Consider the following 66,049-nt stretch of genomic DNA (forward strand, 5'->3'; position numbering starts at 1 on the left):
CAGTCAAGCTCATCTCTGAGAAGTCATGAGAGTCAACTCTTGATGCAATTGCTGGAATTTTGTCTATTAGTCATTGACATCACAGTTATGGATGAACCTTGCATGTGATTGCAATGTGAGTATCACAACCAAGTATTGCCTGTCCATGCCGAAACCCAATCTAACCCTACACACAAGCAAACATTGACTTGGGTTTGATACAACTTTCCTGGTTCTTATGTTTAGTCTTAACAAGTCGAGAGCATTTTTGACTAGTTAAGATACAATTAGCATTTCTCGTAATGACTTATATAAACCAAATCGATCTAATAACACTCAATGTGAGAGTCAACATGTGCTTACCAATGCGCGGTCATCTAATTCAATCAAATATCTAATATATTTGAAATATAACATAAGTCTTCTAGAACGGTATTACAAACCTAAAATTGATTCTTCTCTTTATTATAGGATTGATTCACACAATTATAAGAAACAATAGTGTAGCTTTAAGTAAGTCCATTTCAAACTAAACACTCCTTTTTTTCTTCTTTTTTCCTTTTTTTACCCTACAAAAACTAGCACTCATTCTATATATGTTGAACCCTCACATCTCATTTTAAGGAAGAAGTACCATAGCAAATAAGGCGGTGGGTGGTGGCGAATTTATGGTAGAATGACTACAAACTACCTAAAAGTGTAGCACACAAGATATGAATGGTTGATTTATAAATAACCTCTATGACATGGGGTCCATTTACTGTGAGAGATATGCATATGATTTTAGTTATTTGTATGTATGTTTCATAGGCCGATGGGGTACAAACTCGATCTAATTCAATCTAGACTATGACGACAACTCAACATTCGAGCAATATTTCTGCGCCGTACCCTTCCACACACAATGTCCAATGTGGTTGAATAACAAACACACAAAGCCTACCTAATGCTAATTTTCACAGGCAAGATTCAGATGACTGACTACTTTGGCATAAAAAGCAACATTTGCAAAAGGTCACTTCTCCTACCACTTTTGCATTTAGTATCCCTCGTTTAGGGAAATTGAGCTTTTGTTCTTATTTTGCAAAACATATAGTAATATGTTCCTGTTTTGAAACTATTTATTAATATGTTCCTGTTTTAAAATTTGGTTTTCTCAAAATCAAGTTTCAATATAAAACTCAATTTTTAGAAAATCGAGTTATGCCAAATCAAACTTAAATAAATAAAAAACTCGAGTTCCATAATTTTTTTTTTTTTTTTAAGTTTGATTACCTATAACTCAATTTTCTACAAATTGAGTTTCAAAACAGGGACTCAAGTTTTAAAACAGGGACACGAACCTAAATAGTTTCAAAACAGAGATATATTGCTAAATATTTTTAAAAATAAAGGAAAAGGCCCAATTTCTCCTCCCTCATCTACCATTATGTTTGCATTAATTGTAACAAAATAGGTGCCACTACTTTGCGGCCGAGGGGATTGAACCTTGGAGCTTCTCCTATTAACCAATCTGAGAGAATGGTGTATTGTCAAGACTTTTGAGGGAAAATCTCAGTCTTACCAACGAAACCATATAAAATATTAAAATAACCTATCTAAGTTCTATTTGAGAAAGTATGCTTTCAAATACACTTTTAATCTTCCACTCCCTTAGAAATATTTATTTCCTTACTGACTTAAACTTCAAAGTGCCTTCGACCAACCCTGTTGGTCTTTGGCTTAATTAACAAGTTGTTATTTTCTCATAGGTGTTTGGTTTTTGAACTCTGAACTCCTGGACATTTTAGCTACCTCGCTTGATTATAGAATGCTTGTCATGCTTCCTGTTTCTGAAAGCCACATACCTACAATTTGCAATTTGAAAACCAAATATTATACTTTAATTATCTCGATCAAGTCCAAGTTTTATTTAAACTGTATGTCCGGATGTGTAAGATGTGTTAGCCTTTTAGGTCAATTAGCAAACAAAAAACGTCTCATTTGTCAAGCATTTTCCATCTAATCTTTCCTTCTGTTTTTTCTTAGGCAAGTCCAAACCAAGTACTAGTTATTATTAATTCTCAATAGGTAGTCAGCACGATTAGATCACCCTTTTAAATTGACCGATGGTGAATGTCTTTTCATAATCAAACTTTCTTCGAATATTGACATGGAAGTATAAATGTCCACCAACGCTAATGAAGACGACATGAGCTTAGAAAAGAAAATGACAAACTATGCATGCAATTCTCTAAGTGAAAGAAAAAGTTATTTCGGTGCTAATTCTTAAACCCTCAACTTTTCTTTTCTTTTTTTTTAGGTATTCTTAAACCCTTAACTAGTCCCTCAAAAAAAAATTAATTATAAAACCCCTAACTAGGTAAGAAGAGTCAGCACAAAATATAAATTTTTTTTAAAGAAACACTACGTCCATAACATTTACACAACATTTTTAGTACAAATTCTAAGTAACAAGTTGTTAATTGTTGTTACTTGCAGGCAAAAAAATAATTTTAGTAGTGGATTCAAGTTAAAAACTCATTATAACCTACCACTTAAGATTTTTTGTGAAAATATTTTAGACATAGCACTTCTTAATTTCTTATACTTTACAACAAATTATTTTATTTTATTTTTTTGAGTCTTAAACGTACTTATAAGTTATAACCATTATTATTTGGTCAATTAGAATATGAAACCGGAATACAATAGTCACCTTGATTAGCATGGTTTAAACTTTAAAACTATCGCAGTTTTTACACAATTTAGAACCTTTTCATCCAACCAAGTTAGTATTCCAGATATATATCTGATCAAAAACTTTGATCTTTATGATGGTAAATTCCAAGGTCTACATTTTGATCAGTTGTAACATGCGTTGAGTTACATATATACCACATATTCTTTTTTTCCTTTTTTTTATTTTTCCTCATACTGAAGGAGACATAGTCTGATTAAAGTTTATTATAAATCTTGGAATCTCATATGATGGTGAAAAGTGATTGAAATCTCCTTTTTCTCTTGAAATAAGGTGGCACCGACAGTTAATTACATGTAGTACTAATAAACACGTGAACTCAGGATTTTAACTTTTCATGACCAAGGTACCACCCGATTCTCACAGTCACGTGCATATATAAGCACTCATGATACAAAAAGAGAAAGGAAAATCAAAGAAAGAAACAACCAGGACAGCCATGTGTAGATGTGTAGCATAAATAATTAATGTGCTCAAAGAGTGATAATCATGATGTTTGCAAATCAAGTCGTTTTTCACTTCATTAGAGAACTTAGCTAGATTCTCTCCTTTTTGATTTGGTCCCTTAAGACTATTTTTGACTTATCAAATGAAAAACCTTTTTATTTGAAAGACTTTATACATTTCTTTGTAAATCTATTATTTTAGTTCGTGGTCGTTAAGAGTCTTAGGGGTTAGTTTAGTGATTCCTAAAATTTCATGATATCTATAAGATTTTAAATTCAAAGCCTCTTGCCAAATATTTCTAAATATCTGAATACCTTTGTTTCTAAAAAAATAGAGTTATATTTCAGTAACATTACTTATTTTTATTTTTAATAAGACAATCAAGTGTTGAATCTCCCCTCTACGGTTATTATAATTATCAAATTATCAATAAATAAGTAAATAAATAAATAAAGAGAATAGAAGCTACTATGTACAATGTACCCCAGTAAAGATAGCCTTCTCTAGTCACGTGACTAAACTTCCATCGTCCTTTTTAATCAGGAAAAAAAAAATTATTTCTAGGTATTTCCTATTTTCCATGGAGATCATATAACCAATATTACATAAGCATATTGTTGTGGATTTTTTTTTTTTTTTGGTTCTACGTATATAGTATATAATTATAGGACAAAATTTAGTTACAAATTAAAATTGGTTGTAGCATTAGACTACAACATTACTTAATAAAATAAACATTATTATATATTTTGAAAATTTAACCATTGAATTGCATGTTCTTTTTGTTCTTAATACACATATCAAATTTTGTGTCAATCAGATATTATTTACTATATAATCTATAACTTTATATTTTATGTATAATTTTAAATTACAAAAACTTGCAATTTATATAATTTATTGATAGCATAACTATTGATTTTAAATTTTTTAGAAATTTTACAAGCATGAAGAATATAAAAAGAATATGTTATCCAATGGTGAATTTGTTAAAATTCAACTTTAATAAAAAGATATTGAGTGAAGTTGTAACCTAAGACTACAATCAATTTTGTAACTAAATTTTGTTTATAATTATATATCTTTCGTTTCTCTTTCTTTTCTTTTTTTCCCCTTTCAGGAGGCCGGTGTTGTCGGTGGAACTGGAAACTGTGACAGTGAGAATTACAGAGCAAGTAAATCCAAAAATTATTATGGGGGAAACTTGGAAACAATGATCAGAATAGAAAGTTAAAAACTTTAAATGCCAATGAAAAACAAGCATCTGCATGACATTTGATAAATAGACCACTCAACTCGGTGATAAGATAAGTTCCCCAAAGAAATTGGTAAAAATAACTGAAAGTTACGTGAAATGTGAAAAGCTAGCGTGAAATCTGCCGACATATTGCTTGGACTGTTAATCTCATGGGCAATATCTATTTTACACTCACAACTCAAGCTTTTTTTTTTTTTTTTTTTTTTTTACCGCAATCGTATACAAAATTGTGAGTTGGTGCATTCAAGTCACAATTTCAATTCAAAAAGTTTAGAATTTAAACTCAAATCATTGTGTCACACTGTCAACCTCGAAGGAGAAGGCAAGGAGTTGCATTGTAGAAAAGGATCAAAGGTCATTTGGGCTTGCCAAATTAATTTGACTCATCAGAGAGAGAGAGAGAGAGAGCTACGCTTGGGATTGTGTCTAGTACATCAATTGCATTAGACACGTTAAAATACGAATACATATTCACATATTTCAATTTTGAGCTCATATTCGTATTTTAACATGTCTAATGTATAAATTGTATAAACAAATATGAGCATAAAATGTGCCAGATTAATTGGATGATATTTAGAAAAATAAAAACTTCCAACGCACCCCTAAAATTTTAAGAATGGAGAACCAAAATATATGGCAAATATAAAAATTTAACCAAATTTGAAAGTGTCATATAAAAAAAAATGAAAAATTTGCGGCCAACCATAGTCCATATATCATTTTTGAAACATTTTAGTAAATTTAAGGGTTAAAATTTCCTGAGTGTACGTGGTTCTGCTACTTTAACTGACCCAACTGTTAAAACTGACCAAATGTTTCTAGATCGAATCAGAGGCTAATCAGCTGAGGTGGGTCAGGTGGGTCAGTAACTATGTAACTAGGAAGCTCCACCAACTAGCTAGAGATATCACTTTTCTTAAAACACATTGCAATTTGCAACATGCTTTTTTTTTTTTTTTTTTCTTTAACACACGTATATCCTACGTCATATACCACCAAAATCTCGATAGCTAGGGCTATCATTGTGAGCGCAAGAGGTTTGTTAAAGTGTCACTCAATGTTTGTTAAGCATGATGTGAAGTGATATAAGGATTTTTATCACTAAGTCACACCCTACAGGATGTTATAACATGCCATTAGAAAAAATAATATATATTATCTATATTAATTAGATGTAAAAAAAAAAATATATATATATATATATATATATATATATATATATATATATATATATGAAAGTAACTAGCACCTAGGCAAAAGAATAGAAGTAACTGGCAAAGTAGCAGTAATAAATAATTGTTCGGATTTCAGCAATTCAAAGACACAAAAAAATATAAATAGATTTGGGAGGATTTGGTAATAGTATTTAAACAACAGTTTTCAGTATTTAAATAATAATAATAATATTTCTGATATATATTTTTAATATAACACCCATATACGTATTTTTATAATATTAAAAACTTAACAACCATGTTAAAAATTTCCGACCAAACAGGCTGAGGATTTTTCCCCCACCCTACCACCAAAAGAAATACACACACTTTGTAGCCAGGAAAAAAAAAATAGTAAACTGGTATATACGCGGAAGAGAGGGAGAGTTTTCTCATGAATGGTCCATGAAAACCAAGTTCTGCAGAAGCAACACTTGGTTCAAGATTTTTTTTTTTTTTTTTTCTCTTTTTCATTTATTATACCAACTTTCTTTATTTATTTATTTATTTTCTTTTTTCAGTTTCAGGAATCACGAGGTGTAATAGCAAATTATTGGATTCTTTGGCCGACAAATACTCACAGGCACAGGTTTCACTCACTCGCAAGCTTGACTCATTGCATGTCTTTTACGTCACACTGTGTCATGATGTCAGTATTGCAAATGGGGTTCTGCTTCTGTACGGTCAACTCTATCCTAAATGACAAATGCTTTTTTAATTTTATGCTTCTAGATTTCATTTTTCATTTTTCACTTTTCACTTATCACTTTTCTTACAAGTAGGAATCACAATATCTCACATATTCAAAACCCAACCCAAGTTCTATTTAGGGGAAGAACCAGCAGGTACTAAACTACAAGTCTATTCAATATCATACATACATTTTTCTATTCCTAGCTAGTGACAAAGTTTTTCCAACATTTTCCTATTCCTAGCTTGTGACAAAGTTTTTCCTTCATCAAAAATAGTTGTCAAATTGTTACAACTTATAAATGAAGGGTGCCGTTAATATGTGTCTTAAGAACATACATTAAGCCATCTATTTTTTAAAACAATTTATAGAGAATTGAAAAAATTGTAAAACTTTTTCAATTCCCGATAAAACTTTTTCTAAAAATAGTATATTAGTGTATGCCTTTAGAGTACACATTAGTAAAATCCATAAATGAAAAAAAAATTCTAACTTCTAAGTGCCCCAAGCCCTTAGTCCATTGGTTAATACTGAGTTTTTTATTGTGCTCGCCAATTTTTGTTGAGTCGCACAACATTTAATTAAAGTATGCGTGAATGCACCAGAATCGGGAAAAGATAATTTTGTTAGATTCTATTTTAGTCCCTAAAATTTTAAAAATTATCTTCTAGTCTTCCAAAAGTTATAAATGTAAAAGATTGACCCCTCTTATAACCTGTCATTAAAATGAGGTAGTTTTATTTATGTTCGTCACATATGCAGGAACTATAACGGTATAAGTAAGATTACAAAGGATACAAATTCTCTGTATAACCTTTTGTGTTCTACTTTATGTTCTACCAATTACAACTTGTTATGTATGTGTTTATTTTTTTTTCCATTTAAAACTTTGACTATTTTATAAGTAAAGTTAAACATATACATAACAAGTTGTAATTTATAGAATATAAAGTGAAACATAATCAATGGTACAGAAGATTTGCATTCGATTACAAAAGGGCTAATTCATGCATTTACAATTTTTTTTTTTATTAGACTAACTTTGTACATTAACAATTTTTCAAATTCTCTTCTACCAACTATCAAATCACCAAAAAATAAAAAAATAAAAAGAAACTTCTCGAATTTCAAAGACTACAATAAAACTTGATTAGGGCTCTAATTAACGCAAATTTTTACAATAGTAAGGAATAGGATATTAGTGATAGGTACAGGTGGTCCTGAATACTGATTTGGACCACCCCCTATGTAGAACTTTTATTAAGAATAATATTTATTTATTCATTTCAAAAAGTAAAATAAGTTATTTTGTTGTATCTAAGAGTTCCCCACACACACACACACATTCACTAGTATTGCTGTAAATATTGGACTCACAAGTCACAACCACAAGAATGGAAAGCCCAGCTTAAACTCTACAACAAAGTATGCAAACTAAACATGATCACCTTACTGTTCAGCTCAGTTCAGCTTATCTACAGTCTCAGGTGTATGGTATGATGGGAATCCATTTTGCATTGCACTTATGTTTAACCATTCCCAGTGTGTGTTTGAGTTTGACTAAGATCTAAAGAAAAGCATTAAAATGACCTTATTTTCTATCTATATTCTTTTCTTTCTTACTGAAAACATTTAACCTGAGGTTCTTATAGATGAATCATTCTAGGAGGATGATTAACATAAAAAAATTTCCTTTTCCAAAAATTAAAATTTTATGGCTAGCATATATTCATTCTGTTCCCCAATTAGGAATGTTGGCAGTTGCTTCATTCACCATCTTAACAAGGGTGACCTGCAGAAAGGAAATGGCAAAGAGCATTTAAATATGGGAGTTGTAATTGCTGTAGTATATGCATAAAGCAAATTCATAGATATTCGGCAAAAAATTATAGAAGACCAAAAAAGGAAACAAATTGATAGGGTAATAGAATACGGAATAAGACTTGTTTACTACATTATGTCATTATGCGTAAGCATCCAAACTTCAAGATGTTGCTAACACATGAAATTGGAAATAATAATAGGAAATTCAAATTCTAAGAGTTCAAAATTGGTTGCCATTTCCTTATCCCTAGGACAAAATATAATATTAGTTGGGTAAGTGAATTCATATGTCAATGATGGTCGTCATAATGTGAACCATATAATGCGTACTCTTTTTCTCCCCCTCTATGGTAAGGTGATAGACACTGTTAAAAGGGAGAGCCAAACGTCCCATTGAGCCAAGAGGCTCTTGGTTGAATCATATTATGCATGAATTTATCATTTTTATGCTTCATGTATCATACAACATTAGAACACAATAAACTTTATAGAAAAATTATAAGTGCACCAATTTAAATTGAGAGATAATATTTGAGAAATTAAAAAAAAAAAAGTTCAATGATAATATATTCCCAACATCCATAAGTTATGAAATCGGCAAACTATGGTATAAAATAAAATAAAATAAAAATCATAATTCACACATCACATTCATATGAATCATACCCAAAAGTAAGAATGCATTATATATAATGTATATGTAATCTTTCTCTGTCTTTCTTATCTTGTCAGAATATAACAGACTAATTAAAACCAAGTACACATTTGAATCCACCTCGGATGTGACAGACATTTCCAAAACTTTAACACAGCTACTATTGGATTTTAAAGAACTGGTGGACTCTTTTATTTGGGTTAGTTTTTCTTTGGTACACTGCAAGTGTAAGAAAGCAGCTTTTATTTTGGCAAAAGGAGCTTTGCGGGTCCCTCTGGTGAGATTTGGACAGAGGAGCATCCTCCCCCTACTGCCCATAATATATGTTCGGATGTACATAGTGTTTTAAATTTTAATAAAACCTTGCTATCACTTTTGGCTAGAAAAAAATTGTACATTTAAAATAAATAAAGAAATTAACAATTACACACTAAAAGTCTAAAACCAATGGATCAATCCAAAGTCTATAAAACACCAAATAATCATAAAAAGAGGGAAAAAAATTATGTTCCATCATAAGGAGGGCTCTTTCCTCTTATGTATTTTTTTTTTAATTTTTATTGGTAAGTTAACAGATGCACTCAATGGGTTTTCAACACACAGCCTTATCCTCTACCCCTTCTTAAGTGTTGGCTATCATTCCAATCCAAGTGAGAAAGCACTTCCAACCAACATATGCTAGAAGAGGGGCAAGGGGAGAAGGAATAAACAGAGCTGAAGTGCCACTTTAATTAGTGGTAGACATCTCCCCACTCCTACAGTTAGATAAAGTAGGAAGAAGAAGGCTACATGTATATGAGAGGAGACGTGTAAAAAAATCTATATAATTATCACAGAGTGAAGAAGAGAGAAAAACTCATACAGACATAATTGCTGCTTGCGCTTGAGTAGAAACTAGGACCAATATGCAAATATGGGTAACAGCTTAGTCAGAAACAGTGTGGCATGGATGACACATATAATGGAAGAAAAAGGCCAGCAGCACAGACTGAGTAATTTTCCACCTTCCATGATTATAAATTACCCAGAATCATCACAAGGAAATACATAGTGGCATCCTCATGTTTTCTATAATTGATTTCCATGCAACAACATTATCTTCACTGACAACTTACTCCACAGAGTGGAACATGAAAAGTTGCACTTACATGACCAAATTACACAATTAAAAACTGCTTGGTAACTGCAAATTTAAGAGAAGGAACAGAACGGTAATTAAAGACCATGCCCTTTGGAAGCCAAAGACCTCTAGGTCAAATGGCATTTCTGGCGTTTACAACGAAAACGTCCAACTGTCCAAGGTTCAAACTCTCCTACCCAAATTAAAATGTATTCCCCCAAAAAGAAATAAAGACATGCCTTTTGGAAAGGATGAAGTCCTAAATGTAAAACCATGATCAACAACTTACTCCTGATGACTTCAATAAATTTATGGACTATGTCTTACAGAAACAATGAAGAAAATCCCATTACTGAAAATGGTGAGCTATCAAAATCAATGGAGACTGACTAGACACAAATCCAGACACCAACAACAAATGGAATGTTATAGGTAGTTCTAGCCAGCAGCCCCACTGCAACATAATGCAGCTAAGAAGATTCTAAGGCCCATTCATATACTAAAATTCAAGGACACCCAGTAACCAATTATCTGGAATAGGTGTCAACAACTAGAGAAACTCATTGTTCTAGAATCTAGTCACAGAGATGGCATTACTTAGCTGGCTATATCATATTATAATGTGGCTATGGCTCCTGATGATCTGAGAGAGAGAGAGAGAGAGAGAGCTGGGTTGGGGGGAGATTCTGTTCATATAATTGTATGAGGTAGGAAAATATTTTATCTTTATATGCAAATATGATGGAAGTGCATGTGGGAGGCAATTTACCCTGCCCCAATTAGCACAACAGCCTATAACACATAATTACAGACATAATTCAACTTTGAGGCTCTGTATTTGAACCCAAACATGGCCGCCCCATTATAATGTTCCAGCAAACCAAACCTGATGTCCCAGCCTTGTTGATGCATAGTTTCCAAAAGTTCTTTAAAATATCAACCAATAAAAATCCTACATGGTAGATAATAATACTACAACCATTTAATGCATGTATAAAGAAAATTATTTTACAGCACTTTTGTTATTAGTTTAGAGATTCTGTAGTTTAGTTAACAACAGGTCAGAAATTTTTAGGTTATGTACCACTTTTGATATGGCCCATAAATCCTAAACGACCTAATTTTAAGGCAAAATAACATTCCTGAATGAATCAACATGGAAAGGCCTAAAATAGACATCTAAGAGTGAGAAAAGTCAAAGAATAAGTTCTCACCAAACGGTTGAGGTCGTTAAAATATGCTGACGTTAGAAACTAAAAACACTAGTAGTGAGTACAAGAACCTAACAAGTAAAAACACTAGTGAAGGGGATAAATATCTTTGCACATGGAATATTCCTCAAGGGGGGAGAGTCATTTTGTAAAACCTCCCTCGTAATTTGCCCAAAATAATTTTATTACTAAGGAGAGACACACATCTTACATTGTAAATTAACAGCACATAAGTGTAGCAGAGAAGGAAATATGAAAACAGATGCTTGCTTAAGATCATTTTCAACCTAGGAAGATCAATTGATGAAGAATGAAATTAACAAATACATACCACACTTTCAGGTACCCCTGGAGGGGGCAAGGCGAGGTTTTTTGGTGGAGGTCCACGTAAATATGATCTCTTGTCAAATCGCCACTCCCCAAATTTCCCATATGTTAGCTCACCCTGAACATCCAGCTACTTCAGATAGATATTTTGTAATAAATTAAAGATAGTGAGCATCTGCTAATAAATAAAAATGTAAGCTCAGGCCTAGTAGCCTTGCAAAATTAAGAGAAGAAGATGATGATGAAAAGGCCAGTTTTAGAAACTCAAAAAAAGAAAAAGCAAACAAAGGAAGATATTCAATAGCAAACAGCCATACTTGGAATAGCAGCTTGTCATAACTAGACAAATTGGGGAAGAAATGGTACCTTTAAGTTGTAGTCACATCCATAAGTGTAATGAATGATAAACTTTTTTCCAAGTTCCGTATCCCATGGGGGCTGGGGAAAAAACAAAAGAAAATACACCAGGCTTCTAAGAAGAGCTTCGATAAATGCATATAGCAATGTTGTTCAAGGTATTTACTAAAAATCAAATTCAAAATGAAAATCTCTTGTTAATAGTTAATACAAAGAACTTCACAAAAAAAAGAGACATACCTGCAGCATAAAGTCTTTGCGAAGAATATGCTGCACACCATGCAAAGCAGAAGCTACAGCATAGGCATACCTGGGTTCAAACAAAGAAACAGAAGGAAAGAAAAAGTCAATATTCATAATTTCATATCAACAGTTCTAGTATCAACTTGCAAAATGACAGTCACTTTTATCCTCTTGAATCTGATAAGTAAAAAAACAGTCACTTATTTTCTATGCTTACATTTCTAAAACCCATCCAAAAGCTTTATCAGTCTCTGGGTCATCTTTCATATTCAAAGAAACATTCATCCATGTAGGTGCAATCTTCTCCAACATATCCTGAATGAAACAATGACTCAATCCACAAGTGACTACTTATTTAGCAAACAAAAAGAAATTACTCTTAAGACAAACAAAATAATTAATAAAAAATAGCATAGCCAAGAAAAGAATAACATTGGAAAAACTAGTGTTATAACATGACTACATACATTTTAGTAGGCCATCTAGCGACAAGAGTTTTTACCTTCTTGATAATTACAGGAGAATTGCCAATAGGATCAATATTTTTCACAGGACCTTTCTCCTCAGGATAGAACTTCCTTACAATTTTCTCATGCTGATCAGGCTTAATGTAGAAAAATGGAAAGGCAGCTGGGTATCCCACATGTGCCAAATTAGGCAGTGGCTTTATAAAGATGTGATCAGGCTCTGCCATCAAAATGTATCTGCATCAATGGTAGAACAAACAGCCTTTAACCTTTATGAAGATAAATGTAACCCAATTTCAGATCCATAAATTTATGCACTCACTCTTCCTCTATTGTCGCCTTTTGTAGCCATTGCACAAAGGCCCATGGTCTATTTAAGACAACATATCCCTGAGACATGATTTCAAAACTTGTGTCAAGAATGTATATGTTTAAACAATCATTAGTAACAAGCAGAAACAAATTATTACGACTGGATATTTGGTCAAAAGAGAAAGAACAACAAAGTATTTGGGTGGATAAGACAGTCTAGAATATGTGGCCTCGCTAGCAAGGCTTTGAAGTTTGACTTCAAAATAATCTTTTGTGAGACATTGGAAATAATATACCAAACTTTATATTAAAAATAATAATAATAAAATAAATAAAGAAAACCTCAAGTATAGAGATGCAAGGTTTATGCTTCACACGTGAATTTACTTTCACTTGCTTGACTGTCTGTAATAGTCTTGAAAATGAACGGAAAGCTCAACCAATGCCTATAAGAAAGGGCTTAAACACATTTCATTCAATAAGATTGGAAATATACACTTTATTAAAACTCCTACAAATAATATTACTCCCTTAAAATCCATAACAGTAAAGTTCTCCAGACCCTGATGAAGTACTGAGATATAGTAACATGATTCAAACTTTAGTAAGGAAAATCACATCTAAGTTTCACGTTGAGTTATTCCAGAACTAGTAACATTCAAGAAAAAATCCAAGATGCAGTATGTTATTTACTTCACTTAATTCCATTTATTTATCCTTATTTCCAGCTATTTCCTAATTAACTCTAAAGTACAGAATAGTTACACGCCAACCCCAGCTTGAATTTTGCAGATGAGAACAGAGTATGGGGCAAAAGACCTACAAGAGTAGTCGACTCTTAAGAATATGCTTCACATAGTCAAGAGCTCAGCTAAGATTCAACAATTAACAAGGGCTAGTAATTAAGAAACAAATGCAGAAAATATGTAGCTGAAAGTTATAACATTTCAAGAAAGCATACCCGATCAAGACCTGAAGGAAGAGGATCAACCACCATTGTAGGAATCTCATCCATCAAGTTGTCAGGAATTCCTGAATGCAAAATCCGAGTGAATCCTCCCATCTCTGATCCTGGCAACTCCTTCTGCTTCTTATACCAGTAGTACATGATGCGACACTGCCATTTGCTGTAAGGAGCATCCGTGGCTGTTAATGCAACATGGAATGGTAACTTGGCATTCTTCAGATTCCTCGCACTCTCAGGCATCTCAATAATGGGGTCAGATGATAATGCACCTTCCCTATTCCCACCAGATCTATAGTGGAATATCATTGTCAACAAATTATATGTTGCAAAGAAAAACCCAAGAGCCAACAGTACCAGCAATACTGGTGAAGCCCGTCCCATATTCTTTCTACCAATCATAGTTGGCTATAACAAAATAAAAACCAGATTCTCCAAGCTCATAAGAGACTAATTTTCCTATTCAGAACAGCACCAAAATGAACACCCCTTTATTCCTTGAAAGTTGAAAGTTTTACCATTGACCATATAACAGCATCAAACACTATATTTATATGGTACAACTTCCCAGATGAGGTTCACGAGTTAACCGCACAAATATAGTTCCAGCAAGCAAACTGCAGTGAAATTAGGACAAAAATTAATCTGATAAGTGGCAAAGTAAGGCAAAAAGTGTTCACATTAGATCAATAAGAAAGATAATGTAAAATCAGAAACATGCAAAGCTTTCATCAATTCAATTCAAAGATATTCAAAAACAACATCAAGAGCCTTTTAGCTCAATAGCATTGCCTGGTGTTTCCAACAGAGACATCTAAGGTTTGAACACCCCCCTCCCCCACTTACAAGGTATCAAAAATATTCAAAAAATAAACTCATTAATCCCATTTCAATTCCAAGTCAACTTTTGATATATACCTATGAAAATAAAAATAAAAAATTTCATTGTAAAAAAAAAAAGTCAACTTTCAAATTATATTTCAGGATATACCAAGTAAAACTACTACAATCAACACAAAAGTAAGAACAGAACATTGATATGAAAATAATCAAACTACCCCTTCTGGTACAATCTAGAAAACAAAACTTCAGATGAGATTGATCCTAGTTGGTACAATTAAACATCAAACAGATTGAAATGGACTCATTAAACCTATAAAACCCATCCAACGCCTAAAAATTCACAGATAATTCCACACAAAAATGTAGTAATACAACACTGTTGTCCATAATTCGGGAAGTACCCACAAAAATTCAAGGTATACAATAGCTATATAACAACAACTTGAAGCAATCAAATCAGACAAGCAAGCTAATCAAAAAAAAATGAAGGAGAAAATTTTCAGCAACTTCAAATTTGCATAATTCAAATCAAACACATTGAAAACCATTTAGTCATTGCACCAATTCACAGAAATAAATAAATGAATAAAAGATAACAGATGGGTTCAAATCAAAATTGAGAAACCAAAGTATAGAACTAATAAAAATGCAAACTTTGAGAGCTGTGTACCTAAAGAATCCAAATGGGTACCCAGAAAAGCTGAAGAAACCAGAAAATAAGAAAAACCCAGATACATTAAACAACCGCTAAGTTGAGGAAACTGTCAGAAACAAACAAATAAATGTAAGACAGAAACGTTGTATAAAGGAAAAAGAAAAATGTTGTTGCTGTTGTTGTACTCTATCACTATGCATTAATTACGTCGAAACTTGGGTGTGAGAGAGAGAGAGAGAGAGTACCTTGACGTGTGTGAAGGGACAGAGAGATTCGAAGATGGGTGGTTTTGGATCCAGAGGCAAAGGATGATGAGAGAAGAGAGAGTTCTGACGAGTGAGATTTGAAAAGTCTTCTTATTATGCTTTCGAATTTGGATTTGGACGCTCTTTTCTCTTTTGTCTTTTTAACTGTTAAAAGTAAACTGTGTGTAATACTACTACTGCTCCTACTTATTTGTTTGCGACAAGTCGTTTTGTTTGGCTTAATGGGAAAAATACCTATTTTGTAATTAATATTTTTGTTGTAATAAATTTGATAGTACTTGATAATAGTAAGCCAAATTTTGAATTCTTGGCTAAAAAGGAAACATGATATTTTCCCTTTTATAGTAGATATATATTTTTGGCATAAAAGGAAAATTAATATTTTCCCTTTTATATAAGATAGCCTAATCACATATACTAATACATATTGTACCTGTATCATGTCGAATACCTCTAAAATACATGTCCAATAATCTTTTTATTTATTTTAAAGTGCCAGGACATCTAGGATGTATATGTGATACAACTTGGATACCATTCTAACCCAATCCTAATTGTAAGAGATCAGTGGCGGCTCTAGAAATTTTTCTCATAGTGTTCCTTAAAAGGTATAAATTATACAATCTAATAAAAAAATAAATTCATATATTGACAACAATAACAAAAATAAAAAAACACACAAATACATAAAGTTTACAATTGTCTTCTACGAGTTTCATATTTTGAAATCGTTGCATGATAGTCTCATTATCAATGCTACAAGCTACATCTCTTTCAATGTATATATCCAAGTAATTATTCATTCACTGAATGTAGAACAAATTATGGAGCAAAATTTAATTTTATTAGTATAAAAAAAAAACTGAGGGTGTTCCCAAAATTTTTTTTTGAAGGGTAGACAAATAAAAATTTAAATTATTATTATTTAAATTTTTTTATTCTGGGTCAAGGTGGTCTTGAGACCACCCTAGCCTTAAGGCGACGCTGTCCCTGTGAGAAATAGCCCAAACTTGTAAGAATTTATTTATATGATTTATATATTGGTTTTAAAGTTGAATACTTATCTAATTATCTTTTATTTACTCTTTTGGATTTCTATTCTACATAGTATTTAATGGTAATTAATTCACTTTATTATTCATCAATGCTTTTAATTTGATATATGATGTAAAGTATATACATAAAATAAATGTATAACAATATATAAAAATTGTATTTAATACCACCGTATATCCTTGGCGCGATGGTCACTCCACAAATATAAGTATTTGTGGAATGTGGGGTGTGGGGTGTAGGGGATAAGGGCCGAAATTCAAGTCTCAAGGAGTAAGCTTCACTCACATATACACCTAGATTAGACTAAAGTAGAATTTTTATTTTATATAAAAAAAATTGTATTTGATAAGTAATTAATACATGTATCGTTCCTATCAAAAAAAAAATACATGTATCGTATTCTAAGTTTTTGGTGCCATGTATCATATTCTAAGTGTTTGTACGGTATGGGGTAAGAGCCGAAGTTCAAGTCTCCAGGTGAGAGTTTTACACATATATACACTTAGATTAGATTAGAGTATAATTTCTATTTTGTATTAAAAAAAAAAAAACGTTGCATCCCCATACCTATACCCATATCGTACCATACACATATTTGTAGTCATGTATCTTAGGTTCTAATGGTGCTTGGAATTAGAGGGTTTGTTAAAGAGCAAAACTTAGGTACAATACTTAGGTGTTGTTCTTTAGGTTTCCATTTTAAGATTCTGTCATGTGAATTTTTTCCTCATAGGATAAAAATGTATTTTTTAATTTAATAGACACATGACTAAATCTTAAGAAGGAAATCTAAGGAACAACACCTAAGGTACTATACCTAAGTTTTGTCCTTTGTTAAATAAGTTTATTTTGCCTTGGTTATTATTTGTGTCTTTAATTTTCTATTTATTATAAATAATTTATTTTTAAAAAAGAAAAGCACCTCCCAGTCCCTAGCTAGATCTAGCACACAATTGGAGTGGATCAAGCTTGGTTTGAACCCGATCAAGTTCAAGTCAAATTAAAAGTGAATGTCTTGAATGGGTTGCAAAAATTATAATCTTTATCTTTTTTTTAGAAGAATTATCACCTTTATCTATTTCTAAACAATTTTTCAACACCCGATCAAGTTCCCTCATTTTTCTAAAGTAAGGTTTCTTTCAATATTTCTAATTTGTTAATATTGATGCCACAAGCCGCTTGCCTTAATGACATTTTGGATCAAAAAATGAGAGTAAGGTCTACATAATTTACTATAATAAAAAAAATTAAAATTTTTTTTTCTAAATTTTAATTAAACAACAATAATAATAATTTCAACTTCAACATATTGTGTGTTTTAAAATGACTTTTTATTTTTTTAGCTTCCTAATTAGGATTTTTTAAATAAATAAAAAACTAATATAGATATTCAAAACTGTATTTAAAATCTGTGGGGGTAAAAGGCCCAAAAGGTGCTTTCAGTTCATGGGCTTTGCCTGAGGATCATTACCCGTCCGATGACGGATTATTAACAATAAGGATGTCAAATTTGGAAACTCAAGAGTTAACTGTAGCAAAAGAGGCTAATGGAAGTGATCCGAGAAGGGATATATCATCAGCCAGTCGAGGTGGGGGTTAGATGGTAAGACATGTTGACTAGAATGATCCTATAGGAGGTTTTGAAGATGGAAATATGTGTCATGAGGGCACAGAGAGCAAGAAGAATTGAGAAAAATCTTAGAAAAAACTGTTACCACCGCATTGAAAGCTTTGTACCTAAGTCTCTGACTGCATTAATGAGAAAGTGATATTTGAGCAGTAAATTTCAGTCTTACAGCTATTACCCAAAAACTTCCAGAAAGGGGGGGGGGATGGGACAAGTATCAACATGAGCAGTCTGGACTTACAGGGGGATATAAGAAGGAAGAAGGCCCCAGAGAAGAAGGGGAGGAAGAAAGGGAATAAAAACACTGTAGATTGAATATTTTTAATTTTTAAGGAAAGAGAAATATAAGACTTTGGTCCTCAGCTTGAGTCCAAGGATAAGTTTCATCTCATAACTTGTTCATCTTTATTGTTTTGTGATCTTGGACCATTATTGTTATGGTTCAAACTCATTACAATCAAGATTTCTGATCCGTACTCTATAAATTTATTGTATTGGACCTTTTAGGCCTATACCCACCTTTTTATTGGGCATAGGCACAAATTGCGTCATTACAAAATCAATTCAAAGATCTATAAATATATATACATACATATATATATATATATATATATATATATATAAATTTATATAATAAAAGCAATGCAATACAAACATCAAAATGTTTTTTTTTATAAATAAACTCTAAATCATTTTTGCGTCCCATCAAGAAATAAATAAAAATCATTTAGTGGATAGTCACGTACACGAGATGGAACTGTCCGTAATTAATGCCTTAATAGGAGAATTCTATATTGTCGTGTATAGAAGTTCTATTAAAAAAAAACTATTAGCACTAATCATCAATTATTTAGCAAAAGACAGATAATTAGAGCAATTATATATTGTGGGATAGGTTTGATTCCTTTCTCCGAATATGAATATACTTGCAACAAGAGAAAAGACTGGTGGCGTTGGGATTGGTCCTCCCTTCCCTAGCAAAGTATTTAGAAGACAAACCAAATATTCATCTACCATAACCATAAGGCTAATGTTGTTTAATGTATCTTTAAGACTTTACACTTTACAGAGGTCTTTTTAATGAGGCGCTCTAAAGTTACAAGTTAAGGGTTAATAAATACTCAATTATGAGCTATGATGTACAAGTTAAGGGTTAATAAATACTTAATTATAAGCTATAATGTACAAGTTAAAAAAAAGAAATACATTTGTTAATGTTTTATTGGCTTACACGCATATATTCATTATTATTTTGTTTGTGTGTGTGTTCTTTTTTTGGATATGTTTTTTTTTTTTTTATACAAGATAGAATTCTATTCTAGCCTAATCTAAGTGTATATGTATGTGAAGCTCCCTCCTGGAGACTTGAACCTCGGCCTTTCCCCCCCCCCCACACTCCAGAAGTATTTATACTTGTGGAGTGACCATCACACCAAAGGTATGCGGTGATTGGATATGTGGGTATAGTTTGACTTTGTTTTTTTTTTTTTAAATGTATATAATATTATTTGATAAAGCATTAATGCATTTTAATTAACTACTATTTTCATGACATTTATTAACAAAAACCTTTCACAAATGATGCCTGGAGTTTTTTAAGGATATTTTTATTTAAAAAATATTGTATACTTATTCTATTCGAGCTTAAATTCAGTAAAGATGGAGTGTAAAACTAATGTTTTATACTATCAATTCAATACATTCTTCTACCATACTTAAACTTAATAACATTTCAATAAACTCCTAATTTGGTTGGATTTATATATAGGTAATAGAATTAATTAGGTGTGATTGTGTTTATCCTTAAATATATGAAAAGATGAAATGACATGTTGGGATTGAAGGGGTAAAACATAAGTTTTACATTCTTACAAAATTTAATCTCTATTCAAAATTAAAAGTTTAATAACTAGTGTAACATTCAAAGAATCAGCATATAAATCATGATCAAATGATATAACAAAAATTAATACTAAAGAATATAGTATATCTTAGATAGAGAGGTTTCTCAACAAAAAAAAAAAAAAAATCTTAGATAGAGAACACTTTGTGAGAGGTGATATTTGGAAAGACAAAAGTCTCTTTTTCATGGACTGAAAATGGAATTGTCACGTGTAGAACGTCACTTTCTTATGTATATATATATAAAAACATTAATACAAGTAATATTATTATACAATATATATATATATATATTTATATATTTTGTTAGATTCTAAGACTTTAGGAACTAATGTATTAGAACTTTACTTTGTATATGTTGGCAAACCATGATCAAAACAATAAGTTTAGGTTTAGACTTGCTCAAAATTTGGATAAGTGTAAGTTTGGAATCGAGTAATTGCAGGAATTTATTGGTTAAATTCTACAAAGCTCAATTAATCGAAAATTAGACTCAATCGATCGAATCTCGTAGAACAAGAACTTTTTGCAGTAGTTTCAAACCAACCCAAGCCCATATGGCGTGTAGGGTTAAGTGTTTCGCTCCAAGTATAAAAGAAAAAACCCTAACTATATTTTAGAAATCTTTGATGAGTTGTGTGTTGAATCTTTTGTGAGATCTGAGAGGTGTTTACTTTCATACACATACATAGAGCTATCATGATCAAGATTCACATCAAGAACTTGATGGTTACTTCAGTTGCTGCATAAAGAACTTTCAAGAAAATCTAAAACCTTTAAGAGGTGTCTCAAAATCACAAGTAGGAGAACTTGTAGTTACTGTAGATCAAGGAAAGAAGCAGTTCGTGGACTTGGAACTGTCACGTGATCGTGGTAGTAAGTTTTTTACACAAGGTAGCAATATGATGTTAGTGGTCTATATAAGTTTTATTGTACAAACTTCAATTCTTTCATAGCAGATCTGTTTTTACCTTGAGGATAGTTAAGTTAAATCCTCCCCAGGTTTTTTACTGGTTAGGTTTTCCTAGGTCATCAGATCTTTATGTTCTTTACTTTCTGCATTATATCTGTTTTACACATATTTGTTTAGCTTAGTTTTAATCAACAAACTTGTTAATCAACTTGATTTTATATTAGGTTAAACATATTATGTTAAGGGGTCTAAAACTTAACATATATATATATATATATATATATATATATATATATATATATATTTTGCTGCGAAGAGCTTTTTCATTCCATTAGTTGGTCAATAATTCTCTTTAATCTTTCACCTTATTAGGACTGATAAGGGCAAAAATTAATGATTAGATTTTTTTTTGAGAATCTAATGACTAGAGACTTGAGAGGAAATATTTGAAGATAGGGATGATATGATAATAATAAAAATTAATGATTATATTATAAAAATCTCTTATATCTTTGACCTTATTGGGATGATAAGGACAAAAATTAATGATTAAAGATTTTTTAATTAATTTTTAGATCTAATGATTAGACTTGAGAGGAAATATTCGAAGGAAGGGTGATGATATGATAATGAAAAACTTAATGACTTCTGCCAAAAAAAAAAAGACTTAATTACTAAATTATAATATAATATTTTGATGCCGTGTGAGAGTGAAGACCACTTGTTGTAAAGACTAGCAAGTAAGAATTAGATAAGGAAAAGGGTGAGATTAAAATGATTTTTTATTATTATATATAATTTGATAATTTGGGTAAGGAGGATCTGAACTCTTGATATTTTCGTTAAAAACGACAACAGTTACTAATTGAAATACAATAATGGCAAATGAAATTTTCTTCATAAAAAATAGGGATAGAGAATGGGTGATAAAGGAGAGCACCAATAAAAACAACACATTTGTAATTTAAACATTATGGAATATACATATGTAAAATGTTTGATCATGTCAATGTGACTAATGACATTGTATCTATGGAAATACTATACAATCACTGCTAGCTTAATGCCAACCATTATTCATGTTAATGGTTTTGTTGGACTGAATCATGATATTTGAGTGTCTTCAACTTTGCTACAATTATGGGTGGCCATTGTCATTATTCGTGTCCAAACATTTAAAAAAAAAAATCAAACTGCCAATTAATGGTGCCAAAGTGAGAAAATGTTAAATTTTTATGTTAAGTTGGGCTTCCTTTAATTGGATTTTGGGTTTGTAAAAAATAATATAAATCTCAATTTATTTATCTAAAAACCCCATTTATATCTATGGGCTTGATACACATTTTTTGGATTTGAACCCTATTATTATGATGTAAGGTAAAGTGTAGGGTATTCAGCATTGATATGTGATATATGTGATGGGCAGATGCTTCCCCATGTATTAAGATTAGGTCACCTCAACTATAAAGGCGATCTTAAACTATAAAAGAAAAATGCAAAATATTATTACATAATTTTTCATGGGGTAATTATAGCAAACCTACCTGGTTTAGCCTAAAATCATTTTGTTTATCTGTGGTTTAAAACTTTTCATTTTGCCCACCTGAGATTGCTCTATTTGTCTCTCGTAACCCATCTCTATTAAAAATAGGGGCATATATGTATTTTTGCTCTAATTTTATATCTCTATCCTCCCAAAACAAAGCAAAACATATACAGAAACAAGGAAAACAAGATCAAAAAATGCTATTTGGTAAAAAAAAGTTTGTGAAATGTTCTTGCATTTCAAACTTCATAACGACAAAAGAACCCAGCCCCTCTCTTGGTGAGTTTTCTATGATTATTACATAAGTTTTGATGAAGTGGGTGATAATGAAAATTAAGAGATTGCATTGTTTCGGGGGACTGAGCTTTGTGAACAAATGGGTTTTGGCAATTTTTTCTTTTTGGAGCAATTTTAAATGTAGTCTATGATGAAGATATTATTCATTTCTTTGTTGAAAATTTTCTCCATTAAAAAATCATATAGATCTTGGCTTTCTAGGGACAAGGAGACTTCACAAGCTTATTTCCTAATAATTATTTTCTAGGTTTATTGTGTTGTTTATTATAAGTCACGAAGAAATTTGGATTTTAGGTATAAAGGGTAGTGATTTTGATAGTGTGTTTTTATTAAATCTGAGTTCAAATTATTAAAGAAAAGATTTGGGGTTTTGATGGTGGGTTTTGCTTTGATTCAGTCACTTGTTTTGTTCCACTAACCTGCACAAACCCACAACCAAGACTAAACTGGGGTTTGAGCAAAGAAAGAAAGAGGGAGAGATCTAGGACAGAGAAAGAGCAGAGAGATTTCTTGCTGCTTCGTTGCCGATCTCGTACTCTTTCATTTGAGGAGTTTGCATAGCGATCCTAAAGACATTTCCAAACTTGTAGTGTTGTGTCGAGGTCAATAATGAGACTCTTTATGAGTCTTATCTTCTTACTTCCAAGTCATGTATGTAGGGTTGACTTCCTCTTTTCCTCCCTGAGTGGTCAAGACAGCTTTTGGTCGTCAATAGGGTATTCGCGGTGCGATGTGGTGCGGTTTTGAGCCATTTTTAATATTGTACTTTGTGGTGCGATTTAACTAATACCATAACTGTACCACATTTTATTTTTGCGGTCACATGTGTGGTACGATGCGGTGCAGTTTAGAGTTTAGCTAAAACCAAAACCGCATCACATCTCATTTTTGCGGTCACATATGTGGTGTTATGTATAAGATGCAATTTAAATGATTTGAAGTCGGTATATTTTTTAAATTTTGGGCTTTTCCTACCCAGCTTAAAACTAATTTTTCCTTTTATTTTAGGGCAAGTTTTAAACTATTGAGCTAATTTTTCTTTATTTTGGGTTGACTTTCTTAGTCAACATTTACTATGGTTATCAAATTTTTTTTAAAAAAAAACTATGGTTATTAAACTATTAAGGATCCGGTTAATGTGTGCCCATAGGGCACATATTAACCATCAATTTTGGGAAAGTTTTTATGAGAAATTGAAAAAGCTATTAAAATAGTAAATTACTTTTTCGTTTTTTGATAAAAAGTTTCCTAAGATGGATTACTAATATGCCATAAGGGTACACGTTAGTAAATCCCAACTATTAATAATATATTTAATATTAAAAATAAATAAATAAATTTATATATAGAGAGGGTGCTATGCGGTGTGGTGCGGTTTTCTTATCATAAAACTGCAAACTGCATTGCACCATGTGGTGCGCTGTTACTTGCGGTGCAGTGCAATAATGCCATTTTGAGGGCAATTTTGGTGCTGTTTTTATGATTTGTACGGTTTATGCGGTTTGGTGAACAACCCTAGTTGAAAACCTTTTGTTTTGTGATTGAGCATTTGGATGCTCTCATGGTCACGCCGCATGACATAATTCATGATTGAGAGCTTATCACCTACCATTGTTGTAATCTATGCAATGGTGGTAATATTGATTGAAATGGAGGTGGAAGCCATGTTTGAGATAAGAATTTGAGAAGGAAATACCACTTTTGTTGGTGGAATGCCCTTAGTGTGTTACAAAGACATTTTGTGATTTATTGGAGTTCTTGGGCTAGTTTTAAATGTTTTACAAATAGCATTTTTTTAATCTTTTATTCCTTGTTTTTGTATGTTTTGTTTCATTTTGTTTTGAGAGGAGAGAGACATAAAATTAGAGCAAAAATACATATTTACTCTCATTTTTAACAGAAGTCGGTTATAGGAAACAAACGGAACAAACCTCAGGTGGGCAAAGTAACACTTTTTAAACCACGAGAAGGTTAAGTGAGTTCAGGTCAAACCACAAGTGAGTTTACAGCAATTACCCTATTTTTCATATAATATATAAAAATTTTTTTTGTTAGTTCATACATTCTTCTAGTTTTATAGCTATGTATATATAAAATTTGAACGACTTACCATGCCTAAGGCTTTTCAGATAAAAATCATTTCAGTAAAATTATCTTTTTCTGGATGAACTATAGTGAGCTTTGCTAAGAAACAAATCAAACACACAAAGTTTCTTTACGAACATCATTAAAAAGTTGTGTTGGAGCCTCTTATGTTGAATCCCACTAACCAAAATTTGAATAATGACTTTGCAAGATACGGGTTCTCTGAATGGATCTTGACTAGAACCTCACACAAGTAAGCAGGTCATTAGCGGCTACCAATACTTTCCAAGCCTGCAAAATATGAGAGTGGGCTAGGGAAGAAAAATTATCTTATGAGACTGTCTTATGAAACATTTCTCTTACATGTGTGAGTTTCATACGTGTGATGTGAGTGCTATATATTGTGAGAGAGATATCTCATGAGGTACCTTCTTGTTAGGGAGAGAGTGTGTGATCTACCTATGCATGAGAGTTGGCCAACTTGATTTCCCTCTAATAGCCATCAAATATTGAACAAATAAAACCTCAGTCCTTAACTGTTTTAGTACATTCTCATTGTCTTGAAGATATTTGTAATGTGAAATAAATGAATGACCAAGTATGAAGCATAGATGAGAGAGCCTGAGGATTTATATTTGCTTCTTTGTATGATAGCTAATAAGATGTAATTGCTCGAAGGATTATGATCTGGTCTTTCCTTTAAGGAAAGGATTTCTTCCCCTTTTAGAGGAATAAAAGAGAAATTTGTTCAAAAGATGAATGGATGGCTAAGTGTTTTATAGGATGACTTGCTTCATTGATATCATCTTGGGAGTTGGAATGAGGAGATTCAGACTTGCCTAGACCATGTACCAAATGTACTCTTGCAATTTCACTGTTCTTGGTAATTTTTCAAGTTCATTCATGGTGAATATAAAGGTACATGTCTACAACTTAACAATTTTGTGTTCTAGTTTCAGGCACATGCTCTCTTTTAAGTTTTAACCCTTACATCACATCTTGTACGCTATAATCATGTCTCAACAAAAATTACAGATGGGAGCCTAAGGAACTTTGGTTTCCACCCTTGAACCTAGCGGGCTTTTCAACTAGTATGAATTGTAAGAGAGAAGCATAGAGACATAAACTTTGTCTACCAGCAAAGGTATTAACTATTAAGGGTAAACAAATTTCAGATTTATTGAGACTCAACTTGGTCCAACAGCCCACAATACCAGAAGTTTTTCCCAGACTACCGATTAGCCAACATCAGGAAATTGAGTGGAGCATGCACTTCTAGATCTAGCCAAGCAAGTATCTGTAACCATAATTTCAATCTTTAATGAGTGCCAATGATAGAACATTGAAACATAAGATGAACAGGCAGGCACTAGTAGGTTCCTCATCTCATTATCAGGCCATATCTAGGCAAAACACCTTTATAAAGGTGGCCCAATGATCAGGATATGATATGTCTCAACTGATGCACCGAAAGATCAGTTGGGACTTCCATTTTTAAATCAACAATGTTACTCAAAGGGAAACAAATTTCACCAACTTTTTACATGATTTATTGAGATACTAGATTGTAATTAGTATAATATCATTTTGATTAATATTACTATTATCATTACTTTTATTATATATCAATCACAAGATTATGCTGAAATAATATTGTGAAATTTATTGTATATTATATATAAAAAAAGACCTTACATATTGCACAAGTGGCAAAGATAAAATTCAATATTTTTGTGCACCAAAATTTTTAGGATAACCAGGACTATGACATGTCTATTTTTGACCATATATCATGATTTTGATAAGTTCAATATATAAGAACATTATATCAAAACGTAGTCACTAAGGAACTAAGAATAACGTCTATAGACATAAAAATATGATAAAAACTTTCACATCTAATTGATACAACAAATTGTTAAATGATAAAGAAAGATATGATGTTAATAACGAGTTTAAATAAAAATCTATACCCGTAAAAGCTTGGAATTTTTTGTTGTCGAACTTTATGTATCTTTAACTTTGCTCAGTCCCCAAGCAACAAATTCTCCTACCTGCCGACAACTTCAATCAGCCAGGTGCCCCTAAACATTGGGACACAATCCTTTTATCTCACAATTCCCACTTGTGAACAGAACATTGGACAGACAACTTTAAAGTTTAAACTTTTCTTTTTACCTTATCATCACATCATCACTCTTCAAGGTCAAACCGCATTTTTTATTCCCATTTTCCACTAATCCAACGGCAGATAAACACAAACAATTCATATTTCATCAAATGCCACTAACTTTAACACATAACTGGTGCAAAAACGACAGCATTTTATAATGTACCTCACACAGCTCCACCTGTCTAAATAGCAACTGACACATCTTGCAAAGTTCAAACACACGCTTTATACGCAGAGACGCAGAGACACAGAGACAGACAGAAGTGAGAGTCAGAGAACTCTGAGTTTGAAGCTATGGAGGCTGTTATAGCAGCAAAACCGATTATTAAAGTGGCTGCTCTATGTGGGTCTCTTCGAAAAGGCTCGTACAACCGTGGCCTCGTTCGTTCTGGTACTTTCTCTGCTTTTGTTTTTGGTACTGTTTTCTACTTTGTTTTTGGGAACTGGGTTTTGATTTTGTGTGTGTTTTTTGCTGTAGCAATCGAGGTAAGCAAGTCCATCAATGGCTTGGAAATGGAGTACATAGACATATCACCTTTGCCTATGCTCAACACTGATTTGGAAGGAGAAGGAACTTTCCCACCAGCCGTGGAAGCATTTCGTCAGAAGATTAAAGATGCTGATAGCATTTTCTTTGCTTCACCCGAGTACAACTACTCAGTCACAGGTACTCCCTTCTTTTTCTTTTTCTTTCTTTTTTATTTTTAAAATTTTAATTTTATAAAAAAAAGTTTAGTCTTGGAAAATTGGTATTGTTTACAATTTTTTCAGTTTTGGACTAAAATTCATGTCATGGCTTGAATTTATTTCGGGTAAATTTCAACAATTCAACCTCTGTGAGGTGTATCGAAATGACACTCCACAAGTGTTTGTATAAATAACACTCTCCAAATCTTACTGAATGTAAAAAAAATTGAACTTCTTAACAATTTTTATTTTTATTTTTATAAATTACTCATTTGTACTGAATTTATTATAGAATGCCATCTTTACAAATCTCTAGAGAGGGTAGTGTTATTTCGATCATACTTTTCATAAGAATATCTATTTAAAAATAAAATATTTCATTAGAAAAGTTAGACATGGACTAATTTGTCACATTTTGTACTCTCATTTTGATAAATCCTTTTGAAGATTGTTGTAATTTATCCATTTATTTTTCAGAGGAGATGTGGGACATGAAGCATGCAAGGTTTTGAAAATGGTGGGTGCTTTGTATAAGGGCTGGGTTAGATCTTAGAAAAGAACCTTTGTCTGTAATTTTTTTAATATTTGGGGCGGTGTTGTTTGATTAAAAAATGGAAAACAAAAAGGGCAAGGGACAAGCAAAAGGTGTCCTGTTATGTTATAGGAGATAGATAAGGCATTCAGGAACTTGTGGTTGCAAGTGGGTGAGGTCTCAACTGGGTAGTAGGTACCATTGCATATAATATATGACCTTATTCCTTGGAAGTTTAGTTGACCCAACTTTTGGTTTTTATTTTGTGCGCATGGTATCACGGCTTTCATTGCCAATTCGACCACCCAAATCCCCCAATATTATATTTCTTTAACTACAGCTGGTTCTAAGTTCTAAATTACTTTTATGATTATTATTATTATTGTTGACCATACAGGCATACACTTTGCACTTTAGACTACCCAAATTCTTTCAAATGCAATGTTGTGTTAATATATAATATTACTTAGTTTTTCAACAAATTTCCCACATTCTGTCACAATTCAGAATCTTCAAGCAAACAGTGCAGGGAGGGAGAAAACAGGAAAAGGAAAAAAAGTAGAGAGTAAATTAGCTGAGTTTTTCAAATGTCTAATCAACATACATGTGGTCATTGTCTTTGGAGCTATATATATATATTCATTCATTCTGCACTGCATTTGAATGTGTAGAACTTATCCTTTTGAATTAGCTCTGTGTTTAAAAGATTATTTGCTTATTTGTTGAAAGTTGACAAAAGTTTCATTATACTTTAAAAAAAGATTGAAACTTTAAAAAGTTGTACACAAGTAAATGAGCTAATAAGTCAACTAAATCAAAGTTCATCTAAACGTACATTCAATGCATTTTGAGTTGATCATTTCAATCTATGAGCTTTGAGGTACCTGATGCGTTAGGCCTCTCAATTATAAGTATGGTTCATTAATCTTATTTCAAACAAAATCTAGTGTGATATGAAAGTATAGCAGGAACTGTTTATAGGGATATTCATCTTGACCCTGACTAAGTGAGTCCCATAGGACTTCAGAAAATTGCTATGAACTTAGACTAACCTTAAAGAGAGAGCTACATAAGCCTGGCATGTCACAGTATGTGATTCCATATTCCAAATCCTAGAGTGATTTGATTCTAGGTATCCTTTCTCCAAGCTTACTCTGTTATGTACAGCAACTATGTGTTGAATAGACTAATTTCTGTGTAGGAAGGTTGGAAGGACATCAAAGAAGTTTATACATTTGTTCTATTTAGCATATCTTACTGATCAAAAGCATCTGAATGGCTTAAATTGTCAGGGAAAATTGTTGGGTCCATTGTCAGTTTATATGGAACAAATGGACACATGAAGGTTCAACTCAACTCATCCAAGCCTTAATCAAAACTTGTTGAGGACAAATACTTGCAGAACTCAAAATTTGAGATGTAAAAAGAGCCTTTCAAAATTAGACATATTTCAGGAGAAAAAATTAAAAGATTTTTAGAAGGAGCTTCAACATAGTAAAAATTGTTCTTGGACAAGTTGCTGTAAATTCTTTTCCAATGCCCAACGTTTAATCTTCCTCCTGATATATTATTAATGTACTTTGTACAGCCAAGATGGTTGGAACTGTTTACCCTTTTGACCTTGACTATTCTGATGGCAATTTCGTTGCCTGTAATCTATTTTGAAAGTTGATACAATTAGCTAAATAGTTTACTAGTGGGGACCATCCCAAGAAAGTAGTAGTGACTGCTAGCATGCTGTCTTTAGGATAGAGTGAGACAGAAAAAATGAACCTTTCCTACTTATTAATACAGTAATTTCTTAGGCTCCAGCTATTGCATCTTTCAGATGTTGCAATGTAATATAATCCTCTTCAAATTGCTTTCTGTTGCTGATTCCAATTAATTCAAGAGTTGGTTGACATTTGTTATTTTGAAATCGTCTTTTCCTGCAGCAATTCTTGATATTTCAATTTCTGGCACTACTTTCTTGCTATATTTAAGCTACAATCTTGTCAAATAGAAAGCTGATATGTTAGGTGCATGCAAACTTTTTGTGGAGATGAGCACTCTTTCAACCATGATATCCTTTGTCCTATGCATAGTTGAAATTTAATGTAGAACCAGAGGGGTTTGAGTCAACTTGAGGAATTTCACAATGTAGGAAAAAGGAAAAAAGTTTTAGTTTTGAATCATACTAAATGTCCTAATGGATTGTTGGAAAAAATGGAAATGCATGGTTTTTGATTAGATGCAGTCTATATATGTTAAATTTTTTTAGCCAACGTATTAGGATTATGAATTGCCAAAAAATCAGGTGCATGTTATTTGCTGCTTTGTGTTTTGCCAACTCTTTTCTCTTCCCCAATTTACCAGCACCTCTGAAGAATGCAATTGACTGGGCATCTAGACCGCCAAATGTTTGGGCTGATAAAGCAGCTGCAATTGTAAGTGCTGGGGGAGGTTTTGGTGGTGGACGGTCACAGTATCACCTTCGCCAAATTGGAGTTTATTTAGATCTTCATTTCATCAACAAACCTGAATTTTTCTTGAACGTGTTCCAACCTCCTGCAAAGTTTGACGGTGATGGCAATTTGGTTGATGAATCAGTCAAGGAGAGGTTGAAGGAAGTTCTTATATCCTTGCAGGCTTTTACTTTACGCCTCCAAGGAAAGCTGTGAGAAATAATTGGTGATTTTTGGGTGAAAATAATTTGTGACTCAGTATGTACTCTGCCTGGCATTACAACCTAGCTGATTCTTTATGCCAAGTAGTAACATGCTGCATGGATTTTTATTTTTATATTTATTTTCTGTAAAAGTGAAGTTTGGAATCAGACATCAACTTGCTTTCGTGTTCTTTTCAAGTGTCATATGCTAAGGTTTTGAGAAATATTTGTACTAGTCAAGCCTCTGTTCATGTTGTTCATGGCCTGGTATGAAAAGTTAGTGCCAATGGTCCTTGGATCAAATGGCATGTTACCGTCATAAACAAGATGGAATTGAGATCGAGTGTTCAATCCATATGGATCTGTGAGTGTTTTATCTACCCATCAAAGATGAAGCATAAGCACACTGCGTCTATTCAAACTGTAGCAGAATTACATTTTATCAAATTGATAAATTAATAACGTTTTGATAACCTACTAATTCATAATGCTATTCTAACGTATAGATGATTGATTCAAGGTTCTCTTTATTACAAAGAAAATATCAGAATATTTTTTCCAATAGTTTTTCTATAACAACAACTATTGTAGCACAATTTTTGTCACAATTCTGACGTGGTCGATTGTGAGTAGTAGATAATTACTTTCACATGAATTTGTCACTTTTTCTTTACCACTTATAATCAATCATATCAAAATTGTAACATAAAAGTTGTGTCACAAACTTTCTCTGTCCAAGCAAAAAAGTACAGTCAGTCTTCAACTATGCCCCTTTATCATGCAAAGTGTGTAATCCATTCTCTAAGTAAATCACACTCAAATGGTAGGCGTGTCATAGCATTGACATGCAGGTTGAGTTCCTCAATTTTTTGGATCGTTTTGTAGCTCATTGTGAATTCTGTGTGCAAGATATAGAAACCATTGTTTTTGTGATTAGAGTTTCTGGTTGTTGTTTTTGAGAGTGTGAAAAATTGTAACCGCACTTTGTATTTTTTTTTCCTTGATAATAGTGAAAACCCTGCAACTCCGTGGACGTAGGCAAATTGCCGAATCACGTAAATACTGTCTCGTATGATTATTTTTTCTTTTAGCGTGTATTTTCTCTATTTTTTGTTTCTTACAAGTTGAGAATTTCATGTTAATTCCCTTCATAGTGAAGGGCAGATAAATTTTGGTCCTTTCATAGGCCAGCCCATGTGCATCACAGACAGAATTTGTGTTGTTTACACAATGAGCCTGCCCTCTAACTCAATAGTGGGAGATTTAAAAACTTGGATATTACCATTAAAAATACTCAGAAGTGTCAATCAATTGAAATATTTGGTTTATATTATTTTTAAATATTTATTATAAAATAAATTTCATAAATTTGTCACCTTCTTTTTTGGGGGAAAAAAAAACTAAAGAAAACTCACAATCGTTGAAAAATTAAAATGAGATAGTGGAATAAAAGCCAGCATTCCTACAATTTGGCTTCTCAAAAACAAAAAAGTTTCAACTTTAATTGATTCAATGTGTTAAATATATAAACAATATATATATATATATATATATATATATATATATATATATATATATAAAAGCAGAGACCTCATATGGAAAAACATAATATTCTGCCAAGTGGCATATTGTATGACATCCTTCTCATTTAGGCTTCTACCTCATCTAAATTTATCATTTATGTCAACCTATTAAGTAATGACAAATGCATTTATTTTAATGTATTAATAAAATTTAAGAATTTGTATACATTTATAACTTTACATGCTTTGAATTGATATGGATGGATTTAACAAGTCATGGAAAATGTAGGAATAAAATTCAAAGAATTTGTATACATTTATAACTTTACATGCTTTGAATTGATACGGATAGATCTAAAAAGTTATGAGTAAGGTAGGAATCAAAAAAACTTTTCAATTTTCAGCATAAGACTAACTTCAATCTTTGAATTTTATTCCTACATTTCCCATAACTTTTTAAATCCATTCATATCAATTCAAAGTGTATAAGTTATAAATGTATACAAATTTTTTGAATTTTATTAATACATTGAAATAAATGCATTTTCCATTACTTAATAGTTTGACATAAATGCTAAATTTAGATGAGGTGAATGTCTAAATGAGAAGGATGCCACTTGGCAGAATGTCGTGCTTTCCCACATGAGATTCCTGCTTATATATATATTGATGATTGATTGATTGATGTGGAGAAAAATAATATTTGCCCTATTCATTGAATTTAACTCTTGCACTTTTGTATTGAAGTTAGTCTTATGTAGAAAATTGAAAAGTTTTTTTGATTCCTACCTTTCCCATGACTTTTTAGATTCATCCCTATCAATTCAAAGGATGTAAAGTTTTAAATGTATACAAGTTCTTTGAATTTTATTCCTACATTTATAAATGTATACAAATTCTTTGAATTTTATTAATACATTGAAATAAATGCATTTGTCATTACTTAATAGGTTGACATAAATGCTAAATTTAAATGAGGTGAAAGCCTAAATGAGAAGGATGCCATACAATATGTCACTTGGCAGAACCTCATGCTCTCCCACGTGAGGTCTCTACTTATATATATTGATGGCAAATGCATTTATTTCAATGTATTAATAAAATTCAAAGAATTTGTATACATGTATAACTTTACATGCTTTGAATTGATACAGGTGGATTTAAAAAGTCATGGGAAATGTAGGAATAAAATTTAAAGAATTTGTATACATTAATAACTTTACATGCTTTGAATTGATACAGATAGATCTAAAAAGTCACGAGAAATTTAGGAATCAAAAAAACTTTTCAATTTTTTTGCATAAGACTAACTTTAATGTAGAACTGCAAGAGTCGAATTCAATGAATTTTGCAAATATTATTTGTCTCCACATTTGTCCAGTATAAATCTCTATTTCCATTGGACTTAAAAATTAAACTTCCATAATTTTTTCACAATATCTTTGTTTTACTTTCTGAGAGATATGTTAATTTTTAAAATATTACGTTCGTCTTAAATATTTTGTTTACATTTTATGTACACGGTTTTACTTATTTTTTCTTATTATGTGGCAATTTATATTTTTGGTTTTTTGTATGATGCGTATACTTGGTAATGAGCTATTTTTGGCTACTTTTAGTTCAATTAAAATTTGGAGGTTAAATTGTGATATTATTGCATCACTATGACATTATTTTTTCTATTCTTGTATCATGAAATTCTAGAAGTTTTTATAGCTAATTGATATATAAAACATAAATAATACAAGAAAGACACGTAGGAACCAACAGATTTGTAAGTAACAATTTCACTATGATCTGGTAACATTTCTTGGTTGCATGAATTAGAGGAATTTCCCCCCCAATGTATTTAGTTTTAGTAGAAAACCTCATAGATTAAGTGTGACTAACAATAATAGTATTTATGAAATCAATGGGTCATAAATAATTTCTTACAAAATTTATCAAAATGTACCGCGCATCGCGCGTAATATCAGCTAGTTGTACAAATAAGAGTACCTAAAAGCATGTCCCATATTAATAACCTTTCATGTTCTATGTAAGAAGTCGATCTCTTTCATGTTCTATATTTCTTTAATTTTTTGTAAACCTCATCACTTACGTAATTTCCCCCCATCCACTGGGAATTGTATAATTGTTATTATTTTCTAGAATGTTCATATTAGAAAATTTGTTTTCTTTGACCATTGACATATATCAACGTACACATTCAGAATCACGTCCACATGCAAACCCATCACATAAGATTATAAGCTTTAAATTAACCATACAATAACTAATGTAATATTTTATTCAACAATATTGCTCCAGGTTTCCTATAAATTTGGAATGCATTGCTTTGTATTTTCAGATAAGACTTTTACATAAAAGAGAGAGATTTCATTGACATTGCAGTTTTAGTTTTGCTCATTAATATTGTTCGTTCGACTTAAATATAAAGGGAGACATTGCATTGCATTTGTGCATTCTAGTTTCTACGATTTGATACACAAAGAAAGATAGAGAGATGGAGGCAACAAATGAAGCGAAAACTATAATCAAAGTGGCAGCAATATGTGGGTCTCTCCGTGAAGGTTCCTATCACCGAGGCCTCATTCGGGCTGGTACGTACGTAATTTGTGTCACTTTTGTCTCTTATTTATTATCAATAATTCTGATGACTAAAGATTTTTTTTTTTTTACAAATTTTCTCTTATATATAACTGTTGAGCTTCCATATTATTATTATCATTGACTATAAACAAACTGAGTTGAATTAAGTATTAAAAGTTCAAGTTTGTTCTCGAGTTGAGCTCAAGTTGTTTATCAACAACTTAATTCATTTATAACTTGTTTGTTCATTTAGACCCCTTAAACTAGGTTGTTTAACTTAATTAATTAACTAAGTTGATTATTAGATGTATTATTCAAATCTAGGTTAAATAAGCATATATCATATCATGCACAAAAGCGAAAAGAGTAAATAATACTACGATTTGATGACCTAGGAAAACCAATGAAATTAATCGTTTCAAGGTAAAAATCTGAGGATGATTTGTCTTAACTATCCTCAAGGTAAAGTAAATCCACTATAAGAGAAACAAAGTTTTTACAAAGATTTAACCCTAAATCTATTTCTATCTCATGTAGTAACTTACTAACATGACCGCATGCAAGTTTCGAATTCATGGACTCATTCTCTCCTTTAATTTATGGCAACACAAGCACTCTTGCTTGCGACTTTGAGATCTTACTCAAATGTTTCAAATCACCATCAGTAATGATCTTGTTGCAGCAACTAGGTTCTACCAACGCTTGATTATAGATCTTACTTCGGTAGATTCTTGTGTAGTTAGAAAGTACAAAATTTCTCAGATCTCACAAAGAGTAACACATAAGTCTTCCAAAAGTCTCCAAAATGTAGCTAGGGTTTCCCTTTTATATGTGGTCAAGTTTGAATGAAACCTTAAACGTTTTCATGGGTTTGGGCGAGATCTAAAAATCTACAGAATTTCTTTTCCTGCAATTTTCGATTGATCGAGCCTAATTCTCGATCGATCGAGCAAGGAAAAAAGTGTCTCATTTTTTCTGCAGTCAGCTGAACTTGAAGCTTGAAACCTAGACCTTTAAGCATTGCCTAACACATAGATTAAACATGTTTTGTTCTCGGTTTGCCAACATATCTAAAATATGATTCTAAACATTTAAACCTAAATTTTTAGAACCTAACATAACTTATTGTGAAAAAAGATGTAACTAATTAAATTAATAATATACCACCTTAACAATTTGTGAAAAAAATGGAAAAAGAAAAAAAAATCATTTTAACCTTATAATTAATTTATAATTTAATGTTGTACCCTTTGAATAGGTTGAGATTTAATTAGTTTTTTTTTGAAATCTTAAGATTTAATTGTTTATTTATTAAAATATTAGGGTTTAGTTTTTTTACTTTCAAAACTACAAGATTGAATTTGTTACACCCCTATAACTATAAGGTTTAAAATGAAAATTTCCCAAAAAATGATATATGTTCCTAGCTAGCATTATAAGTTGTACAACACATTAAGATAACGAAACAATTAATTCATTGAAATGCATGTCTCACAAGTCAATAAGGAGCTGTAGAAGAATTCACACTTAATTATTGGCATTGTTACTATAAAAGAAAAAAAAAAATTGCATATGGATGAATAAGAACGTACTATTTACTAATTAAATTATCTTGACTTAGATTTTACCCATGTTTTTATATAAGTATATTTATTTGTTGATTAGTTATTTCCTTAATTTTTCTCTATGTGAAATGAGTTTTTGATATGATAAAAATTTGTTGTAGCAATCCAACTAAGCCAAGAGTCAGTCAAAGGAATTGAAATAGAGTACATAGAAATCGACCAGCTACCTTTGCTAAATACTGACCTTGAAGGCCAGGGAACATTTCCACCAGAAGTTGAAGATTTCCGTCAGAAAATAAAAGAAGCTGATAGTGTTCTATTTGCTTCGCCTGAGTACAACTTTTCCCTTGCTGGTACCCTCTTTTCTCTCATTCTCCAATATATTGAAATGTTTCTTTGTGGAAATTGGCCTTTGCAAATTAATTCCGTTCAAGAATCTTGAGAAATGAAGTGCTTGAAGTGGTGTATTTTGCTGTGCATAGATGATTATTGAACTATAATTTATTCTTTGTAAAAATCATTATAATTTAATATAAATCTAAGAGAGTTGTGTCAAATCTACTTCAAAAACACTTAACAAACCACCCTCAAAAAAATCTAGTTTGAAGGAGAAGTTTGTGATTTTATCAGAAATAATATGATTTTCTGTCCATGTCTCATCTATTTCGAAATGAAATTTAATTTGATACCAAGAGAAAATTTTTGAAATATATATCTTACTTTTTTTATTATAAAAAAAAGGTTAACTATGCATGCATGCCATAACAAACCAAACAATAGAATATAAGAGAATTTTAATTAACAATGATTAGAATCATACTTAGTGTAAGTGCACAATTGCACCTGGACCCAAAGACAATCACGAGCTCAGGCCCAATGAGCCTTAAACAATAAAATTTGTAGAGTGTAGGCTTGAAACCTAAGTTAGAAGTACTGGGAGCTCGATAACAAGCTTTTATAAACAAATACAGGTAAATAACGAACAATAATTGCAATGGGTCTCCTCGGACTCGAGCCGAGGACTACTTCTTTAGTATTTCTCTTTCTTCCTTAAAGATTACAATTTCTCAATTTCTTTCTTAGCTACCGCCCCCCTTTTTCTTTGGCCTTTACCCCCCTTTTATACTTCTTTCCCTGATACCTTTTTGAACAGTGACTAGAAGTTTCCTCCTCACTGTTCAGGGGTCACCTCCCCATTAATGCGGCCAGGGAGGTAGGTGCAGAGCCTTTAATGCGGATGTGGCAGCCTTTACTCTTGATATTTTCTTTAATACTGGTGCATCTAGAAGATTCAGGATGTACCCCTTTTTCCATTAGTTTTTCCAGAGTTGTGCCTTGACCTTTATAATGAAATCTTGAGTTCTCTTGGATCTGTCCGAGGTAAAACTCTCTCTCGGCTGTATCCTCGGACCCTCGGCGTATGGGCCAAATCATAGAGTTTAGTCCTGGAGCAGGTCGGCCCTCCATGTTACAGCCCAATGGCCCATATGCTCACTTGGGTCCTTTTACTCCACACACTTAGCAAATGTAGGAATTGGCTTTTAACCAATTTATGGATTATACAAGATTTATTTAATTTAGGGTCAAGAAAAAGAATATTAGATTTCATATAATTTTAATTAAGCCAATTGAGTTTTCATGGACGCATAAAACAGCAGTATAACTTATAATTTTTGTGCATGTATTGTGCTTTCTTTTCTTATTAGCACCTTTGAAGAATGCTATTGACTGGGCATCTAGACCACCAAATGCTTGGGCTAACAAGGCTGCTGCCATTATAAGTACTGGAGGAAGTGGTGGTGGTGAACGAGCGCAGTATCATCTTCGCCAAGTCGGAGTTTTTCTTGATATTCATTTCATTAATAAGCCATTGTTTTGTTTGAATGCATTCGAACCTCCTGCAAAGTTTGATAAAGATGGTAACTTGGTCAATGCAGAGACCAAAGATAGGTTGAAGGAAGTTCTTCTAGCCTTGCATGAATTTACTTTGCGCATTCAAGGCAAGTGATAAGATAATATGTATGTAATTCTCAGACAGAAGGGTAAAAAATATATGATTTTTTTTTTTTTTAATGCAATGGGGGTGAGGTTTGTATGGGTTATTATTTTCCTTTTTATTTTGGTTGTGCTGCAGTGGCATTTAATTAGCTCAACTTATTGTAAATGTTTCTTTGGTATGTAATATGGTAATAAAATTTTGTTCCCGTTTCTGAGAAATTATCGTTTTTCTACACAATTTCTTTTGTTTATGGGTGCTAAATAATCAAGCCCAAATGGGGAATAGAATGTGCAATTAACTAAAGTAAAATACTAATGTTGCCTATTATATAGTGAATTAGTTGAGTTTTTTTTTTGAAAGGGTTTAGAGAGAAACTTTTTAAACTCTTTCAATAATTTTTTTTATTAGATGTGAATTTTGAAAATCTAATTAGTAGATTGTATGTTTTTATTATATCCTTTATGTTTACAAAATTTCAAGAAAATCAAAGATTCACAACTATGTCATCAATTAAATATTTAAATTTCAAATTTTTGTAGTATAAAATATAATTATGTATAAAAAATAAGTTTGTTGATCAAATAATAAATATTATTCAATTTGAACGAAATTTGATATGTATATTAAGTATATAAATAAAATATAATTTAACAATGAGATTTTCAAAATTTACATCTAATTAAAAGATAGAGAAAAAATTTTAAGAGATTCTGTTCAAACTATTTTGGTGAGAAACATTTTTCTTTCTTTTTTAAGCCTCAATTTTAATTTGTTAATGTTGAGGACCTTCAACTTTACAAGTATTTGCTAGCTGTATTCTTAATAGTTAATACTGTAAGATGGATATATTTTCCTATATATTTTAAATAATCAAATTAAATGTCTAAAATTTATGTACTTAGATTAATCTCTTCCTTTGATTATTAGTAACTATGAATTGATTATATTTGTTCTTTTTATTTTAATGATATAAAACATATATTTGTAGTTACATTTGCTTACAATTATTTATTCATTTTGTTATTTTTATCAATTAATATTTTAGGTTGATTTTACTTTTAATATTTTCTTTTAATTTTGCCCCTTAAGACTGAAATCCTGACTCTGTCAATATGGTAGGACGGCTACAAGAGTCCTAAACCAACTGGGACTTAATTTGCAAGTCCTTGCTTTACAAGAGATGTCTAACACCATGTGTAAGTGTAACTTGGTTTTGGACATCATGTGTGACTTGATTTCCAAAACCAAGTAGCACTACAAAAAACGGGGCCTATAGCCGCGTTTCAAAAACGCGGCTATAGACCCCGAAAACGCGGCTATATCCTATAGCCGCGTTTTCTAGAGCCGCGTTTGTAAACGCGGCCTAAGTGGCGCAGCAACAGGCCTGCGGGGTCTGTAGCCGCGTTTTTAAAAACGTGGCTACAGACCAGACCTGAAGCCGCGTTTTTGAACCACGGCTATAGGCATCAGGTCTATAGCCGCGTTTTTCAAAAACGCGGCTATAGTCAGCGACCTATAGCCGCGTTTTCGGAAAACGCGGCTACAGACCTGCTTGAGCCGCGGTTCTTGTCGCGGCTACAGGGTGCAGACTATAGCCGCGTTTATAAAAAACGCGGCTATAGCCCTCTGTCAGTTCGTTTGCCAACCTTGCACAGAAGCTATAGCCGCGTTTTTAAAACGCGGCTATAGCTTCTCTTTTTTTTTTTTTTCCCTGCCCTCTGTTTTGGCTGTTTTTTCACTGTTATCATAACTGAAGAATTTTCCCAGCCCACACAAACATCCAAAATATTCAACCCACACAAACAACAGCAGAGCAAGAGATTTCACCTCAATAAGATGAAGATTTGAGGCACAAAAGCAAATTCTCCAATTTGAGCAAGTGAGACCCCAACCTATAAAAATAAAAAAATCATTCTTTCATAAATAAGCAATTTCTTTTCTTAATCCAGATCTAAAACTAATTGAACAAGCCATACAAGTCAATTTAGGAGAACAAAAGCAAATTCTCCAATTTGAGCAAGTGAGACCCCAACCTATAAAAAAAAAAAAAATCATTCTTTCATAAATAAGCAATTTCTTTTGTTAATCCAGATCTAAAGCTAATTGAACAAGCCATACAAGTCAACTTACAATGAATGATGTTCTAATGCTATAACCAAAGGCCTTAGTAACAATAGCAACAACAATGTCTTAACAACTATGACCAAAATAACAGATGCTAGCAATATATCCACATGGTTCCATAGGAAATGCCCATGTATGAGCATTCCAATACTTGAAAGGAAAAGTGCTGCAAAGACTATTATCATAATTTCAAATTAGTCAGCAGTCTACACTCATTTACCCCGATTCAAACACTATTCAGTTTAACTTTTCAAAAGTTAAAATAACATAAGAAAACATCACAACATGAAGTAGAACTAGAATTTAGTTTTAGACAATAGTTAAATTTATATACATGAAACGTTTGGAAATTATTAATGACAAACAAAGTACCTGGTCCAAAGTATGTTGTGCAAAGTCAGTAGTAGATATCATAACACCAGCCACAAATGAACCCAGCTCAAGACTAAGGCCTAGCTTATCAACCTGCACTGAAAATGTTATTGAATATTTTAAAATATTAAAAAGGTGTAGATAACTTTGAAGATACTCAACAATTTCCCACACTGGAGTCAAATAACTCAACAACTCACCACCTTAACTTCAAAAGAATTTTTCCCAACACAACACAACCATCTAAAATAAACAAGTTCCAACACAAATTATCCAAAATAAATAAGTTCCAACAGCAGCAAGTTTCCAACACAACACAACCATCCAAACTAAACAAGTTCCAACACAATACAACCATCCAACAGCAGCAACTTTCCAACACAACACAACCATCCAAACTAAACAAGTTCCAACACAATACAACCATCCAACAGCAGCAACTTTCCAACACAACACAACCATCCAAAATAAACAAGTTCCAACACAACACAAGTTTCCAACACAACCCAACCATCCAAAATAAACAAGTTCCCAAAATTACAACACAACACAAGTGCCAAAATAAACCAGTTCCCAACATCACAAAAAGCCACAGCCACAGCCAACAACATCACAAATAGCCAAACTGGCTATTAACAAAAATATATATATATACAAACGTTTGTTCATGTCTATTCACAAAAAACGTTTGTTGTGAGGCCTGAAGAGTTTCCTCAGTGGCATTTGGCTCCATTTTGACATACGCTTTCTTGTCCACTTCATGGTAAAACTGCACAAATTATTCACAACTGTCAAGTTAAACTTGCCAAATTTTTGCTTGCAATACATAATACTCTAAATATGAGTTCAAATGAACCATTTGTATCAAATGCCAAAATGGAAGCATATAAGATTAATTAGAAATAGGGAGAGCTCATTACAATTGGGGCTACAATACAACGAAAATATAGTACTACGAATCAATCTCTGCCCCATATCAGTTATGTTGTTTTCATCAACTTAGTAACATAAGAGGAAGGCTAGCTGTAGTTCAACTAAGTCATAAACAAGAGTAGTGTAGTAAGTTGTGTAGTCAATTTCCCATTTGTTAACAAGAGTATTGTTTTTAGGGAAATTTTTAAAGGAATTTTGTTTTACCTTCGGATGCACAGTTGCATTCCCATCAAGCATTGCCACTCTACATATATATTAAACGCATTGTATTAATATCACATAACAATGCATTGTAAAAAGTAGTGTTTCGTTAAAGGGAAATTGGTTTGCTACCTGAGAAGAATATAATTCACGGATAAGTGGGCTAAATGCGTTAAATTGGTTGAACATCTCTCTCATCGAACTCCTCACTTCGTCCAGTTGTTGTTTATGTCTTGCCTCAGATTGAGCTAGTTCTTCCCTATGCCTCGCCTCAGATTGAGCCAGGTCCTCCCTATGCCTCGCCTCTGATTGAGCTAGTCGCTCCCTAAGCTCTTCATGACTCGTCTCCAACCCTGAAATCCTTTGCGTTGTTCTGGTTGACGACGGACTCGAGGTAAACAGTGAATTGTTGGTGGCACTTCTTCCTGATGGGGTGATTCCAAAACCTACCCCGCGTACACGTCCGGGGCGCTCAGGACGATCCATCACCCGAGCATACGCATCGTCTCTCGACCAGAGGATTCCACTACCAACCTCTCCTTCTAGTCGCATGCCCTGTTCATTCAACAATGCTGCCATCCTATCCTGTTTTCCCACAAGAACCAAACAACATATTACACACCATAAACAATACAAACACAACATACACTACAATTCCATTCGATCAAGTTGTGCTTACCATGTTCTCTTGTACACGGCTACTAACAGCAACCCCATCTTTGGTGCGGTATACTTGTTGATATACATCTGCACGCTCAACCGGCGCCCCTTTAGCTTCCGCCTACATGTTGAAATTCTTTAAATACCTTCAAAACACTTAGAGCTAGCTTACAATATAGCTGTAGTTATGCAGCCATAGAGGTTAATGAATTCTTTCCAAATCACATTTCGATTTTTAGATTTTCTATTGCTAATTGTACATTTGATTCCTCTATATATAATCCTTTTTGTTGGTTTCCTTTTGAGGTATTCAATTTTTATGTTTAAAAAAAATAATATTTTCAGGTGATATGTTCAAAATGCAATAATATTTCAAATCAGTATGAAAGTATGATGGATTTGACTGTGGAAATTCATGGGGATGCTGCATCTTTGGAAGAATGCCTAGAACAATTCACAGCCAAGGAGTGCCTTAATGGAGAAAATATGTATAAATGCGAGAGGTATGGTTGCATCTATTTTTCCATCAGGTTCAATTAAAAAATTTAGAAAGTAAAGAAAAAAACTATAATTCTGCATACTGGGTATCAGCTGTGATATATGTGTTCTACTGAATTTCATTTCTTTTTACCTAGCGAAAAAAGAAAAAAATAAAAAGAAAGAAAGAAGAAGACTTGTAGAATAGTTTGAAGCATAATTTTTTTGAATTGTTTTTTTCGCCTTCCTTTTAAAGAGGATAATCCAAATTTGTATTTTTTTGGGTATGGTTATGGTTGAGATATGCCTAATTTGGCTGTTTTGGAAAATTTTGATGAACAAGCTACAAATGAATGGGAGTGCGGGAAATTTACGGTCCCTTTTTTTTTATGCTTCTAGTATGAAGAAATGCCTTTTGGCATCTTTATTTATATTTTTTGCCTCTATGTTTCTCACAAATTTGTGTTGCATTCAAGAAAGTCTTGTTCGAACAATCTAATATATTTATGTACAATCTAATATATTTATGGAGAGTTTCTTGCATATGGTGGTTTAGTTTGTCGTGATCTTTTAAGTTTAATTTACTGATGTTTTGGTTCTAAATGATGTGTTTTCCGTGTCAGCATTTGATCTCATGTTAGAAAGAGCCTATTTTTGCTGTTTACAGCTGCAATGACTATGTTAAGGCTTGGAAGCGTCTTTCTGTAGAGGCCTGCTCCAAATATTCTTACAATTGCCTTAAAAAGATTTCAGGTCTGAGCTATATTCATTTTACATGTTCTATCTTATGTTTTGTAATGCACTCTTACTATGATAAATGCAAATTCTAACCTATATTATAGATTTTCACTAACTTATCCTTATTCCTAAAGCATATGAAATGAGGTTAAAACCATAAATAGGTGTTCACAAATTCTAAGTTTATATGTGGGAATGCCTGTATGTGCAGAGAGAGAGGGAATTGTAGGTATTACTTTTTGCTCTTCATTTGAAACACTAATCAAATGTGTATAAGTTTAATTGGGTGGGTGAAGAGAACTTGAGATCACACCAAGGCCTATAGAGAACTTACAATCTAAACAATAATCTGATGGGTAGTTAGAACTTTAATCCTATGTTAACACTCCAACCCGTGAAGTCCCATAGAGAGAAAATTACTTATACGTAACCTAAAATTTTTCTGGGTAAATTATACTTATGATTTTTGAAATATATGATAAGTTCGATTTAGTCCCTCAACTATTTAAAAGGGACTTCTCCAAAATATATATATATATATATATATATATATATATATATATATATATATATTTAAAAGGGAACAATTTAGTCTTTCCATTAATTTTCCATCCATTTCTTTCTTATGTGGCTAATGACATGATGAACAGATTGATTTCTGTCCTTCAACTCGCTGCAATAACAAAAAATGATATCATAATCTACTACTCACTATGGTTTTGCACCTAAACTACTTGGAAGAAAAAGAAATACAGCAATGCAATTGAATGGAGGGACATTGTCCTCTTAACTTATAGTTCTACCAACCAAAATCATGTCTGCCTTGGATTACTGACTTCTATGTCATTTGGATGAACACTCAGGATTCTCCTCAAATTTAACAAATTTAGGATTAGCTATGTCCCTAGCTTTCCCAAACCTTAGCCTCCTATGTACATATATGGCTCTTAACCCCTACCTTTAGACATGACTCACAATATATATTTGAATAACCTGTAACTTTAGCAAAAAAGTCTTATTTTCTACAGGATGCAATGGTTAAAATGGTTGGGATTGCAAAATGATTTGTCCCAAACTCATTGTAGTGATTTTTTAAACTCAATCCTGAAGGGAAGTACACATGTGGTCCTTTCATGTTATATCAGATTTTCCTTTATATAATTACATCACATAAGCCACACACCCACACACACATCAAGGAAATAGTATATAGAAAACTAAAGAGTAAAATAAGAGAAGAGAAAGGATGCGAAAAGGTCATTTGGACAAAGGAAATCATAAACTTTAGCCTACCATTTCATCAGAAATTTGTGCAAAACTTTTGGCCCCAAACCTGGCTATTTCCTCCTGTTTACCTCGACTAGCCGCGTTTTTTCCACTTGTTGTCTGCAACCACATTACCATCAATACTAAAAAAAAAAACAAAACATATCTTGAGTAAATTACCACGAAGATGAGACCAACGAAGAAAGTCAGTACCTCTGTTTTATCATTGAACCAATACTCAACCATCTCCCTCCATTGCACTGGGATAACTTGATCCGGTACTGTAGCGGCAACCTGTTCACGTGTCATGCCGCGTTTTTTGACTTTCTTCTTTAACTTGGTCCTACGATTTCTCCGAATTTCGCCTAGCTGATGCATTGCCCATGCCTTTTGATTGGGTGGTGCGACAATGGTGGGATCAATTATATATCGTTTCTGAAATGCAAAAGTGGAGTTACCAACATGTACTAACTTAATTAGAACAACGGTTGAATAAGGGAATTTACTTAGGACAACAGTTGTAAATGTAGTAACTTATACTTTATTTTCATACTACCTCAATTTCCACCCAACAATCCTGTTTATACTTTTCAGCAACGCTTGGCCACCCAGCAGGCGTAAGCGGGCATAGTAGGCCATTCTCGCAAAACGACCCCAACCACCGTTTGAACAAAGACCCGTCCCGCCTAATCGGTTGGCCTTCAGCATTTAATGGCAACTGGATTTTGTAGTCATCACCAGTCATTGCCCATATGTCAGCCAACTTCGTTTTGCCACGTCTTGCAGGCCTATTTTCTGGTGCTGGATTTTGTACCGGTGCTGGGGTTTGAACGTAATCATCTGTATATACAAAACCACCAATATTAGAACTGATTTATCAAAGCTCACAAGTACTGAAAAATATCACACCACGCAAATATTATGCATCTACCTAGTAACAAAAATAATAAAAAGTTTATGATTTCATTTAAACAAAACATTAGTAAATGTAGGCCTTTCTCCCACACATTCATGTAACCCATTGGTTGTGCAAGTGTAACTGTCAATCATGTATTACAGAAACATATTTAGTTCACTTTGGATTAAATGAGGTCGCAAACAACCAATATGTTCCCTACTAGGCCAAGTTAATTGTTGATAACATTTGCTTACTAGCTTGCATTATAATTAGAATGACTACTAGTTCATAACATTCCAACATTCCAACATTCCAACTAGCTTCCATTGTAACTTCAACTATAAAGGAGAGCACTTTACCAAAACGAAGTGTTGGCACTTATAAAAATAAAAGGAAAATCAAATTATGACCTCTTTGTATGACAAGATTTTGTGGGATTAATCATTTTGAAAAGATGAACAAGCTCATTTTTCCTTAATAAATTCAAATTTAGAACGTACAATTTCAGCCCAAACTTATCTTTTATCATTCTTAAGTGCACTTAATAGACCAAAGAGAACAAAAATGGACCAAAGTGGACGGAATATGCCAAAGTTGATGAAATTGGACCGGACTGATCAAGTGGACCATATTGGACCGAAATGGACTGAAGGGAAATCAATGGACAGAGCAGACCAAATTGGACCCAAGGGAAATGAATGGACCAAACGGACCAAATTGGACCACATATACTGAATAGACCAAATTGGACCGCATATACTGAATAGACCAAAGTGGACCAAAATGCTACGCTAATGTTATATAAATATAGATTATTAGAACTGAATTATGCATCTATAGTAATAAACATCAAACTTTAGATAATGTGACATGTTAACTACCTGGGGGCTGTGTCTCATCCTCACTTCCCACCGGTCTTGCCTCCTCAGAATGATGTGCTTCTTGATCTATTGCCTCCACCCTTTGTCGAGAATTCGATGATCCTTGCCCAACGTAAACCAGCCCTAATTGACGTTTCCTCCCCATTCTTGCGTCCAACACCTTTACAACACAAACATAAAGATAGTTATAGCCAACAAGGAATCATATGAATAAATAACAATTTCCACATATATGTGCAACATTGTCAAACGTTGCACGCAATAGACCTTTACAAATTCTACTTACAATTTCAATAATAACTATAACATAATTACGCATACAACAGCAGTATCCTATTACACTACTCATCATCACTGTACTCGACTGCGTTGTCATCTTCATCGTTGGACTCATCATCAATGAACTCACAAGCATCGAAGTTGTCCATTTCATGAACATCTCTTTCCCCAATGACAGAGGCATCAATTGTCATGCCCTCCACATCATCTCGACCCCAACGAAGGTCATCCCTACGAACATCATTACCACTTATACTATACGGAATGTTCTCATGAAACCCATCTGCCTCATCCTCGTTACAATTGGGGCCAATACCGGCATCAAAGACATCTCTGGCTTTCGTTTTAACGACGACATACCAATCTTTCTGTCTTTTATCTTCAACATAAAATACTTGTATAGCTTGAGACGCCAAGACATATGGTTCATGCACCATTTCCTCCCCACCATGTATGGAGTGAGTAAAATTCACCATAGGAAACCCAAACTCATCAGTCTTATATCCCCTCCTATTTTGATCATCAACCCATGTACACTTGAATAACACATGTTTGATACTGCCAGAATAATTCAACTCAATAATATCTCTCAACACACCGTAGTACGTAATGCCACCTTCAGTGGCGACACTAACTCCACTATTCTGCGTTGTTCTATTTGCCTCGACATCGGAACTCCTAAATTTTAACCCATTTATGACATAATGTTTCAGCCGATTGACTAAAGTATATGGCCCTTTGGAAAGTGTGACAAGTGCATCAGTAAGTGCAGTACTTTCCCTATCAGCATCAGTCATAGACATCACCTAATATAACCAAACAAACTTATTATCATTAGTACCATCATTGTACTTATGGGAAAGTTGCAAGCTTAAGAAGTGACACCTACGTGAGACCTAAACCAGCTACAAAACTTCTCCATGTGGTGCTTATGAATAATAGCATTGGATATACGACAGTGGCCCCTTCGAAGTTCATCCTCTATGGCCCTTTTGTGCATCCTGCATGCGATGGCAATTATATTAGTGTTAACACACGTTACGAACATTGGATTTTCATACAATTATATTGGTGTCCGTAGTACGTACTCACGAAATTGGTAAATGTTGTCGGAATTGAATAGAACGTAGCGATGAGCTTGGGTCAACTCCCTATTGCCTAGTGCCACACTTGAAACCGCCCCTGTTGACTCCTCCATCGTCCTTGTGGGTCGATTAAATATAGTTTCAACTCCTTCCATATACCGTGAACAAAATGTTAAGCATTCTTCCACTATGTATCCTTCAGCAATACACCCTTCTGGAGCAGCCCTATTTCTTACGTAAGACTTAAGACGTGAGAGGTACCTATAATGCGCATGAGAAGGTTAGCAATTGACACTAGTTTTTACAAAGCGCACATTATTTTTACATAATTTGACATGTATCACATACGACTTACCTCTCAATGGGGTACATCCAACGGTACTGAACTGGACCACCAATCTTGGCTTCAGTAGCCAAGTGCATGACCAAATGTACCATCACAGTGAAGAAAGATGGAGGAAATATCTGTTCCAATTCGCACAACGTGACTGAAATGTCCGCCTCAGCACTCGCTATATCTGAAACCGTAAGGGTTTTTGAACAAATTTTCCTGAAGAAACATGCTAACTTTATCAAAGGCCTAGTAACGTGCGATGGCAAAGATCCTCGTAAAGCAATTGGAAGGAGTTGTTGCATCAGGATGTGATTATCGTGACTTTTTAAACCAGAAATCTTGTGTTCTTTCAGATTCACACGGCGTGAGCTGTTGGAAGCATATCCATCAGGCACTCTTACGTCCCGTAGAACTTGCAAGAAACCATCTTTCTCCAATGCAGACATATGAAAACACGCGGGCGGCATCGTGTACTTATCATCACCTTTTCGCCGTAGGTGGAGTTCACTCCTTATTCCCATGTCTGCCAAGTCAAGCATTGCCTTGTAATTGTCCTTTGTCCAGTCCTTCAAGTTCAACACCGTTCCAAGTATATTGTCCATCACATTCTTCTCTATATGCATCACATCAAGATTGTGTCGCAACTTGTGATCCTCCCAATAAGGCAAGTTGAAAAAAATACTTCTCTTCTTCCAAACACACTGGTTTGCCTCACCTCTCTTTCTTTTCTTGTATTTTTCTTGACATTTCTTTCCCAGACAACGTCCAACTAAACTTTCAGTGTCCACAATTATGCTTGCCGCAACTTGTGGCATAGGAGCCCCTCGCATATCAGTAGATCCATCAAATAATGTATCTTCTTCCCGAAATTCGTGGTCCCTACCCAACCATCGTCTATGTCCCATGTAACAGAATTTGTGACCATTTTTTAAATATCGCGAGTCAGTCTCTAATGCACAACAAGGACATGCATACTTACCCTTCGTACTCCAACCCGACACATCTGCGTAGGCAGGAAAATCATGTACAGTCCACATCAATGCTGCACGCAATTGGAATACATTTTTGGAAGATGCATCGTATGCTTCTACTCCAACATCCCATAATTCCCTCAGTTCTTCTACTAAGGGTTGCAAGTACACATCTATCGCAATCCCTGGCGATTTAGGACCAGGAATAACTAGTGATAGAATCAAAGATGACCGTTTCATGCACAGCCAAGGCGGGAGATTGTAAGGGACTAGCATGACAGGCCAAGTGCTGTGAGTAGTACTCAGAATTCCGAATGGGTTGAACCCATCCGCAGCTAGACCAAGTCTGACATTACGAGGGTCAGATGAGAACTCTTCATGCGTACTGTCAAACATTTTCCATGCATCCGAGTCAGCAGGATGCCGCATTACCCCGTCATCTGTACGACCATTAACATGCCATTTCATAGAACTAGCTAGGTCGGGTGACAAAAACAGTCGCTGCAATCTTGGCTTTAAGGGGAACCACCGTAGGATCTTTGCAGCTTTCTTCTTTCCCTTACTAGATGATGCATTATTACCTGTAACAGATGCCTCATTCGTTTTCCACCTTGAAACTTTGCAACAAGGACATGCCTCAAGGTTAACATTCTCCTTCCAAAATAGCATACAATCATTGGGACAAGCATGGATCTTCTCATAACCCAAACCCAAATCTCGAACAATCTTCTTAGCCTCATAATGGTCCTTTGGCAACTTAGCGTCTGAAGGAAGCATATCCATCAGGACTTGAAGCAACATAGTAAATGACTTGTTCGTCCAACCACAAAGAGTCTTCAACTGGAACAACACAACGATGGCTGAGAATATGCTAAATTTTGTACAACCAGCATATAAGGGTTTGTCCACATCATCTATCATGTTGTAAAACTTTTGTGCATCATCAGTCGGTTGGGCTTCAGCCGGTTGTTGCACTCTTTCACCTTCTTCCATTGGTTCGGGTGGCATTTCATGTGTGGGGCACAAATCATGCAACATCCCACGAAAGTCACCATATTGTTGTAGGGACTCTTGCACATGACTACTCCCACATTCGGTGGCCGTTGGCACATCGGCCGATTCCCCATGCCATTTCCAATGTGTGTAACTTTGAAGCATCCCCTTTCTCCACAGATGTTCACGTGCCACCCCTGGCGGGACCAAACACAAATTCACACATTTGGTACAAGGACAAAAGATTTTCCCATCGCTTGCATGTTCAGATGCAAATTCCACAAACTTAAGTACACCTTCAATATATTCCATTGAACCCCTCTGCTTCTTCATCCAACTTTTATCCATTGCTAGACAAGATTTCGAAATTCTGACCTACAACAACATTTGGTAATGCATAGCCAGTAACCCTTCAAATGAGTTAAGATGAAATTATGAGTGACAGTTGAAACTTGTTGAACCAAGTGTTCGTAAAATAGAGGACAAATTTTAGTCAAACAATCCTATCTTTCACCAAAAGCATGCTAGTGCATTTAGGTTATTGTCAAATTGTTGTATAGAAATGTAGAATGTGTCTTTGGATGATGGGTTTGCAATAAATATAGTATTATGAAGAATGATTTTAACGTGGTTAAGAAAGATTGAGGATGTTTCGTTTGACAATAACATTTTCTATGTACAAAATTGTAGACCCCTAACCATGAACCTTATGAGCTAAGGTGGCATTTAAACAAATTTGTTGAAGATTATAATATAAATGGAATGTCACCAACAAAGGATGACGTGTAGATGTAAAGTCTCACTTATTGTGAATATAGTCGTATTTTCAAATAAAGAAGACAATCAAACTAAATGCAACTATGATCATGTGACACTTATTACTTATTACATAGGGGACCTATAGCTACGTTGTTAACAACAATGGTATAGGTGGTGGGTTTTAGTTGCATTTATAACAAACGCGGCTATAGGGCAACTATAGCTACATTAGGGAATACTCTTTCTATTTTTTGTATTCATATATTACACCTACGTGCATGTCCCACAAGGCAACTAATTAAAAGAAAGCTACCTTATATTCGACAAGCAGTGGAAAATGAAGAATCACAGGTGGCTCAGTGTTTTCCTACCTAAAACCCCCATTAAGAAGCAACAATAAATAAGAAGTACGATAAGATGTAGAAAATTGGACCACATGTACACAATGTGGTAACAATCATGCACACATGTATATTTGAAAAGAAAGGTAAATATTATATTACACACGAACTATGAGAAATTTTATTTTAGTTTGTAATAAAAATTTACAGTTTGTGACTTACGTCACCGTTGACCTCGACAAGAATCATTAATTGGTATTTCATTGGAACTAATTTTTGGTTAATGACAAAATAGAATAGAAAAATGGTTATCTTGCTTACTCAATTGATTTTCTATAGAATTGTAATATTTCATTTCGGCTATAAATAAAATTGTTGCCCACATAAACAAGGTTTGAGGGAACTCACTTGTAGTTAAGGAGAAAATGATGTAGGAAACTAGTTATCAGAAGCTTAGCCAGGTCACTTGCAGGCCAAAATCTACTGCACGCACCAAATAGAATGAGAGCTTGTGGTTTGGCTTTTAAATTCTATTTACAAGAAAAATAACAAGTTAGTTATTTCAAGAAATATAGGCACAGGGCTTTGCCCACTTCTTTGAGGTGCCAAGAGTTGGTCTAAGTTGCCTCGAAAAATCGATAAGATTTGTTGATTCTATCAGTAAGAAAGAGCCTAATGCATCCATGTAATTAATAACTAATTACTTGTTGAGAGTTGATTGTCACATTTTCTTATGGAGATTAAAATTGATTTAATTTATGAAAATCGTTAGGCAATATCAATTTATACGAAGGGTTAAAATTAATTTAATTTATGAAACTTGTTTTTATTTATGAAATAAGTTAGCCAAAAGAGAAGACATATAGTCTGGAATAAGGATCAGAGGAAGTTTAGGTTGCATATATATATGTGTGTGTGTATGTGTGTGTGTGGGTGTGTGTAGACACACACACACACTCAGGCGTCTCTTCATGCAATTTCAAGGGCGAGGAATTCACCCATTCAAATATAGTACAACTTCTCTTTACAGGGCGAGAAATTCACCCATTCAAATATAATTCCGCTTCCCTTTCCAATAGGGTACTGCACGCATGCATGTCCCAACTGTGTTTGTTTTACAATTTTTTTTTTTTTTTAAATTTGTTTGATAGGGCCTACATATGTCTCAGATATGGCCCTATCATACAAATCTGAATGTACATAAAGGCTTACAACGATGCATCAAAAGCATCAAATGAAGCAAAATATTAAACACAACAGAACACATTGTAATCAACAATGTATCCCAAGGAAAAAGATATATATATATATATATATATATATATATATATATATATATATATAACAACTACAGTTCTACAGCTTACAAAGAACGATGTTGAGCAATAAGTAACAAAAGAGGAACAGCCAGCTTTGGTTCGTCCTTTTGGAAGCAATGAGTCCCGTAGCCTGATAGTGGAGTTGATCAATGGCTGCATAGAGAAAATATCTTCAATTGACATTTCTGAGGTATACAACAGCCATCAAATTCAAATATAGTTATCATATAACTATTTAGCTTACATGTTGTTATAATTTATTAGGAAAAGTGGTGAGCTGTGTATTCACAGCATCCAAGCAGCAGCACTTGATCCTGCAAAAATACAGTGCCAAGAATGTCAAACAATGACCACCTAGTCAAATTGGCAAAAAAAGGAACATATTTTTTAACGACTTCCAACCAGTCAGACTATATTCTATGTCTCTAGCTAAAGTAGTTCTTCATGTTCAAATTATTATCGTTTTAATCCATTAGCTTGTAAAAAAAAAAAATAGTCAATTAATCTAATTCTTTGTCTAAATATTTTAGTAAACAACTATACCATTTAAATGTTATTTCTACTATTAAAAATTTAAAAGAAAACATTCATAAGATTCATTATTTAAAAAAAAACTTATTGTTTGATATTATTAAGTTAAAAATTCTTAAATTACTTAAAATCCTAATAAATGTAGAAAAAAAATAATTAAATTAACGCATTTAGTTATTTTATAATTGGACAATTATTTGCTTCCTTTCTAACATACAACTTACATATATTTATCAAAATATATAACATACAAGAGAAAGAATATATTGAAAGAAAAATCAAAGTAGACTTAATCTCAAATGTGTACCAAACTCTAGAATCATAAATTGAAAAAGTAATAGTTTCATGACTAACAACACTTAACTCCATAATCAGTTTAGTACAAAAATAGTTTTAATCAAGTTGTAAATCAAGTGATTTCATTCAATTGGATATAAAATTTAATCAAAGAATACACAACCCATGGCATATACCCAACTCCAAGACCATACCCCAATTGAAAATTAACAAAAAATTTAAAAAACAAAAAAAGGATAACAAAGGACGCAAAAGAGTATCAAAACAAATCTTAGGTGACTAGTTATTAGTGATGGATAAGAAGATGATATCAGTGACAAACCCAAATTAAAACCAATAATAACTTACTACCTAGGATTTATTGTAAAATTGTTATGAATAAAACATTTCTCTAAAGTGTGTGTATATGTATATGTGTGTGTGTATATATATTTACATATATCTGTGTAACACATGTATAGGAAAATAATAAAGGATAGGATTGAACTAGAAACCAAACTGAATTAGTATAAAAAGAACCTGCCCTACTTGCTAATTATAGCAATATTATATTAAAATAAGAGCATAGATGTTGTGGATTTGCTTGCTTTTTGCCAAAGGAAGTATGGACAGGCTACAAGTAGTGAAATCTGAAAGGCTATTCCATTAGGACAGAATTTTCATCCAAACTAGTTTGAAGGAATATTCCTTCAATCCACTACGTAAGAGATCAAATGATCACCCATACATATTTTTAATCATATGACTCATTAAATAGTCACGTGACTTGTTTAAATCACTTAATGAGTCATGTGATTAAAAAATGAGCGGATGGTCATCAAATCGCCACATAATGAGTTAGAAGATATTTCTCCAAAATGATTTGGAGGAAATCTTTTTCCATTCTGTTATGTCTAATGGAGAGAAAGGAATAATTGAGCCTTTAAATGAGTAGAATTCTGTAGTGAATTCCGTACCATATTCCTGAGAACTTTGTATGGTTTGATTTAAAAATTAGCCACCATTGACTTTAGTAGAATCTGGTTATCTCCTAAATTTTAGATTGTAAAATTTGTAGGAGTTGCTCTAGTATACTCCCTGTGTACTGGAGTAATCTTCTCATATCAATAAATTGATCTTTTATTCATTAAAAAAAAAAAAAATGCACAAAGTAATTTTGTAGAGTATTCTCACAGATGTTTAAGCTCAGATTACATTCACACACACAATTGAACCAACCTTCTTGTCAAAGAGAAGCCAAAACTTCCACATATAAACGGACCAATTAGTCCTTCATTGAAAAAGAAAGACTTAAGGAATTATTATAGTCACAAGAAAGAGAACAGTGCCTCCTTTTCCTCTTTATTTAAAAATTAATTTTTATAATAAATAACGTATTCCATCTTGTTAGCAAACCAATTGCAATGAAGCATATATACATTATTTTTATATGAAAATAATGTTATTATAAAAAAGAAAATTAGCCCTTTTTAAAGAATAATATCTTTATCTAACAACCTATTTGCATAACATTCACAATTTATTTATTTAATTAGTTCATTAGTCTAGAGTGTATCTCACGCACTTGCTTAACGTCTTTTCCTCCCACACTGACACCAGCTTCCACAATGAATGGGTGGTCTTCAAAAACTTGAGCACTGCATGTAATGGTAAAAGAGAAACGTCACATTTACAGGGAAAAGGAAAACATCAATGAGCAGAAGAAAAATCTAACTCTAAAAACATACAATCTAGTTCATATACAAAAAATTATATTACCATACAACATATGAGTGTAACCCTTTAAGTCTTTTACACTTATTACAAGGAAAACTCATACTACGTATGAGTCAATTTCATAGAAGAAGCAGATCAAGCATACTGAGGTTCAAATACAACCTGCCTGAATAAGTTGCAACCATGTCTGGATGCAGCTCCTTTATAATTCCAAGACGAAGATTGTATTCACCTGCAGGGCTAAGAAGGAAGCTGGAGTTGTTCCAGATTTGAGCATAGGTGGGCCATGTGAACGAAGCATGAAGAAACACGTAGAACATGTGATGGTTTTTGCTAGTTAAGCTGCCAACCAAAGGCTGCGAAATGGGGACGTGTTTTTGAATTTGAGAAAGGGTCATCAAGGAAAGAAGAAGAAGACTGATCAGAACTGTTATCCAAAGTTCTGTTCAGCATCTTTTCACTCACGCTTATAGTAGGTTTTACACCCTTCCTACCTACTAACAGAAAAGGCTATATACTTCTTCGGAATTATCAACAGAAAGTAATGTGGAAAAGAATTTCTGGGAATTTGATTGTACTTTAAAATCTTTTTGGTAGGCTATTATTAATTATTTAAAGCTTCAATGGTATATGATGTGAGAAGATAAAAGAAAGTTGCACGAAATTCCCAATTGCAATTTCTTCTACCCATCCAATTCAAATTGTGGAAATGAAGGACTTCATCTATTAAATTCCAACATAGTTCATGTAAACAAACAAAAATTTATGAGGACTCCTTCCAAAAATTCTTAATTTGACCCATGTTTAACCCCTCTTCTTTGGACTGTTCAGGTTTCATGTCACAGTATCTTTGAAACTTATTTTATTTTTTATTTATCATATAACTATTTTCTGACAACTCTACTGGACCCATGTAAACAACTTGCATTTATTTTTTTTCCTACTGGACACCCAATTATCACACTTTTTGCCATCATTATTACTGGGGGGCGATATAAACTCAAACCCAAATGCTTAAAGAATGTGTTATACCCTAAACCTTCGTATTGTAGCTCTAGATTAACCCAAAGACAACCATGTCTTTTTTATCGAAGCAACTTATAAAAGAATATGCGTCTGTGTGTGTGTGTGTTCACCTATGGATGCTTAGACCCTTCTTGAATACATGTGACATCTTCTATATGAAAAACCAAGAGCAACAGACAGAAATCTGAAATAAGAAAAGGACCTTACATATATATACTGTCAAGGCATTGCTCAATTTTTATAATAACACATTATATAATACATTTGTGATTTCATTAATTAATTAGTTACTGTGGCATGCAATTGAGTATTGGTCCACATCAAAAGCAATACAGTAAGAAACATCCACTTTAGTTAATTTCTGATTCCTTCAGATACAGTGACATATATGTCAAATTATGCTGGCAACAAAAGCACTAACACTTAAACTTGTACAGTTTATGTTCACACTTGACCCTTTCAACAAGTTTTCTTTCCCTGTTCATCTTTTGAATGCAACAAAATGCAAGTAAAGATTACAATTTGACTATTACAAGGTGAGATAGGGGATATAACAGGTTCAGCAATGTCAATGTGGGTTTCCTTATCAGATTGTATTAAGTAATTAGTACACCCAACATATATTGACCACCCTAGTTCAAGCTGTACACCAATAAGTTTTCAAAATTCGCATCCACAGCCATTGTGGACTAATTAATTGTTCAATATTGTACAGACTAGCAAAAAAAATATAAGTACAAAGAGGATTGAAAAAATCATGGGTTCCAATTAGCAATTACCTTAAATGCTAAATATCTTCATTCTTGATTAAGGGACATGCGATTATATCACTTAAGCTGCGTTTAAGATAATCTTCTATAGTGTCATATGTCCTTGATGCTTCCTTAAGATCATGTACCTGAATGTATAAATGGGAGAATTAGATTTAGGAAGTCCAATTGAATGCAATCATGAAGTATTTACAAATTGGAGGGCATTAGGAGCAGTACATGTAGTCACTATAAGATATATAGAATTTAGAAAGCAGGCTCAAAGGCTTACAGAGAAATAGTGGCATTTATAACAGCTACAAGGTTCTCTCTATCACAAAAGAAGGTAAAAAGCACACATGAGGTTGCTCACTTTTCTAACTTATTCAGAAAAGCACACATGTAAAAACAAAAATATTCAAGAAAAAAGAATTGCCAACGGTGTCTTTTCATGTCTTGGATAAGCACAAGAAAGACACATGAGGTTGCTCACTTTATAGAAACAATCCCCTTCGTAACTGAACACCTGCCTCTCAAAAGAATCACGCAGAGTATGTTGGTTTAAAAGTGATTAGATTAGACTGATAGCTAAAAGGGAGAAGCGTCATGCCTAAATCATTTTCACCCAATTCATTCATTTCCTATACAAATCTAAGTAATAATGACATTTGTTTCCCTATATTAGACTTGTATATCATTACAAAGAAGTCCAAAAATAGAAATAATTAGTATTACCTCTAACAATACGCATCTGCCACATATATATGAGCTCAATCAAACTGTAGTGTCTGACTATGATTAGTTATACTCAACCTAAAAAGAAAAGGAAATGCATGGACTATTTATATAAAAATAGAGAATCCAGCTGCATGCAATATAATTATACAAACACAGTCACTGTGACTAAGATTGGTTATATACTCACCTAAAAAGAAAAGGAAATGCATGGGCTATTTATATAAAAATTGAGAATCCAGCTGCATGCATGCAATACAATTATACAAACAATCTCATTCCTTTTTTTGGTTAGAGGATATGTGACAAGCCCCATTATTCATTAATTATAAGGTATGTGAATTATGTGATTGCAGGACTCAAGCATCATGAGAAAGAAAATATAGAAAAATGCTTAAGTACTCTCGGAGTATATGCTTCCACATTCATGATGGACACACCATAAATTGAATGAGAAGAATGAGCACTGGAACCTGAGATAATTATTAATTGTTAATTGAGAATTTATTTTAGATGCAAAGTTTCAGGAAGTAAACAGTGAACAAAGGCCACTATTATAGGTCTATACAATGCACACTCCAAAATTTGTTGAGTGGAATGAAAAATCAGACTTATTGTGCGTTATTATTTGAATTGAATGAGATTTAATTTGGTCAATTTATACAGTTGTACCTTAAAAAAAATGTGAAACAGGACCATGATTAACTTAATGATGAGAATTCTTTGTGGTTGTTATGGTCGGCCAATGCGAATAAGATCCATCAAAACATTTCTTCAATTTTTTTTTTTAGAATAACAAAAAGAAACATGATAATATTAATAACGCACCAATGACATCAGTGATCAGAACATAGATGAAAGCAAAGCAAAAGGGTATCGAAAAGCAATCCCATGGATGCTTATTATGGTGCAAAAATGTGTGAACTCAGGACTTAAAAACCACAGCCACCTCACCATTTGTGTAGCCACATGATGCACCACTTAACACCATCATTGTTTTAGCTTTTACTGAAAGACCATATATTCTAAGACATTCTCTTTTCTCACTGCTCTAGTCTCTTCCAATCCCTCTCTATCTATCTCCTATAAATACAATCCAACAAAGTCTTAATATAACATATATGGACATAACTTAATCCAAAAAATTTAAGTCTAAGAGTTTGAGCTCAACTATGTTATACTAACCATTAATTATTTTTATTAGTATCCAATGTGAGACTTCATTATTTAACTAACCACACCAATCACACATGAATATTTAAATATTTTATTAATATGGAAAGCTTCTCTAGCTCTGATCAAATGTTTTAATTTACTCACTAGAGGTATAGAGAATTGGATTCAGAATTCCTTGCTTAAAATCTGTTATGTTTAGGCCATGTGCATGAAGCTAAGGGGTGGACCGTTAAAAAAAAAAAAGCCAAATATTTGTATGGAACTTAAATCAGCAACTTAAAGTAGAACAACAATCTATAGCAATTATAAATTTGTTGGAGTAATTGAAAGGCATATGCTGTCCTATTTTCTGATCATATAGGCTTCTATAGTTTTTAATTTTGATGGTTTATGTCATGGTAACAAAGCCTAATTTAACCAAGGGGTTCAAACATATGGTTCCCTTATTAGATGCAGGGTCAAAGTTAGGGCTTGGAGTTTAGAGGCAACTCTTATATTGGTTACGTGTGGCGTTTCTGACTTTCAGCTGCTACTTAGTTGTTGATGGATTTTTTCTTTTTCTTTTTTGGTCTTTTATGAAAAATTATTTTGTTTGAAAATTTTAAAATGCCAAGTTGTTTGTTTTATGTAAAATTGATTAATTGGGCTTAATTGTTTAAAACTATTTTAGAGTCCATATTTTTAGGTTGGCAAACAATGTTCAAATTTAATCAATTTATAGTATTTTGGTGAAATTGACTATACTAAAGATGTATTTTAAAGTTTAAGACAAAGACCCAAGCTCAGCACTGGGGTCTCCATTTCTCTTAAGTGTAGTGCCCCTTTTGCCATTCTAGAGGCCATAACTCATAAATTCACTAGAAGATTGCATTTCTTTCTGTGATAATTTTAATTTTTACCTAACAAAGAGTCCTTACCCAACTGCCTTTGCATGCTTTTACAACCCTCTCCAAAGCAAGAAAGCCTGAAAATCCTACCAACCAATTAGGCAGCAACCAAGGTAGGTGGTAGGTACACCATATGTACAAAAGTTTCATCGTTTGTAATTTTTTTTATGTTATGTTTTCATCTTTTAGTAAATGTTGGAATTTGAATGATAATTATTATAAATAAAAAATTTCATTGGTTCAATTGCTACTCATTAGCTTCTAAGAAAAAATGGAAAAAAAATAAAAAAAAAGTCAATTGCATTGCAAATATTATCAAAACAATGTTGCTCAACAAAAATGAATAATAATTATAAAAAACACAAAGAAAAAGCAATTCATTGGTCCAATTTCTACTCATTAAAGGGAAAAAAATCATAAACATGAATGTACATAAGTTGAAAAGAAAATATTAAAAAAATATGGCTAAGCAAAAATGAATGATAATTATTTAAAAAGAAAAAAGAAAAGAAAAAGCAATTCATTGGTCCAATTGCTACTCATTAGCTTCCAAGAAAAAAGAAAAAAGAAAAATAAAGTTTTTGTAATTTCAATTGAAAGTTCGACCAATTGAGATGAGTTAGATTCCAGCTTGACACCTAGTTTGACCGATTGACAGTACGTGTATCAACAAAAATCAGAAACACGAAAAGCCATAACTTATTCGTGTCAAACCCAATTCATAATCCGTTTGTTGCGCTATTTAAAGGATATCATAAGCTATAACAAGAGAGGTTTTCATGGAGAGAAATTATTGTTTGTACAGCTAGAGTTAGTATAACCAAGTTTTTCTCAATTTTACGATACCAGAAACATTCAAAGTAGATTGTAAGAGTTCAAGACCACAGAGAAAAATTAACATAGTGTTGCTGCTACCATAGTGATTAGCTAACACATGGGGCACTTTGATTGGCTAGCTAGGTTTTTCATTTATTTAAAACAAAAGTAACAAACAGGCCTAATAACACCAGCAAAATACATGCTTGTAAGACCAGTAAATAGGACTCATAACACCAACAAACAGGACTCATAACACCAGTAAAATTATAATCACAATCCAAGCAAGAAGAACATAACTGTTGTGTTTAGATTCTTTTCCGTGTTCATAATCATAACATTAAAAAAGTTTAAAAAATTTCACTTCAATTGATTAATGAATAACTGAAATCATGATTTCAGTAGGAAAGTGTATTGGCACTTTTGGGCAACTGAGAATTTGTCGCATCAAATTTAATGAGTTAGATAGTTAGGCCACTATTCACTAAACTTGGATTCATGTTTGAAGTTCCAAGAAATTTTCATAATTCCCTTATTATTTTGGGAAGTTTTGAAATATTCCCAAGAGAGTCTAATGTTTGTGTTGAGAAATGCACCACAAAAAGCTTGTAAGATCCAGCTAGGGCTAATGAATTTCATTAAACATTTGAGTACGGAAAGTTGGTGCATCACTTGTGTATCTGAGATAGGCATCAGATGGCTTTGGCAAAATTTCAACACTCACGTTGTCTGTATTGACATGAAATGTTTTCAGCTAGGATAATTGCTTATATTTCGGTGTTTGGTTGTGAAACTGAAAACTGAAAAATATGTTAACATATTTTTGGCATTTGGCTCGTAACAAAAAATCAGAATTTATTCTACATCATTACCTCCTCTATCAAATATCCATTCCAAGTGCTCAGCAATCTCAGCCAAGTATCAGTTACAACTCAAGCATCCAATTGAATATCACAGATTTTTCCCACAGATACACTGATAGAATTCACATAAATGATCATAATTACACATATAGTTCACATAAATTGTGCCAAGAGGCCCAAGACATATGCCATGAAAAAATTCACAAAAGTGTGACAAAAATAAAAGGGAATTAAATTGAGAGTTTGAGAGAGTGATGTAGGACAAATAGGTGAATTTTTCTACATGTGGTTGGGGTGGGTTAAGAGGTTAAGGAGGATTTATGGAAATAGGATCTAGAGTTGTTGCAGAAAGGGTTACGGGGTTGTGTAGGGAATTAAAAGGTGCTTCGATAAGCTATTTGATGGCCATTTGGTAGAAGAAAGTATTTGAGGATTTAGGGTTTTGATAGGTAAGAGAAAGGGAATGATTTGGGGTTGTAAGTAAAAAGGAAATGGGTAGTTTTTATGGTATTTAGGGGCTATATGAACAATATCCGAGAACTATATCATAAGAGGAGGAGGAAGAAGATGGGAGAAAGAAACCAAATAGGCTGTTGTGCCTCTATGCTTAAAACATTCAATAATTTTATTATTCAATTCCACCTCTTTTGAATACATTGAACACAAATATATATATAAAGACACAGCAATGTACTAATAGCATTAGGACTCCAATTAGGACTACTAATTTAATTAGTAAACTAAAACCTAATAAAATAGTAACTTGGGCGTATGTCTATAAACAAGCCAAGTTGGTAATTGAACCTATAAGGTCATTGCTTGATTAATTTATTCTTTTCCCACATATATAATAAAACCATAATTAAATTTTTTTTATCCCATCATAAATATATAAATTTTTACTACAAATGGTCTATTTATATTATCAATGCACTACAAATAATTATTTTATATCATATGAACCTATTTACAAACTTATACATTTCAATCTCAAGTCTATATGAGTATATTTTTAGACAAGTATACATATAAAAATGTAATGATTATTCATAATTAAATCAGGCCTTACGTTTAGAGGCTAAACTTGAAGTTGAGCTTGGCAGTCTTATCCCACGACGCCGAAACGATGGTGGGTTGGAGAGTGTTGGGGCTGAAACAAACGCACGAGACCCACTCCTGGTGCGCCTCTTGGTCAAAGATGGTGAACTTGCATTCTCCGAGGGTGTTCCAGAGCTTGATCGTGCGGTCACGGGAGAGGAGGAGTCGGAGTCGGTGAGGCCGAAGAAGAGCTTCGAAATCGTACACAAACCGATCGAGGTCAAAATCAGATCGAACGGTCGTAATCCATAAACAAAACTAAATCTAACAAGAGCGAAAATAAAATAACACTTCGGATCGGAGCAAACTTACCTTAGATAACGAAAAACGACAACGGAGAGAGAGAAAATCGAAGATCGAAGAAGAGCAAGCCAACCTCCAAAGACGAAGGCTAGGCTTTCTCTGTGTGTGTGTGTGTGAGTGTGTGTGTGTGCGTGTGTACGGGAGAGTTGAAAGCAAAGAGAGAGTGAGGGTGAGGGGTTTCTGATTTGGGCAGGTGAGTGAGAGAGAGTTTGGGTTAGGGTTATTTTCGATATGATTTAGGGAAGGTTTTTTTTTTTTTTTGTATTTATATTAAATTCAGAAGCCGCGTTTTCCAAACGCAGCTCCAGACATATTGAAGCTGCGTTTAATGCGTTTAGAAAACGCGGCTTCAACATTTAGAAGCTGCGTTTAATGAAACGCAGCTTCTGCGGGTCTGGAGTTGCGTTTTTTAAACGCAGCTCCAGAAAAAATTAAAAAAAAATAAAATAAATCCCTATAGCCGCGTTTCTAAAAACGCGGCTGAAATTCTACCTGCCAAACGCAGCATCAGCACCAAAAAACGCGGCTTCAGTGAGGGTCTATAGCCGCGTTTAGTAAACGCGGCTATACTTGTTTCCTGGAGCTGCGTTTTTGTAAAACGCGGTTCAAAACCGCAGACTGTAGCTGCGTTTTACAAAAACGCGGCTAAAAAACGCGGCCAAAAAACGCGTTTTTTGTAGTGTAGGCAAATTCACCGATTTTGATTGCCAAAAAGTCAAGCCACGTGTAGCATTTGACTCTGAAGATTTGTCTGTACCACATAGAATCCAGTTTCCTAGATGAGGAAGAAAATGTACTGTTGCATAAATCTGGTGTGATGAATTTACTTCAATTACCAAATCATTTTTGTTCCGCAACAGCCATACTCCACCATTAAAGAAAGCTGGATCTATGCGATGTGAACCAGAGAATCCAAGTTCCTCAACTTAATTGATGCTATATATGACGCATGAAGGAGTATATAAATGAGGAGTGAATTCAAAAATCGATGGACTATTGATCTAGGAATTTTTCCTAGACTACCAGTTACCATCTTTTCATTTTTCAATTTTAATGAGTGGCAATGATAGAACATTAACATGTAAAATGAACAAGAAGACAGGGCCAATGATCAGGATATGATGAGTCTTAACATACAATTAATTGCACAAAAATGAGTTTTTCTTCTTAGGGTCCGTTTGAATAGAACTTATTGCTGAAAACTGAAAACTGAAAATACTGTAGCAAAATAATTTTAAAATGTGTGAATAGTACCGCGAGACCCATTTTTAATGAAAAAGTGGCTGAAAAGTAAAATTTGTAGGTCCGTGAACAGTGCACGAATGCACTGTTCATGGAAGACTTGGTCAACAACTGCGGCTGGGAAGGAAAAAAAAAAAAAAAAAAAAAACTGAAGGCTGGACGCTGGACGCAGGACGCTGGACGCAGCCTCCCAATCCAAACACACGCTTAGTTTTGACCCTATCACCTCATCACTTACGTAATAGACCAACCCCACATGTCAACATACAAGAACTTACGTAATTAATAATAGACTATGATCACCTCATCACTTACGTAATTAATAATAGACTAACCCCATCAATACTCTCCATCTCTCCCCACTCTTCCTATTTGCATTATTTTCATTTGAAATAAATCTTTTCAGTAATGGTTCAAATTAAATATTATAAGACACTTTTTGGTTGAACAGATGTAAAAGTGAGAGAATGAAAAATATTGAGAATAATAAAAAAGATTTTAGTTTTTCATCATGTATATTTAGTATAGAATTCAGAAAATAAAAAAGTGGAAGAATAAAATTAAATCCCTAGTGTTATACCTTTATTGTAGATTGAAATCAGTTTTGTACTTTCGTGTTTTCACTTTACACCCATTTTCTCCCATTTCAAACAGCAAAATACAAAATAGGGTCATTTTCATTTCAAACATGTCCAATTCATCTATTTAATGGTTCAAATTTAATTTTTTAGATCTTACAATATACATATTGTTACATCATTTAAAATTTTAAAATGTTTCAAATTATACACCTTTAGATTTGTAAAATGTAATTGGGATATTGTAATAAATAAATGAATAAATCTTGAAATGAAAGAGGAATTTTTCATGGAAGAAAAAGTTAACAAATACTTTAAGGAAATATTTTATTAAAATTTTATGTAAAAAGAAAAAAAAAAAACTAATTTTTTTTTTAAATTTTTAAATTTTCATATTTTGAAAACTTTCTAATTTGGAGAACCTTCCACGAAACAAAGGAATGGAATGACATCTATATACTTTTACTGGTCAAGGTCAAACCCATCCAGCCAGACAAAGACAAACGAAAAAAAAAAAAAAAAAAAACTCAAAAATTCTAATACACCAAAACCGATTAATGTTAGGGACACATAAAAATGCATAATTTTATGTTATAGTTTGAGCTGTGAGCTGTGAGCGGTGAAAATGTGATGGTAGGCTATATAGAGACACCCTTCTTCCACTCACAACTCACTCTATGA

The 66,049-nt window shown here is 33.0% G+C and overlaps 4 protein-coding genes across 6 annotated transcripts; 2 read left to right on the forward strand and 2 right to left on the reverse strand.

Moving 5' to 3' along the window:
• Window positions 1-7,723: 7,723 nt before the first annotated feature.
• On the reverse strand, window positions 7,724-15,689 carry LOC142615042 (hydroxyproline O-arabinosyltransferase RDN2). 3 transcript variants are annotated; one of them, XM_075787720.1, is made up of 10 exons: window positions 15,556-15,687; window positions 15,326-15,416; window positions 13,810-14,429; window positions 12,859-12,926; window positions 12,572-12,773; window positions 12,287-12,384; window positions 12,067-12,136; window positions 11,836-11,907; window positions 11,474-11,587; window positions 7,724-8,124 (listed from the first exon to the last, which is right to left on the reverse strand). In XM_075787720.1, the coding sequence occupies exons 3-10, from the start codon at window positions 14,212-14,214 to the stop codon at window positions 8,062-8,064; spliced, it is 1,092 nt and encodes a 363-aa protein (XP_075643835.1). In that variant the 5' UTR covers window positions 14,215-14,429; window positions 15,326-15,416; window positions 15,556-15,687; the 3' UTR covers window positions 7,724-8,061. The 3 variants fall into 3 exon arrangements, with proteins under 3 accessions (XP_075643835.1, XP_075643837.1, XP_075643838.1); XM_075787722.1 differs by having other exon boundaries at window positions 15,326-15,355; window positions 15,556-15,666; XM_075787723.1 differs by lacking the exon at window positions 15,326-15,416 and having other exon boundaries at window positions 15,556-15,689.
• An 11,614-nt stretch (window positions 15,690-27,303) lies between these two features.
• LOC142614714 (NADPH:quinone oxidoreductase-like) lies at window positions 27,304-31,281 on the forward strand. Its single transcript, XM_075787269.1, has 3 exons — window positions 27,304-27,566; window positions 27,654-27,842; window positions 30,750-31,281. Exons 1-3 carry the CDS (start codon window positions 27,470-27,472, stop codon window positions 31,052-31,054), a joined length of 591 nt encoding a protein of 196 aa, XP_075643384.1. The 5' UTR covers window positions 27,304-27,469; the 3' UTR covers window positions 31,055-31,281.
• A 3,652-nt stretch (window positions 31,282-34,933) lies between these two features.
• LOC142617567 (NADPH:quinone oxidoreductase-like) lies at window positions 34,934-38,952 on the forward strand. The gene is made up of 3 exons (XM_075790468.1): window positions 34,934-35,167; window positions 36,883-37,074; window positions 38,428-38,952. Exons 1-3 carry the CDS (start codon window positions 35,071-35,073, stop codon window positions 38,727-38,729), a joined length of 591 nt encoding a protein of 196 aa, XP_075646583.1. The 5' UTR covers window positions 34,934-35,070; the 3' UTR covers window positions 38,730-38,952.
• Window positions 38,953-47,611: 8,659 nt separating this feature from the next.
• On the reverse strand, window positions 47,612-51,280 carry LOC142616829 (uncharacterized). Its single transcript, XM_075789595.1, has 4 exons — window positions 48,990-51,280; window positions 48,638-48,895; window positions 48,439-48,550; window positions 47,612-48,355 (listed from the first exon to the last, which is right to left on the reverse strand). The coding sequence occupies exons 1-4, from the start codon at window positions 51,278-51,280 to the stop codon at window positions 47,612-47,614; spliced, it is 3,405 nt and encodes a 1,134-aa protein (XP_075645710.1).
• Between the last annotated feature and the right edge of the window lie 14,769 nt (window positions 51,281-66,049).

Source organism: Castanea sativa, chromosome 11 (assembly GCF_040712315.1).
Source record: "Castanea sativa cultivar Marrone di Chiusa Pesio chromosome 11, ASM4071231v1".
NCBI classification, from domain to species: domain Eukaryota; kingdom Viridiplantae; phylum Streptophyta; class Magnoliopsida; order Fagales; family Fagaceae; genus Castanea; species Castanea sativa.

Excerpts from the sequence above, each read along its gene's own strand:
- LOC142615042 (XM_075787723.1), bottom strand. The coding sequence starts at position 14,214 with ATGATTGGTAGAAAGAATATGGGACGGGCTTCACCAGTATTGCTGGTA. Across the intron at positions 12,137-12,286 it reads TTTGGATGGGTTTTAGAAAT|GTATGCCTATGCTGTAGCTT; the intron begins GTAAGCATAGAA and ends GTTTGAACCCAG. Across the intron at positions 11,588-11,835 it reads GATGTGACTACAACTTAAAG|GGTGAGCTAACATATGGGAA; the intron begins GTACCATTTCTT and ends CTGGATGTTCAG.
- LOC142614714 (XM_075787269.1), top strand. The coding sequence starts at position 27,470 with ATGGAGGCTGTTATAGCAGCAAAACCGATTATTAAAGTGGCTGCTCTA. Across the intron at positions 27,567-27,653 it reads CCGTGGCCTCGTTCGTTCTG|CAATCGAGGTAAGCAAGTCC; the intron begins GTACTTTCTCTG and ends TTTTTGCTGTAG. Across the intron at positions 27,843-30,749 it reads GTACAACTACTCAGTCACAG|CACCTCTGAAGAATGCAATT; the intron begins GTACTCCCTTCT and ends CCAATTTACCAG.
- LOC142617567 (XM_075790468.1), top strand. The coding sequence starts at position 35,071 with ATGGAGGCAACAAATGAAGCGAAAACTATAATCAAAGTGGCAGCAATA. Across the intron at positions 35,168-36,882 it reads CCGAGGCCTCATTCGGGCTG|CAATCCAACTAAGCCAAGAG; the intron begins GTACGTACGTAA and ends AATTTGTTGTAG. Across the intron at positions 37,075-38,427 it reads GTACAACTTTTCCCTTGCTG|CACCTTTGAAGAATGCTATT; the intron begins GTACCCTCTTTT and ends TTTTCTTATTAG.
- LOC142616829 (XM_075789595.1), bottom strand. The coding sequence starts at position 51,280 with ATGGATAAAAGTTGGATGAAGAAGCAGAGGGGTTCAATGGAATATATT. Across the intron at positions 48,896-48,989 it reads TGGATGTACCCCATTGAGAG|GTACCTCTCACGTCTTAAGT; the intron begins GTAAGTCGTATG and ends TGCGCATTATAG. Across the intron at positions 48,551-48,637 it reads AACATTTACCAATTTCGTGA|GATGCACAAAAGGGCCATAG; the intron begins GTACGTACTACG and ends CATCGCATGCAG.